Raw genomic sequence first — 60,948 nt, forward strand, 5'->3', positions numbered from 1 at the left:
CCTAGGCATTAGTGAGCGAAATGGACTGGTATTGGCCATTTTGAATTGGACGACGTTATGGTCTACTATGCTGGAAATGACAACTTGAAGAGGAATGGTGTTGCATTCTTCATCAAATAGAACATTTCAAGATCTATCCTGGTACAATGCTGTCAGTGATAGGATAATATCCATATGCCTACAAGTAAGATGTATTAATACAACTATTATTCAAATTTACACTCCAACCACTAAGGACAGAGATAAATTGAAGATTTTCACCAACTTTTGCAGTCTAAAATTGATCAAAAATGTAATCAGGATGCATTGATAATTACCGGTGATTGGAATGCAAAAGTTGGAAACGAAGAAGGATTGGTAGTTGGAAAATATGGCCTTTGCGATAGAAGAGATGCTGGAGATCACATGATAGAATTTTGCAAGACCAACAACGTCTTCCTTGCAAATACCTTTTCTTAACAACATAAACAGTGACTATACACGTGGACCTTGCCAGATGGAATACACAGGAATCACATCGACTACATCTGTGGAAAGAGAGGACGGAAAAACTCAATATCATCAGTCAGAACAAGGCCAGAGGCCCACTTTGGAACAGACCATCAGTTACTCATATGCAAGTTCAAGTTGAAGCTGAAGAAAATTAGAACAAGTCCACAGGAGTCAAAGTACGACCTTGAATATATTCTACCTGAATTTAGAGACCGTCTCAAGAATAGATTTGATGTGTTGAACACTAATGACCCAAGGCTAGACAAGCTGTGGAATGACATCAAGGACATCATACATGAAGAAAGCAGGAAGTCATTAAAAAGACAGCAAAGAAAGAAAAGACCAAAATGGATGTCAGAAGAGACTCTGAAACTTGCTCTTGAACATCGAGTATCTAAAACAGACAAGAAATGATGAAAGTAACAGAGCTGAACGGAATATTTCAAAGGATGGCTCAAGTAGACAAAGTATTACAATGATGTGCAAAAACCTGGAGTTAGAAAACCAAAAAGGAAGAACATACTCGGCATTAATCAAGCTGAAAGAACTGAAGAAAAAATGCAAGCCTCAAGTTGCAGCAGTGAAGGAAAGGATCCTATGAGCATCAAACAGGTGGCAGGAATACACAGAGTCACTGTACGAAAAAGAATTGGTTGACGTTCAGCCATTTCAGGAGGTAGCATAAGATCAAGAACCAATAACACTGAAGGAAGAAGTCCAAGCTGCGCTGAAGGCACTGGTGAGAAACGAGGCTCCAGGAATCAACAGAATACCAATGGAGATGTCTCAATGAATGAATGTGGTGGTGGAAGTGCCCACTTGTCTATGCCAGGGTACTTGGAGGACGGCTGCCTGGCCAGCTGACTGGAAAAGATCCATATTTATGCCTATCCCAAAGAAAGACGATCCATCCAAATGTGGGAATTATGGAAAAATATCATTATTATCACACACAGGTACAGTTTCGCTGAAGATCATTCAAAAGCGGCTGGACGGTATATTGACAAGGAACTGCCAGAAATTCAGGCCAGATTGAGAAGAGGACATGGAACCAGGGATAACATTGCTGATGTCAGATGGATCCTGGCTGAAAGCAGAGAATACCAGAAGGATGCTTACCTGCGTTTTATTGACTATGCAAAGGCATTCGACTGTGTGGGAATTCCAGAATACTTAATTGTGCTCATCAGGAACCTGTACATAGATCAAGAGGTAGGTGTTTGAACAGAACAAGGCAGATACTGCCTGGTTTAAAGTCAGGAAAGGTGTAGGTTAGGGTTGTATCCTTTCACCATACTTATTCAATCTTTATACTGAGCAAATATTTCGGGAAGCTGGACTGTATGAAGAAGAACACGGCATCAGAATTGGAGAAAGATTAACAATCTGCCATATACAGATGACACAACCTTACTTGCTGAAAGTGAAGAGGACTTGAAGTACTTACTGATGAAGATCAAAAAACTACAGCCTCAGTATGGATTGCACTTCAACATAAAGAAAACAAAAATCCTCACAACTGGACCAATAAATCTGTCTTGGCAGAAGTACGACCAGAATGCTCCTTAGAAGCAAGGATGGCGAGACTACGTGTCACACACTTTGGACATGTTATCAGAGGAATCATTCCCTGGAGAAGGGCATCGTGCTTGGTAAAGTACAGGGTCAGCGAAAAAGAGGAAAACCCTCAAGGACATGGAATGACACAGTGGCTGCAACAGTGGGCTCAAGCATAACAACGAATGTGAGGATGGGGCAGGACCGGGCAGTGTTTTATTTTGTTGTACGTAGGGTCGCTATGAGTCAGAACTGACTCGATGGCATCCAACAACAACAACAAAGTGTTAAAAAGCAAAGGTTTCACTTTAAGGACTAAAGTACCCTTACCCAAGCCCTGGTGTTTTCATTCTCCTTATATGCATGTGAAAGCTGGACATTGAATAAGGAAGACTGAAGAAGAATTGATGCCTTTGGATTATGGTGTTGGCGAAGAATATTGAATATACTATGGACTGCCGGAAGAATGAGTAAAACTGCCTTTGAAGAAGTACAGCCAGAATGTTTCTTAGAAGCAAGGGTGGGGAGACTTCATCTCACATACTTTCGACATGTTATCAGGAGGAATCAGTCCCTGGAGAAGGACATCATGCTTGGTAAAATAGAGGGTCAGTGAAAAAGAGGAAGACTGTCAACAAGATGGATTGACACAGTGCTGCAACAGTGGGCTCAAGCATAGCAAAGATTGTGGGGATGGCGCAGGACCGGGCAGTGTTTTGTTCTGTTATACATAGGGTTGCTATGAGTCAGAACTGACTCGACGGCACCTGACAACAACTTGCACTTAAATTCATATGACATGCAACAATTGAAAACACACTAGCCACTTATACATATCGTATTTTATAATAAGTAATGGGGTGAGGGACGGAAGAAAACAGATATTTGCTATATAATGTACATATTTGCTGTGTATATATACACACAACACACGTAAAACAAAACAAGGAAGAAATACTCATAACAATTACAGTCCTCATTTCTGCAGCTGGTTATGTGTTTGTAACTGGCATTTAGAACTACCTTCTTCCACTACATACTCCATATTCCCTTTGCCCTCAGCAAGTGCCTCAGCTGGTTGTGGTTCTTTGCCTGATGGGGTAACCCAAAATTTAATTCTTTAAGGATCTGGGCCATTAGTAGTCCTGTCTGAATTGGTTTGTTATGCTTTTCCATTGAGTTTAATCATAGGGCATGGTAATACTAAGAGACGCCCTAAGGGATCTCCTGTATTCCAGACATAGTCATCTTTACCTCCATTGTGTAATAACAGTCCAGTTTCCCGTTGGTAATCGGAATCAATCATACCAGCCAATGTGGTAAACCTGTTCTTTGCCTGTTGATTCAGAGGCATGAGGAGCCCAGCATGGCTGGGTGGCATCCTTAACATCCAGTACAATAGAAACTCCGGTGTGTTTCCTGGTAGGAGCATTCTTCCCTTTGGAACTAAGACCTCTGGACCATCAGAGCATAGGGTCACGGGGACAGGAAGCAAACATTTTGCAAGTGTGTCACTAGAGGTAATCGTGGTGCTGCTCGCATTTCCACCCCCCTTGATTTCTGGACCAGTGGAACCTGGCTGGCTGTGGGAGAAACAGCACCATCTACTTGATGCTGATTGAGAGCATATACAGTATCCTGGACATTACCCCATCTTTGCAAGGTATTTCCACCTAGCCGGCGCTGTAATTGAGTCTTTTTTTTTTTAATAATTTTTATTGAGCTTTAAGTGAACGTTTACAAATCAAGTCAGTCTGTCACATATAAGCTTATATACACCTTACTCCATACTCCCACTTACCCTCCCCCTAATGAGTCAGCCCTTCCAGTCTCTCCTTTCGTGACAATTTTGCCAGTTTCTAACCCTCTCTACCCTCCTATCTCCCCTCCAGACAGGAAATGCCAACACAGTCTCAAGTGTCCACCTGATACAAGTAGCTCACTCTTCATCAGCATCTCTCTCCAACCCATTGTCCAGTCCCTTCCATGTCTGATGAGTGTAATTGAGTCTTTAAAAGACCATTCTATCATTCTATGAAGCCAGCTGCTTCAGGATGATAGGGAACATGGTAAGATGAGTGAATTCCATGAACATAGCCCTATGGCCATACTTCGTTTGCTGTGATGTGAGTTTCCTGATCCGAGGCAATACTGTGAGGGATATCATGATGGTGGATAAAGCATTGTCTAAGTCCACAGATGGTAGTTTTGGCGGAAGGATTGTGTGCAGAGCAGGCAAATCCTTATCCAGAGTAAGTGTCTATATCAGTAAGAACAAAACGCTGTCCTTTTCGTAACAGAAGCAGTCCAAGGTAATCAACCTGCCACCAGGTTGCTGGCTGATAGGCTGGAGGAATGGTGCCATATTGGGGACTCAGTGTTGGTATCTGCTGCTGGCAGATTGGGAACTCAGCAGTGGCATTGGCCAAGTTGGCCTTGATGAGTGGAAGTCCATGTTGCTTAGCCCATGCATAACCCCATCCCTGCCACTCTGGCCACTTTGCTCATGAGCCCATTGGGCAATGACAAGAATGGCTGGGGAAAGGGGCTGACTGGTATCCACAGCACACGTTATCCTATCCCCTTGATGGTTAAGATCCTCCTCACTCAGGTTACTATTTGGTGATCTTTCACCTGAGACACATATCTTCACTTCTTTGGCCCATTCGAAGTGGTCTACCCACATACCTCTTCCCCATAACTCTTTGTCTCCAATTTTCCAATCATGTTCCTCCCAATTCCCTGACCATCCAGCCAAACCATTGCCCACAGCCCATGAATCAGTATATAATCACATATCTGGCCATTTCCGCTTCCACACAAAATCACCAGATGCACAGCTTGAAGTTCTGCCCTCTGGGAGGATGTCCCTTCACCACTGTCCTTCAGGGAATCCCAGAAGGTGGCTGCAGTGCTGCAGCTGTCTACTTTTTAATAGTGCCTACATATCACACAGAACCATCTGTAAACCAGGCACAAGTTTTCTCTTTTTCAGTCAACCAATCATAAGGAACTGCACAGGAAACCATAGGTGCAGGTGGAGAGGAGAGGTAATGGGACAAGAGTGGGGACCATGAGGATTTGGGCCACTTCCTCATATAATTAGTGCCTTCAGGGTCTGCTCGAGCCTGATCTCGTATATACCACTTCCGTTTGATGGAGTATTGCTGTGCACATCCAACTTTATGACTCTTTGAGTCAAACAACACCCAGTTCAGGCCACGTAGCAACTTGGTGGCTCACAGTTAAGCATTCAGTCTCTACTAAGGCCCAGTAACAAGCCCAAATCTGTTTCTCCAAAGGAGAGTAGTTATCTGGAGAGGATGGCAGGGCTTTGCTCCGAAACCCTGAGGATCTGAGCTGTGATTCACTAATAGGGTGCTGCCAAAGACTCCAAACAGCATGTCTATCCTCAACTGACACTTCAAGCATCATTGGATCAGCCAGGTCATATGGCCCAAGAGGCAGAGTCTTCTCTTGTCCTGTGCCCCACCCAAAACTATCAGCTTTTCAAGTCACTTGGTAAATAGGCTGGAGTGTAGCACACCTAAATGGGGGATATGCTACCTGTAAAATCCAAAGAGGCTCACCAGGCATTTTGCCTCATTTTTAGTTGTAGGAATGGCCAGATGCAACAACAACTACCTTCACCTTAGAAGGAATGTCTTGACATGTCCCACATCACTGAGCCCATAGAAACTTCACTGAGGTGAAAGGCACCTGGATTTTTGTCAGATTCATTTCCCACCCTCTGGCACACAAATGTCATACCAATAAGTCTAGAGTCATTGATACTTCTTCCTTACTAGGTCCAATCAGCATAATGTCAATATAATGGACCAGTGTCATGTCTTGTAGAAGGGAAAAGCAATCAAGGTCCTCTGGACTAAATATGACATAGGACAAGACAGTTGACATACCCCTGAGGGTAGGACAATGAAGGTCTATTGGTGGCCTTGCCAGCTGAGGCAAACTGCTTCTGATGGTCTTCAGGAAAAGGAATCAAGAAAAAGACATTTTCCAGATCAATAGCTGCCTACTAGATACCAGGAAATGTATTGATTTGCTCAAGCAGTGAATCTGCAGCTGCAACTGAAGTCACCACCTGATTAAGTTTACTGTAATCCACTGTCATTCCCCAGGATCCATCTCTTTTCTGCACAGGCAAATAGGTGAGCTGAATGGGGATGTGATGGGAGTCACCGTCCCTGCATCCTTCAAGTCCTCGATGGTGGCAGTAATCTCTGCAGTTCCTCCAGGAATGTGGTATTTCTTTTGTTTTACTATTTTCCCTAGATAGGGGCAGTTCTAATGGCTTTCCCTTGGCTTTTCCTACCATAATAGCCCTTACTCATTTGTCAGGGGTCCAGTGTGGGGTTTTGCCAGTTGCTGAGTACATCTACTCCAGTTATGCACTCTGGGACTGGGGAAATCACTACAGGGCTTGGGGACACACTGCACCTACTGTGAGACGGACATGAGCCAAGACTCCATTAATAACCTGACCTCTAAATGCCCCACTCTGACCATTGGGCCACAGTGACATTTCAGGTCTCCTGGAGTTAGTGTCAGTTCAGAGCCAGTGTCCAGTAATCCCTGAAATGCCTGGTTATTTCCTTTTCCCAATGAACAGTCACTCTCATAAAAGGCCATAAATTCCTTTGGGGAAAGATTAACATTATACATTTTTTGACAGTCTTTCCTCAGAGGGACCTGGCCTTCCCTTTTGTGCATCTGTAAACTGGCTCAAGCCTGAAAATTGAGAGGCCATGACTCTTTTGGCAGTTTAACTTAGACTGCCATTCACTTGACCTAAAATTCTTCTGCTTGAACAGATCAGTAAATATTTAGTAGGTTTCCCGTATTTCACTCCTAGGGACACAGTGACTAGCCAATATCATAAGTCCATGCAAGTCAGACTATTTGGAATACTGCTTTGACTCTTCTATCCATTATGGTAGCCACACCCACTTTGTTTTTGGCAATTAAGTGCCACCACTTGGCCTCTCCCACCCCAGGTGACCCAGTCACCCCCATTGTAGTTAGGTGTCCCAGTTCAGTGGGGGCAGTTTCCATGGTAATATCTGACCCACATAGAGAGCAATCACAGCAGTCTCTAAAAATGCTGGGGCTCCCTTCACAAATGTATTCCTCACAGTTGTTGTGGAAGTGTACTCTGGACACTCCCTGGGCGAGTCTGTGAGTCCAACTTGATGAATACATTCTGACATTCCAGTTTCCTTAAGGCTTTGGATAGCTTCTTCTACAGTATACCAAGGCAGTTCTGGCATTTCAACTTCATTTAGTGTAGGCCACCTCTTTCAGTCAACCAACCAAATGAACTATTATATCCTTTTCCAACCCCTTGAGCTGAAACATTGAATGAAGAATCTATGCATTTGGGCCCACGTCAATAAACTCAGACTGATCCAACTTTATGTTCCTTGTACCATTATCCCACACCCTTAATAGCCATTCCCACACATACTTCCCAGATTTGTTTGTACGCATTAGGAAAATCAAGTGGTTCTTTCAGAGTGTGGCATACCTCCTCATGGGTCATGCTTTGTACCTCACCTCTTGGGGCTCACTGGGACTTGAGTCTAGTCATAGGTCTAGAAGCAAAAATGGGTGGAAGGGTTGGGTCCTGGGAACCTTCGGTAATGTCTTGGCAAGGTTTCTGCCTCAGGTGATGCCTCAGGCAATGCCCCAGGTGATGGCTCAGGCAAGAACTCAGGGCTGAGTCAATCTGATCAGATGGGGGTGAAAGGGCTGATTTTACTAGCAAAGGTGATTTAGCAGACAAAGCTGGGTTAATTTCTTCAGAGGAGGTGGAAGGGCTCATTCTACTATCAACAGAATTTAGGGGCTTGATGTCCCAGTCATCATCCACATCTGCCCATGTATGTCCCCATTCCAATTTTCAGGATCCCATTCCTTTTTTTTTTTATCGTGCTTTAAGTGCAAGTTTACAAATCAAGTTAGCCTCTCACACAAAAACTTATATACACATTGCCACATACTCCCAATTACTCTCCCCCTAATAGGACAGCCCGCTCCCTCCCACCACTCTCTTTTCATGTCCATTTCGCCAGCTTCTAACACCCTCTACCCTCTCATCTCTCCTCCAGGCAAGAGATGCCAACATAGTCCCAAGCGTCCACCTGATCCAAGAGCCTCATTCCTCACCAGCATCCCTCTCCAACCCATTGTCCAGTCCAATCCATGTCTGAAGAGTTGGCTTCAGGAATGGTTCCTGTCCTGGGCCAACAGAAGGTCTGGGGGCCATGACCACAGGGGTCCTTCTAGTCTTAGACCATTAAGTCTGGTCTTTTTATGAGAATTTGGGTCTCCATCCCACTGCTCTCCTGTTCCCTCAGGGGTTCTCTGTTGTGTTCCCTGTCAGGGCAGTCATCGGTTGTAGCTGGGGACCATCTAGTTCTTCTGGTCTCAGGATGATGTAGTCTCTGGTTCATGTGTCCCTTTCTGTCTCTTGGGCTCATAATTCCCTTGTGTCCTTGGTGTTCTTCATTCTCCTTTGGTCCAGGTGGGTTGAGACTCATTGATGCATCTTAGATGGCCACTTGCTAGCGTTTAAGACCCCAGACACTACTCTTCAATGTGGGATGCAGAATGCTTTCTTAAGAGATTTTATTATGCCAATTGATTAGATGTCCCCTGAAACCATGGTCCCTAAACCCCTGCCCCTGCTACACTGGCCTTCGAAGCATTCAGTTTATTCAGGAAACTTCTCTGCTTTTGGTTTAGTCCAATTGTGCTGACCTCGCCTGTATTGTGTTGTCTTTCCCTTTACCTAAAATAGTTCTTATCTACTATCTAATTAGTGAAAAACCCTCTCCCACCCTCCCTCCCTCCCCCCTCTCGTAACCATCAAAGAATATTTTATTCTCTGTTTAAACTATTTCTCAAGTTCTTATAATCATGGTCTTATACAATATTTGTCCTTTTGCAACTAATTTCACTCAGCATAATGCCTTCCAGGTTCCTCCACGTTATGAAATGTTAAACAGATTCATCATTGTTCTTTATCAATGTGTAGAATTCCATTGTATGAATATACCATAATTTATTTATCCATTGATCCATTGATGGGCACCTTGGTTTCTTCCATCTTTTTGCTATTGTAAACAGTGCTGCAATGAACATGGGTGTGCACATATCTGTGTAAAGGCTCTTATTTCTCTAGGATATATTCCAAGGAGTGGGATTGCTGGATCGTATGGTTGTTCTATTTCTAGCTTTTTAAGGCAGCACCAAATCGATTTCCAAAGTGGTTGTATCTTCTAACTTTTCATGTTGTACATTTAATTCATTTATTAATAGTCCCTTGGTATTTATCTGTATGCCTACCGGGTGGAGCCGTGGTTGCACAGTGGTTAAACGTTTGGCTGCTAACCAAAATGTCAGCAGTTCGAATCCACCAGCTGCTGCCTGGAAATCCTATGGGACAGTTCTACTCTGTTCTATAAGGTCACTATGAGTCGGAATCAACTTGACGGCAATAGGCTTTGTTTTTTTAGGTACGCCTATTGGGCAACACATTTTTTCTGAATAAGATCTGGTTGCCAATCCTGAGGTTTTTCTACATAAAGTGCTCATTTCATTCATTTAAAAATAATTGACTCAACGGAAGTGGGTTTTTTTTTCTATCTCATTTTAATATTTTTCCGATTCTAGAAAAGAATGTCACTTACATATTTTCTGCTCTTTTTGAGGAATTGCTGGGTGATTTCATGACTTTTTAGGTAATATTTATAATAATACTAATTTTTTGACAACTGTGTTTTTAACTATTCTCATTATGTAAATAGGTTTTTAAACTGACATGACTTTTGGTGCAGCATGACAGATGAGGTATGAATGTAGGCCTAGCCAACCATACTTTGTCTTCCTGGATTTCTATTTCTTAGTTGTTTCTTTTTAAAAAACTCTCTATGCTGAATAAGGTACAAGTGTTGGTGAGGTTTCCAACAAGCATTATAGTCACTATTCTTTCTCATTATGAATTCTCTGATGTCAGCTAAGGTGGATAACATGGTTAAAGTCCCCTCCACAAATAATAATAATTATGAACCTATTTAATATTGGCCAACATCCACTAAGTATTTACTGTGTTAAAAGCAGTTCCAGCCATTTTACATTTATTAATTCATTTACGCCTCCGGCCAACACAATACACTTATCATGGGTATACATATTTATATATGAGAAAATTATAAAACAGGCCTAACATTTCTGCAAGTAGTATCTGTATACTTACATATATAAATACATGTGTATGCATGTGCACATGTGTATACATACACATTAGTAAAATAGTAAGAAAAAGTATGGAAAGATAAAAAATTAGTAACAATGATTGTGTTGAGGGGATTGGGGCTGTTGGTGGTGGCAATATTTTACAGGGAGAAAATGTTCATCGGTAATTTTGGCATTGAAAATTAACATTTTAAAGAAAATAGAAACAACAACACAAAAAACAAACATTAAAGTTCTGTTTAGAGGGCAACTTTTTATAATTGCAGATCTTTAGAGAGTGCCATAATGATAGTCAGTAATTTAGCAAAATGATAGTCAATCACAGAAAAGAATACTATAACACCATTAAAAATAATGATAAAAGTCTATACTTACTGAAACGGTAGTCATGGTATATTCCGGCATGATAAAAGCTGGTTACTGTATAGCATGCATACCATGATTACACTTATTAAAAAAAGTATGGAAGAAGTTATAATGATTTGAGTGTGGTTATCTCTGGTTGTAAGATTACAAAAAGTCTTTAATTTTTTCTTTGTGCTTCTTTATGTTTTCTTTTTTTACAGTAAGAAAATACTAATTTCACAAAAGGAAAACGTATCAAAAACAAGGTTACAATACTCTCAGGAATTAAAAGATATATATGTAACACAATTTACAGTGTAGTATTGGTAGGAACACAGATCTAGAGATCACAAGAATAGAGAAGACAGCCCTAAAACAAACTAATAAAAAGACAAATATATTACCAAGAAAGCAAACAAAACAATGGGGAAGGAATTATTGAATAAGTAGTTAGGAGATAAAATCTTGTTTTTGGAGGGGGAAGAGGTTTAATTTAGACACTGAATTCACAAAATAAATTTGAATTATTAAGTTATCCATAAAAGGAAATTATAAATGAATTAGGAAGAACAGCATTAATAGGGGAACCTTCAGTCATGCATTATCGCTTTTAAAAACATTATAAAGGTTAATAAAAAGGTCTTACTTTCTATCATTCACCCAGTATGGATTCCCTCATGGCGAGTGAGGTCTGAGCGACTACCAAAGGCTTTTCCACATTCCTTACAGTCATAGGGTTTCTCGCCAGTGTGAATTCTCTGATGTCTAGTGAGGTTTGAGCCTTTATTAAAGGCCTTCCCACATTCATTACATTCATATGGTTTTTCATCTGTATGGATTCTCTGATGTTGAATAAGTTCTGAGCTCTGAATAAAAGCCTTTCCACATTCTTTACATCCATAGAGTTTCTCACCAGCATGAATTCTGTGATGATTAGTAAGTGTTGAGGCACTACTAAAGGCTTTCCCACATTCCTTACATTCATAAGGTTTCTCACCCGTATGCATTCTCTGATGCTGAATAAGCCTTGAGTGTTGAGTAAAGGCCTTCCCACATTCCTTACATTCATAAGGTTTCTCACCAGTATGAATTCTCAGATGTGGTAAAAGTTGTGAGCTCTTAGTAAAGGCCTTCCCACATACTTTACATTCATAGGGTTTCTCACCAGTATGAATTCTCTGATGATCATTAAGGTTTGAGCAATAATTAAAGGCTTTTCCACATTCCTTACATTCATAGGGCTTCTCACCAGTGTGAATTCTCTGATGTAGAGAAAAATATGAACTATATCTAAAGGCCTTGCCGCATTCCTTGCATTCATAGGGCTTTTCACCACTGTGAATTCTCTGATGTCGAGTAACAAGTGAGCCACGACTAAAGGATTTTCCACACTCCTTACATTCATAGGGCTTCTCACAGGAATGAATTCTCTGATGTTGAATAATTTGTAAGTTCTGATTAAAGGCCTTTCCACATTTCTTACATTCACAGGGTTTTTCTTCATTAATAATTTTTTGATGTGGAGTAAGAAATGTGGGCTGAATAGAAGTGGGCATGTCTTCATGGGTTAATATTACTTGACTGAAATGTCTCTTTTTTAGAGATAATATCTTGGTCTCACACATTGATTCCAGATCTGAAAGAAAATAAAAAGGCAAATATTCATTTTTCTTATTCTGGGAGAAGATAAACTTCTGAAGAAAAAATGAGAGAATTCGACTGAAAATAGTATCTGGGAAAGCAAATGTACAGATATTTCTCAAATATGGCTGTTTGTAAAAAAGCAGAGATTAAAATAAGTAATAGAGGAAACACAGGAGGGTGACTAAAGAAATAGAGGATCCTCAAATTTAGGTATGGATCAGCATCACCTGGAAATCTTGGTGAATACACCCTGCTCAGGGCCATCCTCCATATACAGTGATTCTAGTCATATATACGTGTCTATAAGCACATACACACACACACAGGTTAAGCGTTTCCTGGTAACTGAAAGGTGAGCAGTTCCAACCCACCTAGAGGCTCCATGGGAGAAAAATCTGGTGATCTACTCCCGTAAAGATTACAGCCTAGAAAACCCCAGAGGCTGTTCTGCTCTCTCACATGCAGTCAGTATGAGTAGAAAATCTACTTGACTGCACCTAACAACAACAGCACACACACACTGAGCATCATACTGTATGTTTTGCAATTTGTGGACAACTGTCAGACACACATCAAAGGACTATTAAGAGGAATAAATGTGTAGAAAAATATAAATGGAAAGGGAGGTCAGCAACTCTGTAAAATAGCTGTACTGTTGGCAAATTCACGTGGCGGGGGGAGGATAGCCTGAAGCAAGTCTAATGTCCTGGATGAAACTGATAAGAATGGTAGAGAGGTAAGACTTCAGTGGAGAAAGTATGATATGTGTGGAGGATTCACTAAAAATAAGTTTGCTTTGGTATTCTGTAATACTGACTTTAGGAGAGAGAGGAATGGCTTCTTCAGGGTCATGGCAGTGAATAAGGGAGGCAGATCAAGTTTGAGACACAGAAGAGTAAGACAGGATGAAACGTACTCTGTGGGAACACCATGTAGACATGAGAGGTCAGCCCCAGTTTTATGTTTTCAGGCAGTTACTTAGTTAGCCCTCACTTCCTCAAGAGTAAACTGGGGATAATACTTAACTCATGATTGCTGGAAGGAGAGGAATTACATATGTAGATAATTTGGTGTAAGGTGCTCAGTACCTGATAGCTATTATTATGGAAGAATGTCATTGCTAAAATAAGGATACTGGGCAAATGAAATGGCTTGAAGAATCAAGCCAAAATATCTGGCCTGCCTGGCTTTGCCCTACCTAAAATCCAAATTCCTTGGTAATTACCAACAAAGGTCCCAATGACGTGGCTCCTGTCTGCCTTTCCAACCTTGTCTTACTGTCCACTTCCACGTGTTTCTTCAAATAAACCAAGTTCTCCCCTCCCTCAGAGCCTTCACAGGGATCTTCCCTTAGCCTTGAAGGCACAGGGACAATGGTGCCACTGCACCACTGTCCCTGCTAACTGCTGTGTATCACTTAGGTCTCTGCTTGAATAGCATATCTCTAGGGAGTCTGCACCTGATCTTTAGTTGAAATTATGGTCTTCCAGTTATTATACCTCAGAGCACTCTTCTTTGTCTGTGTTTTCTTTAACAGTACTTATTATTTGTAAGGTTATCTGCATCAACCCAGTTAAGACATGAATGTCTTTTACCTTCACTGATGCATACTCAGCACTTGGCAAGATGCCTGAAACATTATCAGAAGCTCAATACATATTTGTTGAATCACTGAGGCAACAGATGAGTTTTTAGATATGTTTTCCACAAAAGTAATTTTTTGAAAAATACATACTTTTATTTAAGGCATAATTTCTGTTAAAAGTGGCAGATTGAGCATATAATTTACTACTGCTCTTTCAGGAATCCATCGTAAAATTACATAAATGCTTAGTAAGGGGACGGAAAAACCCTACTAGGATGAAGGACACTTGAGAGGAGACCGCAGTCATAAAGCTCAGAGGCTGGAAAGCCAATGGACAAGTGATAAATGTCTGTTGACCAGAGAAAGCGGGACTCTAAGCCTAAGTGGGTGAATCCACAGTTCTGATTTGTGGTGCAGATCCTCACAAAGTACAAGAACTGGAAGCATGAGACACTTCTAACAGTGGGGTGCACGGGGCATGCTGCAAGCTGAATTTAAGTTAAAAAATTGTAGAAGTGGAGACCCCGAGGTCACATCCCATGCCCCACACAGAAGGATGGTTATACATTTCCACTCTCACAGAAAACCAGAAGTCTCGAAAAATGGAACCAGAGAGAATCTGGACTCAGGAACATCAGGCAGAGCCATGGGTGTGGGTACTGAACTAAGAGCAAAGGATCAACAGAAAATGTAGATACTGAAATGACGAGACCCTATTATCTTACCCCAACTTGACCCCAAGAACACTGGTAACCAGGCTCATAACTCCAGGAGGGAAACTAAAGGACTCCTCTCAAGAGAATTCGGCCCAAAAGAAAAGGCCAACAGTTACTGACAGTGGGAAGTCGTCCATAAATTAACCCAGCCAGATCAACCTCAAGTAAACCAGCCCCACTTCCCACTACACAGAGGTTCCAGTCATTTTCCTAGTACCTCACTCTTGAAAATGAGCAGAAAGCCAGACATTTGGGGAAAGCCTCCAACATGAAAAATGGGACCAGAAGAGGATAAAGTATCTGTGAGGAAACAGAGTCCATGCAAGGAACAGAAAAAATACAATGAACAATAGCCTCAGAGAGGTAACAGAAGATCTGGTATCCATTAAACAAAAATAAGAAGCCAAATAAACACTAAGAAAACACAGAAAAAATTCTGAGATACTGAAAATACAACAGAATAAAAAATAAGTAACAGAACCAACTGTTCTTGTCTAGATGGCAAATGTGCACAAACTTCTGGCTTCTTTCAACGCACCCTGGAAAAATTATAGAATTTGGATTTGCGGAACTGGCATAAACTGAAGAATTCTGGGTAGACAGAACACTGGTGCAGACCACTCTGTGTTGGAGGGTAGAGGCTATTTGCCTGGATAGATGATAGCAGGAGGAGGCAGGGAGAGGCTGGCAGTGAAGTCCGCAAGTCCCAGTCCTGCCTTTACCTGAACTGCCTTGGGACTATCGCTGCCTGTGGCTTCACCACAGAAGCTGAGGACCGACAGGTGCCTGCAGATGTCCCCTCCTTCACCTCACCTCGGGCACTACTCAACCCCCCAGGGCTGGTGGATTACAACACGGGGAGACAGCTCTTCCTGCGGAGGCTGCTGCTTTGTAAGTGTAGAAAGAGGACACCTTGATGAGAAAAGCAGCGTGTGCAGCAGCAGCAGGTGGGCGTGATCTCCGTAGCAGATCTGTGACGCTCTCCTCTCTGAGACCATCTCCTCACATTTCCTAAATCCAGCTGGAGGGACAGGTCAGGGCATGGCTTTCCGCCTTTGCTCAGGCACGCTACAGGCAAGATAGGAATATGGGAACACAGGCTCACAAGCCAGAAGAGGCACACACCTGAGGGGGCAACTGCTGTGAAGTCAGGCCACAGACTGCCATGATCATCCTAAGAAACAAAGAAAAGTTGTATGAGGTGATCGACACCTATTTTTAATAACTCTTGGCAAACAAAGCATTACAGCGTAACATCTGTGACTTGATAAAAGTTACAAAAACTATAGCAAACGTAATAGGTAAGCGAAGAAACTTTAAAATATGCTCCCTGTGAGATGGGGAAAAGAATCAGATGCCCACTGTCACTGCTACCCATGGAAACAGTCTGGGAAGTCCTGGCTCCCAGTATACACAAAGAGTTAAGAAGTATTAGGGCTGGAAGGGAAGGTATAAATCTAATTACGTGCAGATAATATGATGATCTACCTTGAAAAACCAGCAGAATAAAAAATAAAAACTATTAGAATAAGAAAATTCAGTGAAGTTGTTGGATACAAGATCAACTCACAAAATTAGTAATATTTCTCTACACCAGCAATACTCAACTAGAAAATTAAATACAACAATATGTATGTGTATCTCGGTCATAATAGCAACAAAATCCAGTTAAAACTCTAGAAAGTAACTCAACTAAGAATAAAAAGGTCACTATGGGGAATAATTTTAAACTCTAATAAAGGATATAAAAATAATCTGAATGAATCAAGAAATGTTATGTGTTATGTGTTCCTGAAAGGGACAATTTAATATTATAGAGATAGTAATTCTCTCCAAATTAATCTATGAATTCAAGGTAATCCCAACCCAAACTCCAGTTGGATATTTTTGAATGGCTCAGTAAATTTATTCTAAAATTTTATATGGAAGAATAAAAGTACATCACAGGCTAAGTCAATCTTGGATATAAAAGCAAGAGTAAAAGAGGTGGTGTTCTTTCAGATCCTAAGAAACACCCCAAGACTTAAAAACATTCTCGTACTGCCATAAATCCAGACAAATATATCAAAGGAAGAGATCACTATATACCTATCCATGTATGAGAATTCCTTATCCAATAGAGTTGTCCCTACAAATTAATGAAGAAAGCACAAAATTTTTAATGAATGGTAGAAAACTGGTTTGGTATATGGGGGGTGGGAGGCCTGGATCCCTGCCTCACACCACCTGAATGCATTTACTCCAAATGGATTAAGTATATAATGTGAAAGGTCAATCTATAGTTTACAGAAGAAAATATTTATGAAATAGGCAGGCAAAGATAAAATTCCAAAAGCACAAACCTTAAGGCAAAAAACATGAATTTGTATAAAAATTAAGGATTTTGTTAAATGAAGGACACCATGGATAAATTTAATGCACAGACAATAGACCAGAAGATCTCTGCAATCAATTACAGAAAAAGTTACTGACCTCAGTAAAAAAACAAAGGTTATGAACAAGGCTAAAATGCTAGTAAGCATATAAGATGTTCGTATTAATCAGCCATTATAAATGCAAATTAAAGTAAAATGAGAGATGGCCTTTCACCCACTAAACTTGGGAAAGTAGGAAGCTGGATAGACAGGTGTGGGCAGGGATACAGATACTCTTAGGCATTTCTGGAGGGGCTGTGGACTTGTGCTACCATTCCACAGAGCTGTCGGGTACTACTTAGTCACACAGTACATACATGCTCCACTTTGGGGCAGACATCCCTGTTAAGGAAAATAATTGCAAACTTAGAAACAATGTAAAAGGATGACTACTGCATGTCCCTCCAATGTCATATCAATGTATCATCTAACAGATCCATTTGAGGATTATTGAATTCTCTAGGGAAATGTACCTTTGTTTACTATTTACTACTGTTTAGGACCCAGGCCAGGCTCTGTTAAATTTAGATGTTAATTTGAAGAAGATTGGTAACTTGCTAATGATTTGTCTGGTGAAAAAATAATCTGAAGATGACGGTTTTACTGCCCTGTAAAACAATTTTGCATCTTACTTAGTGATGTCATTCCTGCATTCTTTGGTGAATGTATGAACTCAATCTCTCCTAGACCCTCTGAACCAGCTTCACTGTCCTCTTGGTAATGAACAAAATAATTCTTTGAAACATGTTTATCACATACTTACAAAAGAGTCATGTTTTTAACTTTTGAAGATCCCACTGAGGAGTCAACTAAGTTGTGATGCCTGGGAAGTGAACCCCACGTGCTGTGGAAGCCCGGGCATGTCTTCTTTTCTTGGCTGCCAAAGTAAATCCCGGACAGCAATAAAACTATTTTCGTTCACTCTGTACTATCTCCTTTCCTCAGTGTGTCTTCGGTTTTGTTTCTGGCCAAGTCTAGTTTTGGTTCTGGTTTGTGCAAAGCTGTAAGTTATACTGATTAGGAATCCAGTTCTTTGATGATTTCTGTTGAATGGATGGTGGAAATCTGTCCCAGTTATCTGGGGATCCGTATTGTTGGGTGAGACAGCAGAGAATGTGTTTTTTGTTTTCAAATCTTTCTTTTACATCTGTTTGTAATGTTTTGTGCCTACTGGAAAGGAGAATAAGCACTAGAGATCTCTAACAGTGAGTTCTTTGATTACTGATTAACGGACAAAGTTGCAGAGCTAAAGTTGAAAGCTGTGTGTGTCTGTAATTGTGAAAAACCTCCACCTGTCAACAGGGCGAGTGTGAAATATTTTCCTGCCTGCAGAGAGTATTAGTAAATCGGATTGTAAAGGCTCTTAAATTAAAGGAGCTCACAACAAAAGCACAAGCAACCAAAGAAAAAATAAATTGGGCTTCAACGAAATTAAAAACTTTTTGTGCCTCAAAGGACACCTTCAAAAAAGTGAACGCACAACACACAGGATTGGAGAAAATATTTGAAAATACCGAGAAATTTGAAAATTATAGCTGATAAGGCAATCACATATAGAATATATAAAAAACTATTACAACTTAATAATAAAAAGACAATCCAATTAAAAAATGGGCCAAGAACTTGAATAGACATTTCTCAAAAAAAGATATACAAATGGCCAAAAAGCACATGGAAAGATGTTCAGCATCACTGGTCCGTCAGATAGCACTGCCCACCCACGTGGCCGCTGGGTGCTGGGTGCTGGGTGCTGCCGAGTAGATTCCAACTCACAGCAGTCGCATTCGACAGGGCAGAGCTGCCCCACAAGGCGTCCTGGCTGTCGTCTTTACGGAAGCAGATTCCCAGGTCTTTCCCCCGCAGAACTGTTGGGTGGGCTTGAACTGCCACCCTTTCAATTAGCAGCCAAGGGCTTAACTGTCTGGGCCACCAGGGTTCCTTCACACCTACTAGGGTGGCTAAAATAAAAAAGACAGATAATAACAAGTGCTAGCAAGGATGTGGGGAAATTGGAACCCTGGTACACTGCTGGTGGGATGTAGAATTGTGCAGACACTTTGGAAAACAGGCTGGCAGTTCCTCAAACGGTTAATGGAAAGACATCCTGTGTTCATGTATTGGACGACTTAATATTGTTAAAATGTCAATACTAAATGTAATCTATAGTCAATACAATCCCTATCAAAATTCCAACAGCCTTTTTTACAGAAATGCAAAAGCTACACGGAATTGCCAGGAGCGCCCTGACAAAATCCTTTTATTTCTCCCAGAATCCAGATTTCTGGCTGTCATGGAAGTTGGGGTAACCCACACAGGCCATTGCCCTTAGGTGTCCTTTTGAACCTTGAAAACACTGGTTCCTAAAAGCCATTTTTGAGTCAAACAATGGTCCAGATAAACTAGTAAGACCATTTTGCTTTGAGGGTTTTGCTCTTTTGAAAAATTTGGTCAGTTTCGAGAAACAGCCTCCAAAAGGTCAAACTAGGAGCTGTGTTTAGGATAAATCAGTAAATATTTTAATTGTTCTTTAAGACAATGCTGTATGGAAATCCTTCCTGACCACAAATTTGTTTATTAGTTCTGTTCCCACCCCTTTTTCTATGGCAATGCTGGTAAGATTTGGTATAAAAACTTGGGAAGTTCTTCTCATCTTCGGAACATTCTGGACACTCTAGTTGGAATGTTACCCTAATTTGCAAATCGTATATTCAAGAAACTTCAATCTATTTTCTATTATTGGCTTAATGTGATTTTTGTTTTAACACCCCGAATAGCCAAAGCAATCTTGAAAAAGAACAAAGTAGAAGGAGTCACACTCTCCAGTTTTAAAATGCACTACAAAGCTACAGTAATCAAAACACTGTGGTACCAGTATAAGGATAAACATATAGACCAATGGAATAGAACTGGAAGACCAAAAATAAACCCATACATTCACAGACAACTGATTTTTGACAAGGATGCCAAGTCCATTCAGGAGGAGAAGAACAGTTTTTTTCAACAAACAGTGCTGGATTTCCACATGCAGAAGAATGAAGATGGATCCATACCTCACACCGTATTTAAAAATTAACTTAAAATAGACCAACAAAGTAAATATAAAAAAACCATAAAACTCTTAAAAGAAAACATAGAGGCAATCTTCAGGATCTTTTATTTGGCAATGGATTCTTAGATACACCACCAAAAGCAGAAGCGACAAAAGAAAAAATAGATAAACTGGAGTACATCAAAAATCAAAACTTTTGTGCATCAAAGGACATTATCATGAAAGAGAAAAGATAACCAACATGAAAGGGAAAAGGTAACCAATAGAATGGGAGAAAATATTTGCAAATTATATATCTTACATTGTTGTCATTGTTAGGTGCTCTTGATTCTGACTCATAGCAACCCTACGTGACAAAGTAGAACTGCCCCATAGGCCATAATCTTTACTGAAGCAGATTGGCAGGTCTGCCTGTGTAGCAACTGGTGGGTTCAAACTGCCGACCTTTAGCTTAGCAGCCAAGTGCTTAACTACTGCACCACCAGGGCTCCTTCATACCCACTAAAAACTAGGATGGCTAAAATACAGATAATAACAAGTGTTGACAAGGATGTGGAGAAACTGGGCCCATCTTATGTGGGTCTAGAATCCAGGATATATAAAGAACACTAAAACTCAAAAACAGAAATGACCCAATTTAAAAATGGACAAAAGACTTGAAGTTCTCCAAAAAAGACACACAAATGGCCAAGAAACACATGAAAAGATGCTCAACATTAGGGTTATCCAAATTTAATGAACAAGTTACAGGTAATTCTGATTCACAGTGACCCCAAGTGTGCTGGGTAGAACTGCACGCCATAGGGTTTTCAAAGCTGTGACCTTTTGGAAGCAGATCACTAGGCCTTACTTCTGAGGCACATCTGGGTGAGTCTGAACCACCAACCTTTTGGTTAGTAGTACAGCCCTTAACTATTTGCACCACCGGAACTCCAAATCAAAACCACAATGAGATACCACTTCATAGGATGGCTATCATTAAAAAACAAAAAATAGCAAGTGTTGTGGAGGCTGTGGATAAACTGGAACCTTTGTACACTGCTGGTGGGAATGTACAATGGTTGAGCTGCTATAGAAAAGTTTGGCAGTTCCTCAAAAAACTAAACATGGAATTACCATATGACTCTGCCATCCCACTCCTGGATATGTAACCAAAGACTTTAAGACAGGTACTCAAATAACTACATGTACATGCATGTTCATAGAAACACTACTCAAAATAGGCACAAGGTGGAAATAGCCCAAATGGGCATCAACAGATGAATGGATAAAGAAATTCATGGATAGAAAGTATTATTCAGCAGCAAAAGGAAACGAAGTACTGTTACATGCTACAATGTGGAGAGATGTCCAAAACATTATGCCAAGTGAAAGAAGTTAGACATGAAAGGTCACATATTGTATGATTCCATTTATACGAAATATTCAGAATAGATAAACCCATAGACAGAATACAGAGTATTTGTTACCAGGGGCTGGGGAAGGGGAGAAACTGTTTAACCAGTAAGGTGTTTTGGAGTGATTGAAATGTTTTGGAACTAGACGGTGGTGATGGTTACACAGGATTGTGAAAATACTAAAATACCACTGAATTGTTCACTTTAAAATGGTTAATTTCATGAGAATTTCACCTCAATAGTTTAAGTAATTGTGTTGCTCTGTAGTGTGTCTGATTAAATACCTAAGATTCTTAGTTAACTTTAAGACCTTGGACTATTAAAAAAAAAAAAAAAATTTTTTTTTTTTTTTGGACTATTAAATAAGAATAATTAATAAAACACTAAAATCTTGGTCCCAAAGCATCATTTTTATGTGTAATCACTAATATACACGCCTCGTTATTTTTCATGTTAGAGTGACTATACCTTTGGGTAATGTAAACAAACACATTCATTTTTGTCCATTTATAAGGTTTAAAAGGGATGTGGGTGGCTGTGGGGGGTAATATCACAGAATTGAAGCTTTGTTACTCTGTTTCGGATTATAATTAATATTAGTAGCTAAGGCTATCTGGGAATAATGGTAGCAGAGATGTAATGGATGTGTTTTTGTTATGAAGAAAAAAAGGTAATAGTTTTTTTCTTTAAAACTGTTGTTGTGTCAGCTGCCATCAAATAAGCTTCAATTCATGGTGACCCATGTACAACAGAAAAAAACGTTGCTCAGTTCTGTGCCATCTTCACAATTGTTGGTATGCTTGAATCCACTGTGTATTCTGAGTGCCTTCCAACTTGGGGGCTCATCTTCCAGCACAGTATCAGGTAATATTCTGTTGTGATCCAGTGGGTCTTCATTGGTTAATTTTGGGGTCTTCGTTGGTTAATTTTTGGAAGTAGATTGCCATGCTGTTTTAGTCTGGAAGCTCTGATGAAACCCGCCCACCACAGGTAACCCTGCTTTCATAGCATCATAGCAACACATACATGCAAGCCACCAGAGTACGACGAACTGACACACAGGTGGTAGTCTTAGAAAACTGGTTATTCCAAACGAAAAGAGAGAGTTTAGGTACAAATGACATCTCAATTTCAATGGGTTTATTCTCAATCTAGGGTTTGGTCTTGGGAAGAACATATTAAAACAGTCTTAAATGACTCTTATTTAGCAAAGATATCAAAATAGAAACTATGAACTACAATAAATGTGAGAGTAATACATATTAGCAATGAGATGTATGTTAAGAAGCTACCAAAGGAAAGTTATAAAAATATGTATATAACTAGAATATGAACTGTGAATATTGATATAACCAAGAAATACGTGGCAGTTGCAGGAACCCAGCCTCAACTACCAGGACAAGACATCAAGAGATACTTTTACATTTAATATATCATAAAATTACAAAATATACTGTTCAAAATATGAAGTTAATTACTAGAAGTATCAAGCTAACAGTTGAAATGATTTTATTCTGATAAGCAGGACTAGGGTGGTGGCAAAGGAAATGCACAGATGAAAAGAGAGACTGCTTTTTCTCAATATAAGCTTTTATTTTATTTTATTGTGGTAAAATATATATATAATGTAAAATTTGCCATTTTAATCATTTTTAAGTGTACAACTCAAAAACATTAATGTAAGCTTGTTAATACTATACAAGTTTTAACTTGATGGAAAGAAAAAATTAATAATAAACAGACCACGAGTAAGCAGTAAGGTACGAGGCCAAAGGGAGACAGAGTAGAGGGTAAATTAGCCACCTGGTAGGGAGGAAAAGTAGTAAAAGAGAAATAAAGGCTTCAGAGCAGCTAAGGTACGCTGCCGGCAGGGAGAGTGAAGAGTCGCAAGCTCCTGCCTAGGTTCCTGGAGTTCTGTTAGATCCAGAATTGCTTCTCCATCTCAGTAGAGACATGGATATTCTATATTCATCTCTACAGGTGATGATGTCCACTCCCAAGGCTCCAGCTACTACTTCTACTTGAATCAATTCCACTTCTATATTTGACTGGTTTACAACTTTCCTTTTACGTTCCTACTTGAAATTCTGAAGATTCTACTTTGTGGAAACTATTTACAGAAATGTTCTAGCTCCCCCACTGGACAATGAGTCTGTGAATAAGCCTACATATTTTATAAACTATGTAGCACCCAGCAGACTACCTGCACAAATTTAAAAAATTCAATGTTTTTACAAGATTTAATATTAAATGATGTTAAGTCTCCCCAAACTGATCTACAAACGCATTTCAACCTCGGTAGCAGGAGTAATTTTTTGTGTAAATGTTAATTTAAAAAAAACCCACTTATTCTAAAATGCATATGAAAATACAAATGCAAGTTTTTAAGAAAAGAGCAGAACTTGCTCTACCAGACATCAAGACTGATTACGTGCTGCAGTACATAGTACATTCAAGGGATTTCAGGGCTGATCAAGGGAAAAAATATGACTTCAGGATGGCAGTGTTACAAAACAAGCTATTTACTGAGGCCGACGTTGAGTACTGCGTGCGTGCGGGGGCAGTCCCTTGAGTCCCTTGCTGCAGGACAGCCTCCACAGGCCAGCCGCATGGAGGGACCACTGGAACGGGAAGAGGGCAAGGGAACTCCAGGGGGAGAGTAAAAGCAGAGAGAGCTTACATTAGCAGCAAGACTGAGTCTCTGGGTCAGAGAGCTCTGAAGAGCAGCAGTGGCCTAGGGTCTCCTCTACAGTTTATCTTCTTTGTGGTTGGCAGATGCTAGGTACAGCTTCACACCCAAAAACCGCTGCCAGCTTCACAAGGTATGCAAAATACCCTGGCTGTAAATGGCTACAAATATACTTATTTGGACTGTTTTTCAAAACAACTGGGTGTGTAAAATTTGAGTTGGGTAATGGAGGGCTTTTCGGCCAATGAACCCCAGCTCGCTGCTATGCAGAAATAACCTGGGGGCTACCACACAGAGGCTGTATTGGCTCATTTACATAACACAGGTTTAAGATAGTGTGGTACTGGAACAAAGATAGACAAAAAAGGTAATGAAACAGAACAGAGTCCAGAGACAGACTCACAAATATAAGAACACTTCATTTATGGCAAAGATGGCTCTACAGAGAGTGGGGGAAAAAACAGTCTTTTCAATAAGCAGAGCTGGGTCAATGAGACATCCACATGGAAAAAAATGAAACTTCACCTCACACCACTCATACCACACACAGGTATCAATTCCAGGGAACTGCAGATCTAAAGGTAAAAGGTAAAACAATAAAGCTACTATAATCTAACACGGGGAGTATCTCCATGACCGGGGTGGACAACGATTTCCTGTGCAGGACACGAACACCACCTATTACAAAGGAAAAGAAGCCCTGGTGGCACTGTGGTTACGTAAACCAAGAGGGCGGCAACTCACATCCACCAGCCGCAACCTGGCAACTCTATGGGGCAGTTTTACTCTGTCCTATAGGGTTGCTATGAGTTGGAATCCACTTGATGGCAACAGGCTTGTTTTTAATAAAGTAAAAAATAGATAACCTTGGCTACATTAAAATAAACTTCTGTTCATCAAAGGACACTATTAAGAATGTAAAAAGGTAAACTACAAAGTGGTAGAAGATATTTACATCACCTGTAACCAATAAAGGGCTCAATTTAAAGAATATATAAAGAACTTCTTCAAATCAACCCAACAAATTTAGCCAAGAAACTTAAGCACATCACAGAAAAGCATATTCAAATGACAATAAACATGAACAGTGGCTCAGCCTCAGTGACACGGTACTACTACACACACACACACACACACACACACACACACACACACACACACCAGAATGGCTAAAATTAAAAGGTCCGGCAATACCAAGAATTAGTAACGGCAACTCTCGTACTGCTGGTGGACGTGTAAATTGGTACCGTCACTTTGGAAAACCGGTATTCTCTACTAAAGTTGACCTACACATATCCTATTACCCAGTAATCCACCCCTAGGTATGTCCAACAGAAATCTGTAAATACGTTCACCAAGAGGTATGTACAAGAACGTTCACAGCAGCATTATGTTCCCAAAAAAACCAAACCCAGTGTCGTCGAGTCGATTCCGACTCATAGCGACCCTGTAGAACACAGTAGAACCGCCCCATAGAGTTTCCAAGGAGCGCCTGGCGGATTCGAACTGCGGACCCTTTGGTTCGCAGCCGTAGCACTTAACCACTACACCACCAGAATCTCCTAGCATTATGTACACTAGATAAAAATTGGGAACAACTCAATGTTAATTGCAGAAAGGACACGTAATTTATTATATACATAAAATGGAATGCAACACAGAAATGGGAATGAACTAACATCAGGTATATGCAACCCCACGAGTGGATCGTACAAGCATAATGTTGAACAAAAAAAGCCACAAGCAAAAGAATATATACTGTACGATTTCATTTATATAACGTTCAAGAACAGGCAAAACTAATCCATGGTGTCAGAGGTCAGGACAGTTATTCTGGGGGAGGACAAAGTGGTTATTTTCTGGGAGGGCCATAGAGGGGTCATGAGTTGTAAAGTTCTGTTTCTCGTCGTGAGCAGTGGTTACCTGAGCGCATTCACTTTGCATAATTTATTGCACTGTTCAATCATAATTGTGTAGTTTTCTAATGTATGTTACATTTGAATTTTTTTTTTTAAGTGAAAATTAATCAAATGTTGGATAAAGGAAAAGAGGAACTGCTAAATCTAGGATGAACTGGTCAAAGAAGTTAACAAATAACTGGGAAGTAACTAAAGGAAAAACCGGTGCAGGGAGAGAAAAAGAGAACACACACACATTTACACACAGGCAGTTCTTTTGGGGAGAGGGGGTAGAAGTATCTACTTTTATACAAGTCTAAATACAGCAAATGCTAAGAAGGAATGAAATTTCAGATGCAGAGAGAACAGCTGCCTTGGATATGAAGAAGGCAGGCACTCGCTATGCCGAAATGCAAAGGAAGGACAAGAGAAAAACAGCTTGAAATCTCACAGGAAAGAGGCCGAGGGCCTCCGAGGGGAGCTCCTGGATAACATCTCAGAGGTGCTATCCCCTAAGCGCCCTGCTTCCTGCACCATTATCCCTCACTTACCTGAACACAAGCCTCTTGTCAGTTCTCTGTCAACCATCCAAGGCTCTTTTCCTTGTTCCAATAAGGAGATCACAGCTGGTTTAGAATTGGAAAGTCCTGCTCGCAAGAAAGACATGGGACATTGTTATGCTGTGGGTGTCCTCCCAGAAATGAGATCCACTCCCTTGATGATCAAGGAAAAGATGCCACTACAGGAAGGACCAGAGAAAGATGGCAAAGGTAAAGCTTCGGCTGCAGCCCACCGGAGCTGCCCGTCAACAACACTTCCATTCCATTCCTTTGGGAACAGGCAGCAGAAATCTAGCAGGCTACCGGAAACGAGGAATTCACAATGATGTTCCTGAGGGCAGACTACATTCTGGGGGACAGTTATCCTTACCCACTGAAACCAGGTTGCTGTAATTCTCCAACATCACCTCTCTGTACAAATCCATCTGAGCAGGGGCCAGGCATTCCCATTCCTCCAGAGAGAAGTCTACGAACACATCCCTGAACATCGTTAACCCCTGAAACAACAGACACACTTTCAGGATGGAAGGAGAGAAGAAAAAGGTGGTATTAGAGGACGCGGCGGAGGGCTCTGCACAAAACAGATTAGGGAGCGACCTGGAGGGGCTGGAACCCTGTTATATCAGTAGGAGACTTATCTCTTGGAAACAGAGGGCAATGTCTAGGAATGTACAAATGGACTCTTCCAATGAGCGAAACAGCAAGCACCCGGCTTAATGCCTGGCGCGTAGTAAAGTCCTCATACATGTGAGTTCCTTCTTCCTTCCCTTTTTCCTTTTAAGATCCAAGGGAGGGAAAAACGCGATGGACTTTAAAAAACATCTCGCAGTATATTTTAGGGTGGAATTTCAGTATATCGGGGAAAAAGAAAACTTTCTAAAAGCTTACAGAAGGAAAATGCGGTTCAAAAAAAATTTAGGAATCAAAGGCAACGGACTTCTCAACAGAACCATCTGGAATAAGGACAAAGCAAAGCAATTTCATAAAACTATGAAGGAACCTGAAATCTGGCCTAGAATTCTAAACCCAGTCAAATTACCAAGCTAGCATGAAGACTAAATCAAGACATTTCTAGATCTGTAAAAAGGATAAAATTATCTCCCATGCAGCTTTTCTTAGGAAGCTACCAGACTGACTATATGCTCCATCAAAACTAGGTGTTACGTTCAGACACAGGATCCTAAGTCTCTTATTACTTTCACTAGTTTTTGGTCTACAAGATGTCAAAATGTGCCTGTCAGTTTTGTTGAAAGTCCCCCAAAGAGAGTGCAAACAATAGGTGCCAAGTACCATATATTCCAAAATGAGGATGGGGACCATCTACGCAGCACTTGCAAAGCTGGTGACTAAAAATTGGTTTTGTGACCCTTAGTTCAATACCTACCTCAAGGGTATTTCATAGGTTGGCAGGTCCGAGAACAAAGGCTGTCTTTAGGTGACACGTCTACTTCCATAAAGCTGTTAGTGTGTAGCGCATTCCTGTCCCATTGGAGAAACGAGGGTGCTTCTCCCTCACCTTAGGCCAAGCAAGATTCCAGAGCCCAAAGTCGAACAGTGAGATTCTTTGAAAGAACTCTGCTGTTTACCCTGGAGTTTAAGGGCACAGAGACTGGTACCTATTTCCCTCCTTGGACCAGACGTGGATGTGGACCCCATGAAGGGACACCGTGACCCCAACAAAGGAGCTGATCACAGGATGCCCAAAGACAGGTACCGTAGGCAGTCACTGTCAAGACGGGTGCCGCCCAATCACAGGAAGTGCAGTTAGAGGTTCCCAGCAGCGGCTTCTCTGAGAAAGTCACAGAAGCACACCGTGAGAAGAGGAGGCAATGCTGAACGCCCAACAGGCGAGGGAAGCCGGCGCCAAACAACAGAGCAGTCACGTCAGACTTCCCTTCTCCTTACCACCTCTTCCCTACCCTGTTCCAATCCCACAGGAGCCGGACACTGCCTGGTGAGCGGGAGAGGACAGGTTCAGGGTGAGGAAAAAGAAAAGCGTGGAATGTCCCCGCTGTTACACTCTCAGCATCTAGCCTGAAGCAAGCCTGAGTGCAGAGGGGCTTTAAATAAAGCTCACACATCGTGACACTGACGGAGGTACTGTAATCACTAAAGTGACACAGATCTTGTAACTGAGAATGACCAAGGGATACCAAAGAGTGTTCAGAACAATTACAGGGCCTGTGCTAGTTTTCCTTCAGGGCAGCAAAATTATTAGCCCACAGAGAAGGAGAAGGCTGAGTGTGGAAATTTTGGGAAAATAATCGCTTGCTTCCTATGGAGTCCTGCGTATTTCACAGTGCTGGTTATAAACTGGCTTGGTGTTCCAGTACAAAGTCACACCATCTGCAGAAAGTGATAATCTTGCATCTTCTTTTCTAATTTTTAACCTCTCTGTTTTTTCCTCTTGCCTCACTGCTTTGGTTAAAACCAATGATACAACGATAAACACTGATGACGGTGCATATCCTGGTGTTTTTTCTGCTTTTACTGGGGATGATTCAAATATTTCCTGATTAAACATTAGGTTACCTTCTGAGAACAAAATTCATCTTACCCCTTTTAAAATTTCTTTCCTGCACAGTATACTGCCTCTCTAGAGTTGTTCCCATTAGCATTAGACACTAATCCTCACCGCAGAGACGGTGGAGGGCGAGAGGGGAACGGACACCCTGGTCTTAGGCACAGGAGATGGACTGGGAAGACACGATCCTTTTCTACAGAAATTCAGATACAAAGGCCTTAAACTCAATAGACTGACTCTTAACCTAATGTTCTCTGCATCTGCACCAAACACCCACGTTTGTTTTGATTGAGAGCAAGCCCACGCAGAGTACCAATTTCATACCTGGAGAAATGCTAGCTCTATTTTCAGTACTCTACCCCGGTACCCTGCAATGTTCAGATAAGATAATCGTAAGGTAAATGACAGCCGTAAGATTTAGCAAGTTCCCCACGATTATAAGTGTTGTAACACAAACTGAATGAAGATGTTTACTACCATTTGGGGGAAGTATCCAAAAACTTCCAGCAGCCTGTCATCCTGACAGCCCCCTCCTGAGGTAAGTGGCCCCTGCTAAGATGAGGCGTGGTTCTTTTGCTTAATATTGCTTTGGTTTGAACTATAAATATCAACTCTAAATAGCAAAAAGAGATTAAGAAACAAAAAAGGAAAGAATGAGAATTTCTAACCAGTGTTTTAGAACCTGAAAAGAAGGGAGAATGAGGCAGGAGCAGTATTTGAAGACAGAATGGCTATCAGTGTACAAATTCAAGAACCCCTACAAATCCCAAGCAGATAAATAATAGAAAATGTTAAAAACTGCCAGAGGAAGAAAAGACAGATTATCTTCAAAGGGAGGAGCTATAGTAACCAAGACCATGTGGTGCTGGCACAGGGACATAGAGCAGACAGATGGACGCGTACAGCGCTCACGGACAGACCCACGCACGTGTGAACACGGCATACATCTGCAGGGCGATCGGAACATATTAGCCTCTCCGATAGAAACCTGACCCTGCCTCACCATACACAAAAGCCAAGTACAGGTGAACTAAATACCTAAATGAGAAAGGCAAAACTTATACCTTTAAGCATGAATATCGGAGAATATCTGCAGGACCTTGGGACAGAAAAGGATTTCTTAAAGAAGATACAAAAAGCTCTAACCATGAAGGAAAACAAATTGATAGATGTGACTATGTTAAAATGAGGACTTCTGTTCATAAACCCATCTGAAAAAGTGATAAAACAGTCTAAATAGTAGGAAAACATAATCAATAAAAGATTCATACCCAAATTGTATAAAGAACTCCTACAAATCAATAAGAGAACCCAAGAGAAAAACAGGTGAAAGGCTTCAACAGTGTGGTGCAATGGATTGCATAATATGGGCTTTCTAGCTATTGTCTTGGTGACTCACATATGATGGTTGAGAGGCAGGAAGGGAGGATCTCACCAACTTCAGGGAAGAAAAGCCAGGAGTGGAGCGTACCCTTTGGACCCAGAATTCCTGTACGGAGAATTCCAGGAGAGACAGAGAGAGCTGTAACACTGAAGTAGCAAGCAGTGGTGGCAGAGAAATAGCAGCGATAGTGGCAGGAGATGGCATGATGGGCCAGGAGCCCACACAGCAAGAAAGCTGAGTGCCTTCAGGCCAAGGCTTACTGGCAGAGTGGGGTGCCTTGGGGCACTTATTGGCAGAGCTGAAAGAGCTTCTTAACAATTGCCCAAGCAAGGCAGAGGCCTGGCTGATGGGCCAAGGGCCAGAGAGAGGCCTGCCTGCAGGCATAGCTGAGAAGAGGCTGTCTTCATGGAAGAACCATATCCTGAGTCATTCCTGAACCTGAATTGTATATAACCTGTTACTTCCCTAATAAACCCCGTAACTGTGAGTATGGTCTATGAGTTCTGTGTGGTCATTGCAACGAATTATCAATCCCAGCAGAGCAGCAGAGTGCCGTGGGAGGGAAGATTGGTGTCGGAATTGGTAAAAGGTTGGAAAGAGAAGGTATGTCTGACCTCCGCCTCACAGGAACCAGCCCTGGGCTGTTGATGTGGAGTCTCCTTCCCCCTTGTGAAGTTAGAGGAGGTCAGATGCCTCTGCCATGCCATTTTTATGAACAGGCATGTCAAAAAAGAAAAAACTAATGACCAATAAATATTTGCAACGGTGTTCAATTTCATAATTAATCATGAAAAAGTCCAAACTAAAACACATGCAGTGCATCCTCACTACCTGCAAATTGTGTATTTGTGAAACAGAGATCCTGCTCACTAAAACTTATCGGCAGCCCCAAAATCAACGCTCACAGTGCTTTTACAGCTATTCACAAATGTGTGCAGGGCAACAAAAAACGTGAATTGCCCGATGCACACATTCCCAGCTGACGCTGAACAAGGCAATGCTGTCTTCCCGTTCCAGCTCTCATACTGTGAACAAGTGTCCTTTTCACAGTGAATTTAGTGCCTTGGTTTTCACATTTTTGTTGATGATTTTGCTACTTAAAATGGCTCCCAAGTATAGTGGTCCAGTGCTACCTCGTTTCCTAAGCACGAGAAGGCTGGCATGTGCCTTAGGAAAAAGCGCATGTCTCAGACAAGCCCGTCCGGTCATGAGTTACAGTGCTGTTGCCCGTAAGTGAACAATATTTACGGAAAGGAAAACACATAAAACAGGTGTGTACTGAGCAGTTGATGAAAATATTATGACCAGAGGCTGGGGCAATGGTTCAGAATCTGCAAATTAAGTAACGTAACAACCTCGAATGAGAACTGACTCTGTGTCTCTATGTGTGTGTGTGTGTGTGGTGTGTGTGCATATTCATGCATGTACATGAGTGTGTGGGTGTATAAATCATTAGTTGCCCACTACATGTGGCAAAAATTTAAAGTCCGGGTACTACTGATTTGAGTTTATTTATGAGACTCCCTTTGTGGTTATGTGCTAAATTACAGGTATATGCATTATATACTTTTCTGCATGTACGCTGTATTACGCCACAAAGGTAGAAATCATAACCCATTCATACAAAGAAATAATACATATCTTTGAAGAAAAGTATTTACAAAGACCATTGGATGACCAAAACCAAATGCCAAATCCATTGCCATCGAGTTGATTTTGACTCATAGCGACCCTATAGGACAGAGTGGAGCTGCCCCACAGTTTCCAAGGAGTGCCTAGCAGATTCGAACTGCTGACCTTTTGGTTAGCAGCCATAGCCCTTAACCACTACACCACCAGGGTTTCCACTGGATGACACAGGAGAATACTTACAATACCCTTTAGTGAAAAGGTATGCTATGAAACAATAAATGGAGCATAATTTAATTTTGGAAAAATAATGGTAACACATCAATATTAACACCGGTTATTTCTGAATGGTTAAATTTTATCTACTTTTTCATGCTAATTCTGTGTTTTCAAAATCTTTATATTAATCATGATTTGAAATTATAATAAATAACTGTATTTAAAAAGATGAGAACTGAGAATGCAACACACAGAAGTAGGGCCGTTATCCAAATAGTGAACATTAGGTATATGGGGGGTACTGAGATCTAATACCAGGCCTAACTATCCTTCTCTCCAATGGGAAAATTATAAGGATTTACACTCAAACCCCGAAGAAAGATGTGGCAGTCTGCTTCCATAGATATTTCAGCCTTGGAAACCCTATGGAGTAGTTCTACTCGGTCCTATAGGGTCACTATGAGTTGGAATCAACTCAATGGCAATGGATTTGATTTGGGTATAATCAAGCCATGGTGTTTTCAGTCACCTCAGATGCACGCGAAAGCTGGACAGTGAATAAAGAAGACCGAAGAAGAACTGATGTCTTTGAATTACGGTATTGGCGAAGAATATTGAATATACTGTGGACTGTCAGTACAATGAACCAATCTGTCTTGGAAAAAGTATAGCCAAAATGCTCCTTGGAAATAAGGATGGCAAGACTCCGTCTGACGTACTTGGGACATGTTATCAAGAGGGACCAGTCCCGGGAGAAGGACGTCATGCTTGGTAAAGCAGAAGGTTAGCAAAAAAGAGGAAGCCCCTCAATAAGATGGACTGATAACAGCGGCTGCAACGATGGGTTCAACCATAGCAATGATTTTGAGGATAGCACAGGACCAGGCAGTGTTTCGTTCTGTTGTACATATGGTCACTATGAGTTGGAACTGACTGTATAGCACCTAACAACAACAAAAATGAGGAGTCCCTGGTGGCACAAATGGTTAAGTGCTCAGCTACTAACTGAAAGGTTGGCAGTTTGAATCCACTCAGAGGCTCCTCGGAAGAAAGGCCTGGTGATCTACTTCCAAAAGATCACACACACAAAAAAAAAGATCACAGACATTGAAAATCCTGGGGAGCACAGACCTACTCTGAGTTGCATGGGGTCGCCATGAGTTAGAAATTATGTCAGAACGGGTTTGGTTTGGTTTTAGTTATAATCAAATTACACATCCTTTTAAGCAAGAATTTTCAGAACCAAAGCAGAGGAAACTCGACCACACCTTGGCCACTGCTTGCGGAAGTTCATCGTGCATTCTTCCCTCCACTTCTGGGCCTCACCTAGAAAGGGCAGAACTGGGGGAGGAGAAAATAACTGTGCTTGTGGTGTCCAAACTGGTCAGGTTAGAGGTCACCCCCTCACAGCCCCCCATCACCCACCACACATACGGTCAGGAGGTCAGAGGGGAGAGAAGCATGGTGCCCAGTCCAGTGTCTCAGGGCAAGGATGAGGTCACTGCTGTTCAGGGCCAGAATCTGGTCACCACTCAAGGTGTCCTGGGACAGCGTTCTGTAGTCAAAACCACGCAGGTGGCAGAAACCTCGTACCCCCAGACACAGTGCCACGTACATACAGGGACCAAGTCAAAACCAAACCCATTGCCACTGGGTTGATTCCGACTCACAGCGACCCTACAGGACAGAGTAGAATTATCCCATATGGTTTCCAAGGCTGTAACCTTTAGGTAAAGCAGACTGCCACCTCTTTCTCCCGAGGAGCGGCTGGTGGGTTCCAACTGCCGACCTTGTGCTTGGCAGCTGAGTGTTTTAACCACTGCAGCACATACAGGCACAGTCACACTTAAACCAAGGGGACACATATAGCTACACCCACACATACAGCGCCACATGGGGTCCCAGTTACAACCCACACCCACCACGGGACGGAGAGTCACATCCGCGTAGCCGCAGGCTCCCCGCGATGTCGCACACAATCACGCCCTATTCAAGGGACACAGAGTGACAACCCCACAATGACAGGGATCCCACACCTGCACTGAAGCCCGCAGTGTCACAATGTTCCACACAACCTCTCCTTCTCAGGCCACTCCGCCCGCACAGGTCCGAGACCCGCGGCCCCAGGTCAGTACCATCCTCCGGACTCCTCACCTCGGACCTTCCCGGGTCGGCACCTCCGGAGACGAACCGGTTCCGCCCCGATTGCTCACTTCACGAATCTAACTGTCCCGCCAAGCATGACGCAAATTCCTGCAAAAAGAAAGTCCGCCACCGGGTCCTCTGGGAAATGTGGTCCACAGCAGGACTCACACCGACAACATGGCGTCCGGCCTCTCGGCGCCTGGCCTGGGCCAACCCAACGTTACCGCTCCCGCACCTCTCAGCGTCTCGGAGTCTCCGTCGTGCTATCGGCGCGCGCGGGCCCGAGCGTCCTCCGCGGACCTCGCTCACGCGCTCCCCACGGGTTCACGCGGCCTGCGTCCTGGCCGGAAGTTCAGTGGCCGCGGGGCCTTCTGGGAGATGTAGTTCCGCGCGGCCCCGGCGGCCGGGAGGCGGGTGCGGAGGAGGGTCCGCGGTGCCGCGCTCGGCCCGGGCCTACCTACGGGTCGCCTTCGCCCGAGCTCCCAGAAGCTGAGCGCGGGAGGCGTTTCCCGCAGGTGACGCTGCCGCCTTCTCGCAGCGGGGCGTGGAGGTGGGGCCGGAGCGGCCTGGATGGCGAACCGCGGGCGGCCGACGGGGCGGAGCCTCTGGGGAGGCCGGCGAGTGTCCGGGGTAGCGGCGCCGCGGAGCTGGGCGCGGGCGCTCAGCCTGGGAGTCCGCGCCTAAGGAGTGGTGGGAGCTGTTGGAGCAAGACGCTGGGGGAGATGGTGTGTCTGTGTGTGTGTGAGAGATTGTGTGTGTGTGAGAGATTGTGTGTGTGTGTGTGAGAGAGAGATCGTGACCCTGCGTGTGTGATTGTGATGACACGTGTAATGGGCTGTCTGTGGTGCTGGCAGGAGCAACTGTAGTGGTTTAAGTGGCTGTGATACGTGTGTGAGAATGGTGGTGTGTGTGGCTGGATGTGTGTGTGGTGGCGTAATTATGGTCTGTGTGATTGTGATGATACGTGTTTGTGTGTATGATGATGAAGTGTGTGGTGGGGTGTGCGTGATCAGGATGAAGGATATGGTGGTGTGTGTGAGAGAGAACGAGCTGAGAGTTTGGTGAGGTGTGTGATCATGATGTGTGTGGTTCTTGTCTAACCTGACTTCTCTGTAGCATGTCACAGAGTTTGTAACTGCTTCAAAAAAAAGCATTTCTGTGTTTGGTTTCTAGTGGTTCGCCCTATGCATTGGCTACTCCTTTTCAGTTTCCTTTCCAGGCTCATCATTATCTCATCATGGTATAGCTTGCTTCTTTTCTAGGAGGGGTTCAGATCTGCCCCACATGAGTCTTTCCTGGGGCTCTGGCTAAAGGGACAGTGGTTACCAGGGCATGATCTTCTCATAAGGAACCTGGTGGCACAGTGGTTAAAGCACTCTGCTGCTTACGGAAAGGTGGGAGGTTGGAACCCACCAGCCCCTGTGCAAGAGAAAGATGTGCCAGACTGTTTCTGGAAAGGCTTACAGCCTTGGAAACCCTATGGGGCAGTTCTGCCCTGTCCTGTAGGGTCGCTGTGAGTTGGAATTGGCAGTGGGTGGATCTTCTACTGGTGGATCACCAAAGCGCAAGACCACAAAACAAATCATGCAAACACCGTTAGAACCTGTGCTCCCAGGTATACAGATATTAGCCCAAGCACATCATGTGCCTAAGCTTAACATCAGCAGGATGGGAAAACACACACAGCAGGAGGGCGTGGCAAATAGCGTGAATGTACAAGCCTATCACAAGTGAAGCATTGGGACCAAGCCGTGCAATGCTTAAGCACTTGGCTGCTAACTGAAAGGTCGTCAGTTTGAATCCACCAGCTGGAAACCCTATGGGGGCAGTTTTCTACTCTGCCTTATAGGGTCACTATGATTAAGAATCGATGGGTTTTATTAGGAATGAAGAATTAGGACCATTATTCCAGTCTACCACATTAAGAAACATGCCAATTTATCCTGGTGAATGCTTTTTAGTACAAGTTCTTTTTTGTCTAATAGTATTGTTTATGAGGTTTTGTTGTTACTGTATTTTCCAGAAATTTAATTTTCTAACCTCTTTATCTCGACTCGACGGCACTGGGTTTTTTAACCTCTTTATGTCTTTGTTTCAGGTCTCTCTCTTGTAAAGAGCATGTTGCTCGGCTTTTTTCCATTTCATCCTGTTTGACTGATACTTTAATAAAATAGGTGAGCTTAATTCAGTTACCTTTATTGTGATTACTGATATGTATTAGCTTGTTTTTACTTCTTCTTTTTGTCCTATACCTTTTTTAATTGTGCAGGCTTAGCTTATCCCTTTTTTTCTCTCCACTGATTTGGAAATTGCTAATTCTATTCCTATTCTTACCCTTGAATTTTTAACATGCGTACTTAAGGAAACCCATACTGAAAAAAGACTTTAGGACTCTTTAACTCCAAACTATTCACCCATTTCTGTTATTATTGTGTTTTACTTCTAATTTTTAATATCCCAAATTAGTAGTAGTTTATTTGTTCAACATATATATTTTTGACAGCCTGTTATCAGTAGGAAAAACAGACAGAGAAGAATCCCTGTTTTCATGAAGTTTATATGGGGGGAGGGTTGACAGATAATACGTATGATAAATTATGTATGGTAGTTAGTTAGAAGGTGGTCATTGTTACTAAAAAAAAAAAACTAGGAGTATATTCCATTTATATTAAAAAATTTTTTTCTAGGCATTCTCCTCCTCCCCTTCAGCAACTGGCAGCCACTAATAAACTTTTGTCTGAGGCATTGGCCTATTCTAGGTATTTCATCGAAGTGGAATCACGCAATATTTGTCCTTTTGTGTCTGGCTTATTTCACTCAGGATAACGTTTTCAAGGTTCATCCATGTAATGGCATGTATCAGCACTTCGTTTCTCTTTATGGCTAAATAATCATCTGTTGTATGTATACGCCGTATTTTGTTCTTCCATTCATCTGCTGATGGACACTTGGGTTGTTCCCACATTTTAGGCCCTGAATTTTTTGTGGTGAAAAATAAATCAGTTATTTTAATATGTCGTTAGAATCATGACTGCTTTCCATTCTTTCATATAATTGTTCCAAAATGCCTATCTGTAACCAGTTTCAATTAAAGTTTTTTCCCAAACTCTTCATTATCAAAATATCACCTTAAAGAGCATCTTAACCCTTGCTGGGATTGTATTTAATCTATACTACTACGTACTTAGGTTAAGTTTCCAGGAGTAAAATAGCAAGAGCCTAGGAGAATACTATATTGCCAGTGAATTCTTTGGGCACCCTCTGCTTTGCCCTCCAGCTATCCCCATCAGACCCTTTGTGATTAAGTCTGTCATGTTCGTGTCAGCATCTCCATAGCCCGGTGCTGGTTAACGTTTCTCATGACTCTTTAAGGGTCGTTTATCCACAGGGGGCCATACAGCCAGCCGCCCAGTGCTGAAGATTTCCGTCTTTGTTTCTCTGCAGCTCTGAAACAAGTCTCTTTTATTTCTCTCCCCTCAGCTTGGCGTCCGCAGGACTGTGCCCTTTCCAGGGAAGAGGAGGATATGACCAGGTCTCATGTACGTTTTAAGCACGTTATTTATTTCCTGCCTTATTTTGCAATGTTGTAGTGGGTTACCAAGGTCCACTTAGTAAAATGGGAGAAAAACAATAGATGAAAATCAAGATGAGGAAAAATATAAATAGAAGACCAGAACCAGAGGAAATTTGGGATATGAATATGCAAGGAAATGTCCGTGCACAGTTACTAAGATTGGGCTCAGCTTTGACTATGATCTGAAGAGGCACAGCAAACTGGGAGATAGAGTTCATTTCACAAATTGTACTGCGTATGACAAAGAAGCTTGACAACTGTGTCTTAGTCACCTAGTGCCGCCGTGATAGAAGTACCACAAGTAGATGGCTTTAACAAAGGGAACTTTATTTTCTCACAACCTAGGAGTTTACAAGTCCAAATTCAGGGCCTTGGCTCCAGGGTAAGGCGTTCTCTCTCTGTTGGTTCTGAAGGCAGGTCCTTGTCCTCAATCTTCCCATGGTCGAGGAGCTTTTCAGGCGCAGGGACCCCGGGTCCAAAGGACACACTCCGCTCCCGCTGCTGCATGCTTCCTGGTATGAGGTCCCCAACTCTCTGCTTGCTTCCCTTTCCTTTTATCTCTTGAGAGATAGAAGGTGGTGCAGGCCACACCCCAGGGAAACTCCCTTTACGTTGGATCAGGGAGATGACCCGAGTAAGGGTGTTATCTCTTGAGAGATAGAAGGTGGTGCAGGCCACACCCCAGGGAAACTCCCTTTACGTTGGATCAGGGAGATGACCCGAGTAAGGGTGGTGTTACAATCCCACCGTAATCCTCGTAACATAAAATTACAATCACAAAATGGAGGACAACCACACAATACTTGGAATCGTGGCCTAACCAAGTTGACACATGTTTTGGGGGACACAATTCAATCCATTACAAACTGCTTAGGGGGAAAAAGCTTTTCAGTGGCACTAGGTCAAAAAGAAATTCTGAAATAATTCTATAATTGTTAAACTCGTTTTTAAAAAAAAATCCTGTCTTGCCTAAGGATTAAAAACTTACTCTGGAGGAATAAATGGAACACCTGTCTTTCAGGTGAGCCTACGTATTTTTTAAATTGAGCTTTTGATAGAAGTTGAGGCAAAATATACACTACATCTTAGTGGTTTCGGAACATGTGGTATTCTCCATCCTTTTACAAAATGACCCATCCTTCTCTGCCCTTGACTCCCTTTCTACCTCTGGGGCCTCTCTCTGTCAGCTCTTCCTCATACTCCCGTATGTTGAAGATCCCACTTCACTGACTTTTTTCCTCTCAGCTCAAGTATCTCTCGCCCTGAAAAACATACATCTTTTGACGGCATGATCATGTGGTTCACCCACCTCTTTCTCTTGTCAAGAGAACAGTCTGTGCTTATGGATAGACTTGTGTTCAGATTTTGGCCCAGTGACGTAGTGCGTGATCATAGGCAAGTTTCTTAATCTCTTTGTGCCTCAGTTACATTATCTGTAAATGGGGATAATAATGGTTCTTGTTGTCGTTGTTAGGTGCCGTTGAGTGGGTTCTGACTCGTAGCGACCCTACGCACAACAGAACGAAACACTGCCCGGTCCTGCGCCATCCTTGCAGTTGTTGCTATGCTTGAGCTCGTTGTTGCAGCCACTGTGTCAGTCCACCTCGTTGAGGGTCTTCCTCTTTCCCACTGACCCTGTACTCTGCCAAGCACGATGTCCTTCTCCAGGGACTGATCCCTCCTGACAACATGTCCAAAGTATGTAAGACGCAGTCTCGCCATCCTTGCCTCTAAGGAGCATTCTGGTTGTACTTCTAAGACAGATTTGTTTGTTCTTTTGGCAGTCCATGGTATATTCAATATTCTTCCCCAACACCACAATTCAAAGGCATCAATTCTTCGGTCTTCCTTATTCATTGTCCAGCTTTCACATGCATATGATGTCCTTTGCAGCAGATTTGCCCAATGCAATGCGTCTTTTGATTTCTTGACTGCTGCTTCCATGGCTGTCGATTGTGGATCCAAGTAAAATGAAATCCTTGACAACTTCAATCTCTTCCCCATTTATCACTGCTGTTGCTCATTGGTCCAGTTGTGAGGATTTTTGTTTTCTTTATGTTGAGGTGTAATCCGTACTGAAGGCTGTGGTCTTTGATCTTCATTAGTGAGTGCTTCAAGTCCTCTTCACTTTCAGCAAGCAAGGTTGTATCCTGTGCATAACGCAGGTTGTTAATGAGCCTTCCTCCAATCCTGATGCCTCGTTCTTCTTCATATAGTCCAGCTTCTCGGATTATTTGCTCAGCATACAAAAAAAAAAAAAATAGACTGAATTTAAAAAAAAAAAAAAAAAAACAGTGCCAGATTGAATAGGTATGGTGAAAGAATACAACCCTGGTGCATACCTTTCCTGACTTTAAACCAATCAATATCCCCTTGTTCTGCCTGAACAACTGCCTCTTGATCTATGTAAAGGTTCCTCATGAGCACAATTAAGTGTTCTGGAATTCCCATTCTTCACAATGTTATCCATAGTTTGTTATGATCTACACAGTCGAATGCCTTTGTATAGTCAATAAAACACAGGTAAACATCCTTCTGGTATTCTCTGCTTTCAGCAAGGATCCATCTGACATCAGCAATGATATCCCTGGTTCCACATCCTCTTCTGAAACCGGCCTGAATTTCTGGCAGTTCTCTGTCGATATACTGCTACAGCCGTTTTTGAATGATCTTCAGCAAAATTTTGCTTGCGTGCGATATTAATGATATTGTTCTATAATTTCCACATGCAGTTGGATCACCTTTTGTGGGAATAGGGATAAATATGGATCTCTTCCAGTCAGTTGGCCAGGAAGCTGTCTTCCATATTTCTTGGCATAGACGAGTGAGCACCTCCAGCGCTGCATCTGTTTGTTGAAATATCTCAATTGATATTCCATCAATTCCTGGAGCCTTGTTTTTCGCCAGTGCCTTCAGAGCAGCTTGGACTTCTTCCTTCAATACCATTGGTTCCTGATCATATGGCACCTCTTGAAAAGGTTGAACATCGACTAATTCTTTTTGGTATAATGACTCTGTATTCCTTCCATCTCCTTTTGATGCTTCCTGCGTCGTTTAATATTTTCCCCGTGGAATCCTTCACTATTGAAACTCGGGGCTTGAATTTTTTTTTCAATTCTTTCAGCTTGAGAAACGCTGAGCGTGTCCTTCCCTTTAGGTTTCCCATCTCCAGCTCTTTGCACACGTCATTATAATACTTTACTTTGTCTTCTCAAGACGCCCTTTGAAATCTTCTGTTCAGTTCTTTTACTTCATCAATTCTTCCTTTTGCTTTAGCCGCTCGATGTTCAAGAGCAAGTTTCAGAGTCTCTTCTGACATCCATCTTGGTCTTTTCTTTGTTTGCTGTCTTTTCAATGACCTCTTGCTTTCTTCATGTATGATGTCCTTGATGTCATTCCACAACTGGTCTGGTCTTTGGTCACTAGTGTTCAGTGAGTCAAATCTAATCTTCAGACGGTCTCCAAATTCCGGTGAAATATACTCAAGGTCATATGTTGGCTTTCGTAGACTTGGTCTGATTTTCTTCAGTTTTGGCTTGAACTTGCATATGAGCAATTGATGGTCTGTTCCACAGTCGGCCCCTAGCCTTGTTCTGACTGATGATACTGAGCTTTTCCATTGTCTCTTTCCACAGATGTAGTCAATTTGGTTTCTGTGTGTCCCATCTGGCAAGGTCCATGTTAGTCACCCTTTATGTTGGTGACAGAAGGTATTTGCAATGAAGAAGTCGTTGCTCTTGCAAACTTGTATCATTCCATTTCTGGCATTGTTTCCATCACCAATGCAATGGTAGGTAGGCCCAGGCCAAGCACCTCACCCACGGACCCTCCTCCACACCGCTTCCTGGCCATCGGGCTGTGCAGAGCAACATCTCCCAGAAGGCCCCTCCGGCACTTAACTTCCGGTCAGGACGCAGGCCGGTTGTACCCTGTGGGGAGCGCCTGAGCGAGGTCCGCAGAGGACGCTCCGCCAGCATGCGCCTATGGCACGACGGAAACTCCGAGACCTGGCTGGACACTGAGAGGTGCGGGAGCAGTAGCATTGGGTCGGCCCAGGCCAGGTGCCGAGAGGCCAAACGCCATGTTGTCGGTGTGAGTCCTGCTGTGGACCACATTTCCCAGAGGACCCGGTGGCGGACTCTGTTTTTGCAGGAATTTGCGTCACGCCTGGCAGGACAGTTAGATTCGTGAAGGGAGCAATCGGGGCCCCCGGGAACCGGTTCTTCTCCACAGGTACAGACCCGGGAAGGCTGGAGGTGAGGAGTCTGGATTAAGATTAAGAAACATGCATAAACTGCGTGAATACACATCAAGTGTCTGATAAAGCTAGAGCTGAAAACTGGGAGTCTGACTCTAGGGCCCACGCTGTGTGATACTATACAGATTGAACCTTACTCGTGAGTGAAGAAATGCAAATTCTACTAGCTGTCTGTTCATGTGGTTTGTCCGTTTTAAATCGTTAGTCTTTTTACTTGATATGAGAGAATTTTAAGAATGCCCAGTTCTTTTTGTGTGTGTGTTTTAAGTGAAAGTTTACAATTCAAGTCAGTCTCTCATGCAAAAACTTAAACACACCTTGCTATGTACTCCTAGCTGCTCCCCACAATGTGACAGCGCACTCCTCCTCTCTATTCTGTATTCCCTGTGTCCATTCAACCAGCTCCTGTCCCCCTCTCCCTTCTCATCTTGTCTCTAGGCAGGAGCTCTGCCCATATAGTCTCATGTGTCTACTTGAGCCAGGAAGCTCACTCCTCATGAGTATCATTTTCTGTCTTATAGTCCAGTCTAATCTTTGTCTGAGGAGTTGGCTTTAGGAATAGTTCCACAGAGTGAGGCAGCCACAGTGGACCTGCTGACCCATGGAGCAAGAGAGCCGAGGGCATTCAGGCATGAGGCTTGCTGGTGGAGTGGGGTGCTTCGGGGCACTTATCAGTGGAGCTAAAGAGCTTTTGTAACACTCGACTGAGCAGGGAAGAAGCCAGGCCCAACCAGGGAACAAGGCCGAGGCAGAGTGGGAGCCGAGGCTGAGAACAAGGCTCAGTGGCAGAGGCCTGCCTGCAGGCATGACTGAGAAGAAACTGTCCTGATGGATGAACTGTATCCTGTCTCCTGAGTTGTTACCATTACTTGTGAGTTGATCCTGATCCTGAGTTATAACCTGTTACTACTAATAAACTCCATAATCGTGAGTATGGTGTGTGAGTTCTGTGTGGCCATTGCAGTGAATTATTGAACCCAGCAGAGAAGTAGAGTGCTGTGGGAGAGACAGCTGGTGTCAGAAATGAAGAAGTTGAAGAGTGGAGGTATGTCTGACCTCTACCTCATAAGAGTTAGCTTTGTGATCCTGATTCTTATCTCTTCTTCTGGATGTTGGCAGGCCCTGATGCTAGATGAAACAAACAAACAAAAAACCCTTTACTATTGAGTTAGTTCTAACTCATGGCGACCCTATAGGACAGAGTTGAACTGCCCCATAGCGTTTTCAAGGAGCAGCTGGTGGATTCAAACTGCCGACCTCTTCTCTTCTTTAGCAGCTGAGCCCTTAACAACTGTGCCACCAGAGCTCTATTCTGTCACCTTTTTTTTTTTTTTTAACTCAGCGTTTTACCGTGATGTATCTGGGTGAGTATCTCTTTGCATTTATCTTACTCAGAGTTTATTGAATGTCTTAAACGTGTAGATTAATGCTTTTCATCTGTTATTTCTTTGAGTATTCTTTTTTCTATGCCTTTCTCTTCTTCTGTGCACCTACCGTGCATATGTCGGTGCTCTTAATGGTATCCCACATTTTTCTGAGACTCTGTTCATTTTCCTTTATTCTTTTTTTCCCTTTGTTCTTTGAATGGCATGATCTTTATTGATCCATCTTCAAGTGTGGTGATTTTTTTTCTGCTGGATGTAATTTATTGTTGAACCCGTCTTGTGAATTTTTCATTTTGGTTATTTTACTGTTCAGTTCCAGAATTTCCACCTGATTTTTTTTTTTAATGTGTAACTTCTGGCTCTCTATTGATATTCTTTATTAGGTGCGGTGTTGCTGTCATACCTTCTGTACTTCTTTAAGCATGGTGTCTTTTAGTCTTTGAATATGTACTGGCTGCTTTGATGTCTTTGCATGTTAAATCTAACATCTAGGTCCTCTCACGGGCAGTTTCAATTGTCTGCTTTTTTTCCTTTGTAGTCTTTGTGCTTTCCTGTTACTTTGTCTGTCTCGTAATTTTTTTTAAAAAACTAATCATTTTGGGTAATTGTAGCAACTCTGTGTACTGATTCTCTTCCCCCTTCTTCTGAGGCTTGTTTTTGTTGACTTGTATTTGTTTAGTGACTTGCCTAGAATACTTTAGTGAAATTTTTATTTCCCCTGAACTTTGAAGCCTTTGGTGTCACTCCTTAGAGGGTACAGCCTTGGGCATGCACACGCTCTGATGACAGTGGTTTTATCAGGGCCCTCTTTGACTGTCCCTTGCCTTCATCTCTTGTTTAAGCTGTCTAATTTGATATCACACCCAGCTTTTAGGTGCCACGAATTGCTTCCTGGTTTCTCTATTTTTTTTTGACAGTGCCCTGGGCATAAGTTTTTCCATAGCCTGATTCAATTAAAGTCAGGCAGGGATAGTTCTTGAGGCCAGTCTTTAAAGTTTGTTCTAACCCCAGGAAAGTTCTTCTTAGCTGTCTCTTCCTGATTTTCTCTGGTGTACTAGCTGGCCTCTATTTTACCTTATTGCTCTTAATTAAAAGGAGTTACCAAACTATAAGAACTAGATGGTGCCTAGCTACTACTACCAACTATTTTGATCCAGGGCCACAATAGATAACCCTGTTAGAACAGGAGAAAAAGGGGAACAGTACTCAAATTCTTAAAAAGCCCAGACTTATTGGACCAGTTGAGACTGAAGACTCCCTGAGACTATTGCTCTGAGATACTCTTTAAACCTTGAACCAAAACTATCCCCTGAATTCACCTTTTAGTGAAATAACAGATTGGTACACAAAATAAAGGATATTATCCATGAGTACGGTGCTCCATTAAAAAACCATCTGTATGAGACCAAAAGGCCAACCATTACTCTAAAGCAAAGATGAGAACATACGGGGACAGGGAGACTGGAGCGTTGGAAACGGAACAAGTGTAACGCAATTAAGGAGAATGTTGACTCATTGTGAAAAATGTAACTGATGCCATTGAGCAATCTGTATAGAAATTGTCAAATGGAAACCTAATTTGCTGTGTAAACTTCCAACGAAAACACAATAAAATATTTAAGAAATAAAAGAAGCTACCAAAAAACCAAACCTGTTGCCATCGAGTTGATTCTGACTCATAGTGACCCTATAGGACAGAGTAGAAATGCACCGTAGGGTTTCCAGGGAGCGGTTGGTGGATTCAAACTGCTGACCTTTTGGTTAGCAGCCAAGCTCTTAACCACTGCCCATGCCACCTCGTCTTAATTGCTTATCACCAAAATCTCCATTGTTTCTGAGTATGCCATTTGGCTTGAACTTCCCCCACATCCTGTTTCAAATAAAGTCAGCTCCTCTGGGGAGAGCATCCCTAGGTAAAATCTCTGAGCCTTACTCTAGATGCTGGTTAAGGGTGATAGCCCCTGGTCTTCCTGACTTGCCTCTGTTGGTGTAGAACTTCTGCCCTAAGAGTAAGCTGGGATGAAGGCCTTATTATTCTTGGCCTGCCATCCTTGGTGTAGAGCCTCTGCCTCATGAGTGGGGCCTGGGTGATGGAAAGGAGCCCCCAACCTCAGCCACACCAGGAATTTAGCCTCTTCAACCTGAAGAGGATGAGAATGCTGGCTGCCTGCTCCTCCTGATGAGATACCATATTTCTTGACTGGTAGTTGAGAGAGAGGAAGCCCCATCTTAGCCACACTCATGCAGAGTGGAGCTTCTGTCAAGCTATGCTAGGGCCAGGGGAGAGAGGGAGTGGATCACGACTCAAATGGCAGAAAATGTTACAATTCTTGCCAAGTTTTAGTAGATTTTCTTGAATAAATGTGTCTTTGTTTGCTGTATACCCTTAGGACAATTTCCGGAAACCGTCAGTGGTAGTGTGTTTTTTCTTAGAGTTTTCACTACGTACGCTAGTCTCTCTGGGGAACAGGTCCATGGAGCGCCTCAGGCTGCCCCGAGTACAAGTCCTCTCATAAGTTTTCAGAGCTTCTCATTCTGTCTTTTATTACACATGTCCCTCCCTCTCTTTTTTATTTTGTTATTGTTGAGAATGTACACGGCAAACATATACCAATTCAACAGTTTCTGCATGTACGATTTAGTGATATTGATTATGTTATTTGAGTTATGCAGCCATCCTCACCCTCCTTTTCTGATTTGTTCCTCCCTCATTAACATAAACACACTGGCCCCTCAGGTTTCTATCAGATCTTTTGAGTTCCTGTTGTCAATTTGATCCCATATAGATAGTTCTTAGAAGAGCATAATGCTCAAGGCAGACTTTTTTTTTTCTAACTAGTTGAGCTGAACTGTTTTTTAGTTTTAAAGTGACTTCAGGGGATATTTTTGGTTTAAGGTTTAAAGATTATCTCAGGGAAATAGTTTTCAGGGGTTCATTCACCCTCCGTGGCTCCAGAATATCTAGAGCTCATGAGAATTTGAAATTCTGTTCTACATTTTCCCCTTTTGATCAGCATTCTTCTATGGAATCTTCAATCAATGTTCAGTACTGGTAGTCAGGCACCATCCAGTTCTTCTGGTCTCATGGCAAAGGAGACAGTTCATGGAAGCAGTTAGCCACACATTCCATATCCTCCTTATATTTCTGACTCTCCTTCTTACTCTGATGCTCCAGGTAAATACAGACCAATTGTTGTGCCATGGATGGCTGCTTGCAAGCTTTTAAGATCCCAGACCCTATGCAACAAACTAGGAGGTAGAACAGAAGCACTAAACATGTAATGAGGCCAATTAACTGAAGTGTTCCATGAAATCATGACCCTAAACTTCCAAATCAAGGAACCACATCCCATGTTTGGTTGTACACAGGCAGTCTCAGCAGCTACTCTTCTTCTTGTAAACGTATCTATGACACAGCTTTTGCCAATTCAACTTTTTATAGGTATACAACTTATTACACACATCCTTTTTAAATTCCACGTTTGAATAATTGTTTCTCTTGATTTAGTCTTGATGAGTATTTGTCTATTTTATTAGAATCATCAAGGTATCCATTTTTAGAAATGGAGGTACATGTATATATATTTATAGCTTTTTTACTGTAAAATTAACTTGTTTTTGTCTTTATGTTTACCAAGTCTTACATCCCATGTATTTGCTTGAAAGTTATTTTACTAATTGCCTCAGTCTTCACATATAAAATCTTAAACACTAATTTCTGTAAGTTCATTTGACTAATTTGTTAATCCAGTGTCTTGTGAGGTATCAGGAGGTTTAGACACTAACACCAAAAAGATTTTATTTCTGTTTTTGTTAATATAGTGATTAGTGAAGCCGTTGTGCCAGGGGTCAGTTTTTCACATCTGGTTTTGTCTTCAGTCTCCTTCCAGACTTTTCTCTGTGCTTCCCCAAGTCAGGATGATGTCCCGTATCAGTGGATTTTGATTTTTTTTTTTTTAAGCCTGGCATTTGTTCCATCCTTGATGATATTACATGTTTCCAACCTAGCAAGAAAAGGGGGTTTTGAGTGTAGAAGCTCCTTTTTGTCCAGTGTCTGTCTTGAATCGGGATGTTTGTGGGGTTCTGAGACTCTGCTTGCTGCCTCTGAGAGGAAGTGTAGTGTGCGGGGTGAGAACATGGCCCCTGCAGCCGGATGTGGGGTGGGATCCTGGCTGACCACGGGAGTTACTTTCTAGCCCCGATTTCCTCACATTTAAGATAGATAATAATAGCTACTTCATAGCCATATTGGGGGCACTTAAAAAGTTAATATACCTAAAGGAACTATAACAGCACCTGAAACATAGTAAGCGCTCAATAAGTGACAACGGTGATAATACTGATGATAGTAGTGATCTCAGCATCATAGAGATCATTTCTCAGAAACACTGTGACTCTGCCCTTGGGACTTTCCATATGTGTTTCTCATCTTTGACTCATCCAGCTTATACTATTTCTTGAATAAATTCGTATTATATGGTCACTGTGAATCAGAAGCAACTCAACGGCAACATGGCATATGTGGTGGTTTTTCTTTCCTAGGGCCTTCACAGATGGAGGTATTTCCTAATTTCCCTGTTTGGACATTGAAGATCTTAAATGAGGAGAAGGAGTTAGATATCTGTGATTAAGTAACATTCTTTTCTAGCAATTTCTTGGAAATTTGTCTCTTGGCTTCTGTTACACCAGTCTCAGGTTTTAATTCTGATCTTCAGATTATAAATAAAACAAAAAACCAAGACCCTGAATTCCTTCCTTTGATGCTTCCCTGTTGATTCTGTCCTTGGCCCTGTACCCACCACACACGTTCTGGACAACCACTCACAGCCTTCAGTCATGGGTTCAGCTTCTGTCCAGTTTAGATTGGCCAGCTAACAGATTCTCATTTCCTTTCTCTACACTTCCAACTGCATAGTGGACATTTCCATCCAAAAGTCCCAGAGGGATTTTAACTTTTGCTTATTCAAGCCCGTTTTTCCTCCTTCTGCCTTCTTACTCTCACCTCCTGTTCCTTACCATGTTCCTTTTCTCAAACGACCACCTGGAAAGGCTCTGAGCCTGTGAGGCCTGTTCAACAGGTCCGTCTCTGTCAGCCCGGTACAAATCAGTGAGTACCCTCTCCGCCTTCCTGCGTAACAGACAATGAATTCTTAAGTGTGCTGACTCAATAATTATTTTACTCTAACAGTATATTTACTCTATGGTTTATTTTCCCCACTGAATAATACAAAGTTAGATAAATATAAAGGCGCAATATGGAGTTTTTAATGGACTCTGACCCCTACATACTTGCTAAACGTGTTTTGTGTGATTTTACCACGATGTTTCATTTAGGTGACTTCAGATTAACTAAGATTGTGTTTTTACAGGAAACAGTGACTTTTAAAGACGTGGCTGTGGACTTCACCCAGGAGGAGTGGCAGCAAATGAAACCTGCTCAGAGGAACTTGTACCGGGATGTGATGCTGGAGAACTATAGCAACCTAGTCACAGTGGGTAAGGGTATCTTTGCCGTTTAACTCAGAGTTCTTTACCATTTCTAAAGTGTGTGAAGACTAACTGGCTAGATGAGCCTGGCCTTTCTTTTCTTCACGTGACTGTACGTGCTCTAGTCTCCAAAAACGCCTTTGCCATCGAGTCGATTCTGACTCATAGCCTATAGGACAGAGTAGAACTGCCTCATAGGGTTTCCAAGGAGTGGCTGGTGGATTTGAACTGCCAACCTTGTGGTTAGCAGCCAAGCTCTTAACCGCTGCACCACCAGGGCTCCCTAGTCTCCAAGGTAACGGCTGATTGCTTGCTTCATTGTGCTTCTTTGGAATTTCCTCCCTCTTCATCCTTCATAAGCCCTCAGAATTCTGCCCAAGATCTGAGATGGATTTTTTCTGTATTTATTTTCATCTTCACCAGTAACATCCAAGCGCTTTGCCTTTTCCCATAATAGGCTGTCAAGTCACCAAACCAGATGTGATCTTCAAGTTGGAGCAGGAAGAGGAGCCCTGGGTGGTAGAGGAAGGAATGTTTGGGAGGCACTGTCCAGGTGAGTAAGTGAAAACCAGGCAGCTGTGAACCAGAAAGCCTTGTGGCAGCCATGTGGCAGTTGTTTAGAGAGGTCAATAACCATTCTTAAAGGCCCTAGTCTTCTAGAGTGACACATGGTATAGATGTTTCAGATTACTGTGACATGTTTATATACTGTTCTTCCTATCTTGGGGCTATCTCCTTTTTCCAAATTAGAGGACCAGTAGCCCCTCTTATCTGATTTCAGGATGACATCCCTCCTTAACTCATTTATAACTGTACATTCAGGATTATCGTCTCTCTGATCTGTACGCTATTTCTTTCCTTCACGTTCATAGTTTATTTTCTTATGCATTTGGTATTTCATGAGTGTGTAATATTCTAAAAAATGTGTATGTTTGACACTTGGATTTCCTTTTCATTTCGTTCCTTCTTTTCATTTCCAGAAACCTCAGAGTTCTGTTTTGTAATGATACTCACACTCTGCGTTGTACTTCACAGCCTTTACAGTCCCACGTAGGTTTCCAGGTTCCTGACTTAGGGACTGATGCCCTCTCCCATTCACGCCCACCTTCCAGTCCTTTAATTTTTTTTTAATACAATACATGGACTCAGTTAAAAAATACAGATTGTCAAAAGACACACTGAAAAGTAGTTCCTCTTCCCATCCTGACGCCTAGTCCCTTCCTTTCCCCAGCTGCGTATACTACTTTTTTTTCAGAGTTATCTTGCCTATTCTTTGTTGGTTTTGCATGTGAATTCTAGACTCAGTTGTCTACTTCCAAAGAAACCTGTTGGAATTTCTATATGGCCTTGGCTTGTATTGATCAGCTAGTCTCAGTTTTTTCTTTCAACTCATGAGGGATTCATGTTTTTTGCCTTTTGTAGCATCATTGTATAGGTCTGAAGCTGGTTCCTTTTCCATTTATCGTTATTCATCTGTGAATGAGGGTATTTCTTCCTCTGGCTTCTTTACAGAAGCATAGTGTTGGAGATTGTCCAGAAAAAACCTTGAGCAATTTGGAAGCTTCTATAAATCACAGTGGAGTCCTTTATCCTAGAAGGTTTTGTGCTGGGAGCCGGTTTATCCTTTACTTCTCCCCAGTCAGGGAGAAATGATCATTTGCGTGGTTCCCATAGCACACAGGGTGTCTCTTCCGCCCCCTACACCAGTAGACTGCTTTATCAAGAATAATGCCTAACAAGAAGCAGCAGCCGCTGTGTGGGTGTCCTCCCTGCCGGGTCCACTCTGTACTGTGGTCTTTCCTCATACGCTCGAGTTGGAGTTAGTTTTAGTGTCCTAAAAGGTGTCGCTTATTTTTCAGTTTCTCGTTCTCCATGTTTGCAAAGAGAACCCTACCATACTGAAACAGGAGGTCCTCTGTGCTACATCTCACCCCTGGATCACTCTTGGAAACCTTTTTCTTTGTTCCTTTCTAAAGGATTCTGATTTCTCCTCAGTTTATTTTTCATTTCTTCTTCCTTTATGAAATTTAGAGTAATACCAATATTACTGAATGTAGTTTTAGATTTCTCTCCTGTAGGGTGTGTTCTACTAGGGATATACAGTCAGAATACTGTGTTTTAAAGTTACTTGAAATAATTATTCTCTGTGTGATTATGCCCCAAACTTCATATATAGGCTTCAATTTGTTTTTAATATTTAGGGATTGCTTTGACTTTTTTTAATTTGTTTTCATTATGAAAAATCATTTACATGATTCCAGTGTCAAAACTGTAAAACAAGTTACAGTCAGAGAAGTCCTGCTTTCATCTAGGATCTACATGTATGTAAAAAAAAAAAAAAGCTGTAGAACAGTGTGTTACCTTTCAAGTTAAAAAGAATGAAAGAATCATCCAAAACCTAATAAAAACCAGTTACTCATAGGGTGAAGGAGGAAAAAATGTTTCAGAAACAGGGTGGGAGGTAGGCATCTTCGAATATATTGCTGTTTGGTAATTTTCCAATTTTTATCAACTCAATATAAGTAAAAGATGGGGTTTAGTAGTCTCGTACCACCATCTCCACTTTTCCTCACCTCTTTCTCTGAATATAGACATACTACAATTTTGGCTAATTTAATCTTTATTGCTTCCTTTACTATGATTGTTGTAGTATCATTCACTACTGAACCAAGAAAACCAAACCCAACCCGTTGCAGCTGAGTTGATTCCAACTCATAGCGACCCTGTACAGGACAGAGTAGAATTGCCCCATAGGGTTTCCAAGGAGCAGCTGATGGATTTGAACTGCTGACCTTTTGGTTAGCAGCCACACTTCTTAACCACCACCACCAGGGCTCCACTGAACCAAGAAGTGACTATTAATCATGTACCTTTATATAGCTTTTGTTCTTCTTGAAATTCCTAATTTTAAAATTATTTTTTCTGCTTACTTGATTTTCTAGGTGCTTTTAATTTAAACAAGAGTCTCAAAATCTTTGAGTAAAGACTCCATCAGTGTTATTAGTTTACCTCATTTTAATACAAGAAGAGGTAAGAAGGAAATTCCAAGGATTTTGTAGCTAACAAAGAAATTTTACCTTTATCTCTCCCTCCTCCAAAGGGAGATATCCATTTAAATATTATATAAGTTGAACAGTAACTTAAGAAGCATTACAGGCAGTTAGAAAAGCAGATTGTTTTAGAGGTTAAAAGTTTTCTTTCACAAGATATAGTAACAAACTCTGAAGTCCAGGTGCCTTAAAAACATTTTTTTTACAAGTAACAGTTATTCTTAAATTTTGTAATTGAAGTCAGAACATGGTGTCCTGGTTATAAATTGCCATATGATTCTAGAGACTGGATAGGAGGAGTGTAAGATTGGTTACCTCTTGAATAGTCTCAGTATCACAGGCATTTTGAGCTCACTTTATAACTCAGAATTATAGGTGTTTTCCTGCAACTGAGGAGAAGGGACATTTTTTTTGTCTTCCTGACATTCCTTCACCGTGCTCAAGGCCAAGCACTAGGATTCCATTAGCACCAATAGAAAAGGTCATATTTAAGAATCTTAAATTTATAATATGGAAAAGGAAATGGACAAAAATAACTTTAACCAAATGAAATACCAGCCATGTATTATTCAGGTACTACAGTAACTGTCATTAATTTTTTTTCACATTCCCTAAGAGAAATGTAAAATTTCTCTCAACACTATTTTCACATGGCCAAGCATATCCAGTAATCGGTCAATTTCATTTTTCTTTGTGTGTGTGAGTGTGCGTGTGTCTGTGTGAGTGAGTGTGAGTGTGTGTGTGTGAGTGAGACAGCCCCTCTGGAGTCATCTGCCCATTTGGATTAGTTAACGGCTAGACCTCCAGCTCATTTGCTAGCTTGGCACTTCTCCCCAGTTTCACACCGGTCAGTTTTACCTCTTCCTCTGCGCGACCCTCTGTGTGCTGGATCCCACTTTCCCCTCGTTCCTGGTTTATCCTCTCGTGTTGGTAGGATACACATTCTGGTGACTTCCTGAGGAAGGAAGGGTACATTTCAAGTCATGTTTTTGAGCTCTAGCAAGTCTGAGAACATCTTTTTTCTGACTGTACTTTGCTTACGTATAAAACTCTAGGCAGTACACTGTTCTCCCTAAGAAATGTAAATGCTTTCCTCCACCGTCCTCTTTTAGAGTTTCTGATGCCATTTTGACTTTTATAACTTTGTGTGTAACTGTTTTCTATCTCTCTCTCAAGGTGTTGAGAGTCTTCTCTTTATTCCCAGAGTTCTGACATTTTTTGATGATGTGCCCTGGGGTAGAGGCTTTTTTCGTTAATTGTGCTGATGAATCCCTTTGGTGTAGAAATACATGTTTTAACACTTTTAAAAAATTTCAAACTCTTTCTTTAATATTTTCACTTTTCCATATTCTCTCCCTGATTAATATGATATTGACTTTTATGGACTGAGTATAGTTTTCTTTTTCCTCTGTCCTATTTATGTGTCATCGTTGTTCTGCTTTCTAGGAGAGAGCCTCGACATTAATTTCCAAATTGTGTTTGCTCATTTTTAATTTCTAAGAATTTTTTCTTATTTTGATTGTTCTCTTTTTTATTTCACATTTCTAGTATCTCTGTGATACTGATATAATCTTCTTTGAAACCTGCTTCTTTCCGATACTTGTGTTTCATCAGTGTTTCATATGTGTTTTGATGTCTGCCTTTTATATGAAAGATTGTTCTCAAAATTCTGGTGATTCTTGGCTGTCAGTTCATATTTAAGAATGATGGTCTAAAACTGTTTGTTATCTCTCTGTGTTCATAGGTAGGGATTTTGGTTAGTCGGCTCTACTGTAGGATGGTTGGCTTACAACCTACAACTTTATTGTGGAGTCCCAAATGCCAGTATCTTTAGGCTTTTTATTTTTAATCCTCCCATCTCCTCCTACGTGGACGTACATGCCTGCATTCATGGGGATAAGCAACAGAAAGGAATTGGAGGTCTCACTATTCAGTATATAAACTTTCTCATAATTCCCTTTTTTTCAGTATAAGGCATTTCCTCTGCATCTGCTTCATCATCTGTCCCTAAATCTGTAGCTTCTCTGGCTCATTTTCGCTAGGAAGTAAACCTTCCTTTGCCTGCTGAGGTGGTGGAGACATTGCCACTTCCTATTTCAATTAAAGAGAAGAGTGTATTGGTTAAGGTTCAGTTACAGACAAAAGAATTTACTAGTTCTTATTTTAAGAAGGAAGAAATTTATATCAAAGTATTAAATGGTTTACAGAATCTTTGTGAGAAATAAAAGGATAGACTATAGGAGATAAGCTTCGAGGGATTATCAAACTCAGACCATAGAACTGAGTTGCTAAGAGAGCCCCTTCTCTCACCATGATCAAGAAGTTGTTTCTGATTAAACCAGAAAGACACCAGCTGTGGACTCCAGAAACCAGCTGCTGCTTTTGTAATGTCATGAGCATAATGGATGTCTCATGCCCCATCTCTTTCCTCTTTGTATTCAGTTCTGAATTAAAATGTTTTATTAGTGCATTGTATATGGTGAACGTAAATCACATCCAGAAACTTACATGCAAGTGTGTCTAGGAAATGTAGTTTTTAACTGTCTCAGCCTCTTCAGAATAAAAAAAATACACTTTTGGAATAGAGGTTACCCAAGCAAATTCACAATACCTGCATCAGGGCATTTAACTACTCCCTACTCAAACTTTACATTAATCCTCTTCTTTTCAGCCCCATTCTTATTCCCACCTTTTGAGTACTTGAATCTTCCAGTGCATGAGCTTTTCCAGTGTTCTGTGGCCAAATCATTTTGTTGCTTCTTGGCACTTTCATCCTCATTGTATTTTTACTTTAGCTTCTTAGCTCTGCTATCACTTAACAGTTCCCCATAAACCTTTCATCTTCCAGTATTTTGTTGAAATCTCTTGTTCATCCTTGTTTACGTTCTTTTTTTTTTTCTGTCCCTACAGGTTTGACCCTTCATTCTTTGACTGTGATTTTAATGGAATTTTAGCGAGGAGGGAGAAATAAACATGTACATTCAATCTACTGTGTTTAACCACAGTGTGAATTTTATCCTCTGCTCATTCAACTCCCTATCCAGCTCTTTATGTGTTCAGCCTTTCATCTTAATTATTCTGTTTATTTTACTGATTTCTCTATTGTACAGAGACAATTTTAAAACCAATCAAAGCTACTTTGACCTATAAGTACCAGTTTTCTCTTTCTAGTATTTTGTATTGAAGTTTACCTTCTCAAACCTTAGGAACTACGGATGTTTGCGTTTTGGATTTCTTTCACATTGGGAAACTAAGGCCAACATCAGACATTCAACTTCACATTAGAAAACTTTTGAAATGTTATTAATAGTTTAGTAGTAGAAAAATTTACAAATAATAATTTTTGGTCCTCCATTTTAGAAATTTGGGAAGTTGATGAGCAGATCAAGAAGCAACAGGGAACACTTGTAAGGAAACTCACATTCATCTCCAAGAAAGCTCTGATTAAAGAAAAAGTCAGCGAATGCAAAAAAATTGCAAAAATAATTCCTCTGAGCTCAGACATTGCAACTTCGAGACAAAGCTTCTATGAATGTGACTCAGTTGATAAGGATTTGGAACATAATTTAGACCTACTTAGTTTTGAGAAAGACTGTGTAAGAGAGAAAAATTATGAATATAATGAGTATGGGAAACCATTTTACCATTTCTCATCTCATGTTGTAATTCCTTTTAAGTGTAATCGATGTGGACAGGAGTTCAATCATAAATTTGACCTCATCAGACATGGGAGAATTCATGCTGGAGATAAACCCTATCAATGTAAAGAATGTGGAAAAGCCTTTAGCAGGAAGGAAAATCTTATAACACATCAAAAAATTCATACTGGGGAAAAACCTTTTAAGTGTAATGAATGTGGAAAGGCTTTCATTCAGATGTCAAACCTTATTAGACACCAGAGAATTCATACTGGGGAAAAACCTTACGCATGTAAGGATTGTTGGAAAGCCTTCAGTCAGAAATCAAATCTCATTGAACATGAGAGAATTCATACTGGAGAAAAGCCCTATGAATGTAAGGAATGTGGGAAATCCTTCAGCCAGAAGCAAAACCTTATTGAGCATGAGAAAATTCATACTGGGGAGAAACCTTATGCATGTAATGAATGTGGTAGAGCTTTTTCTCGAATGTCATCTGTTACTCTACACATGAGAAGTCACACAGGGGAAAAACCCTATAAATGTAATAAATGTGGAAAAGCCTTCTCTCAATGCTCAGTATTTATTATACATATGAGAAGTCATACAGGTGAGAAACCCTATGTATGTAGTGAATGTGGGAAAGCCTTCTCTCAAAGTTCATCCCTTACTGTGCATATGAGAAATCATACAGCTGAGAAACCTTATGAATGTAATGAATGTGGGAAAGCCTTCAGCCGGAAAGAAAATCTCCTTACACATCAGAAAATTCATACTGGAGAGAAACCTTATGAATGTAATGAATGTGGGAAAGCTTTTATTCAGATGTCAAACCTCATTCGACACCAGAGAATTCATACTGGTGAAAAACCCTATGCATGTACAGTATGTGGGAAAACCTTTAGTCAAAAATCAAATCTTACTGAACATGAGAAAATTCATACTGGGGAGAAACCATATCATTGTAATCAATGTGGAAAAGCTTTCAGTCAGAGACAAAATCTCCTTGAGCATGAGAAAATTCATACTGGAGAAAAACCATTTAAATGTAATGAATGCGGTAAAGCCTTCTCTCGAATCTCATCCCTTACTCTTCATGTGAGAAGTCATACAGGGGAGAAACCCTATGAATGTAATAAATGTGGAAAAGCCTTCTCTCAATGCTCGTTACTTATTATACATATGAGAAGTCATACTGGCGAGAAACCCTTTGAATGCAATGAATGTGGGAAAGCGTTCTCTCAGAGAGCGTCTCTTTCTATACATAAGAGAGGTCATACAGGCGAGAAACACCATGTGTACTGAATGAGAGAAGGACTTCTCTTAAATTCAAACCATGCTCTATTTAACTTTTAAAATATCTTGGAGTAAACTCAACAACAACAAAAATTCACAAGATCTTTATGGAAAAAAAAATAGTAAAACTGTTGAAGGGCATAAGACTTGAATAAATGCAGAGGAATACTATGTACCTAAATGGAATAATCCAATATCATAAAAACTATCAGTTCTCCCAAATTAATTGACTAATGCAGTTCCAGACAAAATCTCACAAGAATATTTTAGAATATTTACAAAATGCTCCTAAAATCATGTGAAGTAGAAGTCTATAGATTGCTGAGAAAATTTTGAAAAAGAACAGAGGAAACACCCTCATATCATATACTACACATATTATAGAAGTTATAGTCATTCGAAATTGTTTTTTAGGTAAATAACAGGTTTTACAGAATAGAGTGTCTAGAACAGTCCCCAGAATATATGTGAACGTGGTGTTAGAGAAGACATCGTAAGTAGGGAAACCATTGCCTAGTCAGAACAAATTGTTGAACTATTTGACTGTCCATATTGGGGAAAATAAAATTACATCCAAGCTTACAACATATAAAGAAACAATTCAAAGGATTTGAACACTGGACTGTGAAAAGCCAAACTTTGAAACTCTTCAGAGAAAATACAGGAGAGTGTCTTTATGACACTGAGGGAGGTAAGCATTTTTTAAAAATAAAAAGACCCCGCAATTCCACTTCTTCAGCATATACATCCTAAAGAAACTCACAAGTCTGTGTGTGTGTGTGTGTGTGTGTGTGTGTGCCTGAATTGGAAACAACCTAAACATTCATTAGTGGGCAATGGGTAAATAAAATGATATATTCAAATGATGGGATTCTATACAACAGTTAAAGTCAGTTACAGTGTAACATGTATTTGTAATATGAATAGTTATCAGAAACAATATCAAATGAAAAAAATCAAGATACAAATGATGTTGCATAATGACTTTAATGTAAATTGAAATCATTCACAAAGAACAGAACTATCCTTTTGTTATATATATATATGTATGTAAAACTATCTAAAATGACTAGCAGGGTGTATACCAAATTATTGATATTGGTCATGTCTAGCATATTGGGATTGGGGATACTGATTGAAGGGGGCCTTTAGCTTTACTTGTAATTTTTTATGTCTTAAATAGAAGACTGGTAACGTATAAAATAAATCGTAAAAGTTATGATGTATGATGGTAATGTGGGTGTCTTGTCTTAATAGCATTTTCTACTTATATCTCAGAATTAGAGAGCCAGGGGAAAGCCTGTGCCTACAGAAAATAAGTTATAATGGATCCATATGCCTTATCAGATGCTAAATTATTTCACTGAAATGTTTCCAGAAATTTAATTAGAAATGATAGTCATGTTTATTATGTAATATAAAATTAATATATTTTCTCATTTCTGTGATCCATATTTTTTTACATTGTAACATTTCTGGAGTCAAGACTCATACTTTCAACCAATGTCTTAGGTTTAAGTAAATATGTAATTATTAAAAATTTTAAAATCAGATGACAGTGTAACAGATCAAATATGTTTTTACTTACAATTTTAGAGCATCATGGTATACTGTTCGTGTTCTCCATCCATTCAGCATGTCTGGCATTATTTGATAACATATTTGTTGTTTTCATAACTAATTAATACTAGGTGCAGAGTAATTGTGGAGAGAATACGGTTTTCTGAGAAATTGACTCTGGGATGTTAGTTTTCTTGTCCATACGTTGCCATATGACTAGCATAGGCATTAGTATTTTTAATTATTAGAATATTTTGAAATGAGAAAGGCTTTTTATTTCTCTGAAGTGGCCATAAGCAATCATGTAAAATAGCTTCAATCGTTTTATTCCTTCTACAGCCCTTGATTTATACATCCTCTCCAGTTTGGGTTGGAAGCAGTGGCGGTGGCCTCAGACGCTGGGTAATAAATAATAACATAGTTCCTCTGAAAGAGCCTGATTCCCTGTGACAGTGCATGAACCAACCGTTACTTCCATTGATGTTTTTATTATGCCATCTCCACAGTATTACTTGATCTGAAGAGCTTTTTAAAAGATCAGGGCTTGGGGGTGTTGATCAAATGGAATCTTTAGCTTTTATGTTTGAACATCAACTACATCTATTTGAAGCTGATTTAACAAAATTCAGTCTGTTCCTGTCAAAGTTGTGAAGAGCAACCATGACTGAATGAGTGTTTGACTTCTAGCAGCCGTTTTCGAAGACTGACAATGACTTACGTATGTAAGTAGCAGGGACTGATTTTTATGAAAACACCGATTTACCAAAACATAAATATCTGCATGAGCGTTGTGTTTTCATAATCTCATCTTTAGTAGGCTGTGTGATAAATCCAGCTTCAGAAGCATGTGTAACATCTGTAGACTTTATTTGTTAATGGTTTTCAGAGTTAATGTGTTATCTAGTCAAGAAAACTTGTGTAAATACTTTTAGTTTTGAGAAGGCTTTTTTTGTCTAAATTGTCATTTTTCTCCTAATTTTCTTCTTGTTTCTTTGGCCCATACTTCATATGGCTTAAGTCTTCTGCCCCTTTCTTTATTTGGCTGATCTCCGACTCCAGCCCCTCCAGAGGTTGAGTTGATACTCACCCTAAATCACATCGTTGGACTATCTGGTGTGGCCTGTGGCCCCCAGAAAAACAGGCGCTTCTACCAGGTATGACATTCCAGGGGCTTAAGAATAACCTCCTAGGACCCAAGGGCAAAGACCAGACCTCTCTTTGGGCAAGGGTAAAATCTTTACTGCACAGTGAGTTACCCCCCCAGAGTTGTCAGATTCCCCTTCAGGACCAAGACACTCATGCCTCATGCCAACTGCTGGTTATTTTGACTGCCGGCAACTCACAGATAAGGTCCTCTCTAGGAACTGCGCTCGGCTGACGGGAGCGGCCTTGCCAAAGGCTATACAGCGTCCCCAAAGGCAGCCTGGTCCTCTTTGCCTCGGTTTAGGACAACTCCAAAGAGCCATCCCATCTCTAGAGCTCACCGAAAGATTGCGACTGCATCACAGCTCAGCTCCTCCTCCCACCCGATTCTGCTCCCTCGTTCCCTTACAAGTGATGCTGCCCAGAACTTGCCCCCAGGAAACCTCCTGGCCACAGAGATTCATCGGAATGTTTCCCAGGGAACCTTGCCCTTGCCTAGGACAGTGGGTCATTTTGCCACAGCAGTCTCAAACCGAGAAAATGTTTTAATGTTTTAAATTCATTTAAAAATAAACCCTTTACATGTGAACATGCCTTTTATGAAAAATAACTATTTTTAAAACAAAAACATTTAGTGAGAAAGGTGATGTTATAAATTTTTGCAAATCCTTTTAATATGTGGCTTTACAGTGGTGACTAGCTCAGCTGCTAACCAAAAAATTCTGTATTTTGTACAGTTCTGTCTTCCCCCGTAAGTTGTTGTCACCAATTACATCTTTATACACTGTGTCCAATAACATGTAATTATTATGCGGTGTCTTTTACATCATCTTTTTGTTGTTAGCTGCCACTGAGTTGGCCCCTGACCCATCGCCACCCCAGACGTAACAGAAGGAGAAAGTATATCAGGCCAGTGGGGAAAGTGGGGACAGTTGAATCAATAGAGCAGAAAAAATTGATTATCTGCTTGCCAAAAAGATGAAATTAAATTCCCACCTCCCACAATAAACAAAAATCAACTCCAGATCGG

General features: G+C 41.3%; 2 protein-coding genes across 16 annotated transcripts; one reads left to right on the forward strand and one right to left on the reverse strand.

Annotated features, from left to right (window-relative positions):
* Positions 1-9,917: 9,917 nt before the first annotated feature.
* On the reverse strand, positions 9,918-34,837 carry ZNF829 (zinc finger protein 829). 11 transcript variants are annotated; one of them, XM_023541510.2, is made up of 6 exons: positions 34,763-34,837; positions 34,537-34,635; positions 33,651-33,723; positions 26,997-27,123; positions 26,618-26,713; positions 9,918-12,310 (listed from the first exon to the last, which is right to left on the reverse strand). In XM_023541510.2, exons 3-6 carry the CDS (start codon positions 33,681-33,683, stop codon positions 11,331-11,333), a joined length of 1,236 nt encoding a protein of 411 aa, XP_023397278.1. In that variant the 5' UTR covers positions 33,684-33,723; positions 34,537-34,635; positions 34,763-34,837; the 3' UTR covers positions 9,918-11,330. The 11 variants fall into 11 exon arrangements, with proteins under 11 accessions (XP_023397278.1, XP_023397276.1, XP_064149343.1 ...); XM_023541508.2 differs by having other exon boundaries at positions 33,651-33,937; XM_064293273.1 differs by adding an exon at positions 34,305-34,368 and having other exon boundaries at positions 33,651-33,937; positions 34,537-34,817.
* A 94-nt stretch (positions 34,838-34,931) lies between these two features.
* ZNF568 (zinc finger protein 568) lies at positions 34,932-60,469 on the forward strand. 5 transcript variants are annotated; one of them, XM_023541468.2, is made up of 7 exons: positions 34,932-35,042; positions 36,626-36,701; positions 38,008-38,066; positions 38,515-38,616; positions 49,114-49,240; positions 49,689-49,784; positions 55,642-60,469. In XM_023541468.2, exons 3-7 carry the CDS (start codon positions 38,052-38,054, stop codon positions 57,222-57,224), a joined length of 1,923 nt encoding a protein of 640 aa, XP_023397236.1. In that variant the 5' UTR covers positions 34,932-35,042; positions 36,626-36,701; positions 38,008-38,051; the 3' UTR covers positions 57,225-60,469. The 5 variants fall into 5 exon arrangements, with proteins under 5 accessions (XP_023397236.1, XP_023397238.1, XP_023397235.1 ...); XM_023541470.2 differs by having other exon boundaries at positions 34,939-35,077; XM_023541467.2 differs by lacking the exon at positions 34,932-35,042 and adding an exon at positions 35,129-35,252.
* Positions 60,470-60,948: the final 479 nt, after the last annotated feature.

Source organism: Loxodonta africana, chromosome 11, assembly GCF_030014295.1.
Source record: "Loxodonta africana isolate mLoxAfr1 chromosome 11, mLoxAfr1.hap2, whole genome shotgun sequence".
In the NCBI taxonomy this organism is placed as follows: Eukaryota; Metazoa; Chordata; class Mammalia; order Proboscidea; family Elephantidae; genus Loxodonta; species Loxodonta africana.

Bases quoted from the DNA above. Each gene is read 5' to 3' on its own strand.
- ZNF829 (XM_023541510.2), bottom strand. From the start codon at position 33,683: ATGCACGATGAACTTCCGCAAGCAGTGGCCAAG. The intron at 26,714-26,996 runs GTAAGGATAACT...TCTTGCGAGCAG, and splicing joins CAGCAACCTGGTTTCAGTGG to GACTTTCCAATTCTAAACCA. The intron at 12,311-26,617 runs GTAAGTGAGGGA...ATTTTCTTTCAG, and splicing joins GACAAGAGGCTTGTGTTCAG to ATCTGGAATCAATGTGTGAG.
- ZNF568 (XM_023541468.2), top strand. The intron at 38,617-49,113 runs GTATGAGGTCCC...GTGTTTTTACAG, and splicing joins CCGCTGCTGCATGCTTCCTG to GAAACAGTGACTTTTAAAGA. The intron at 49,785-55,641 runs GTGAGTAAGTGA...CCTCCATTTTAG, and splicing joins GTTTGGGAGGCACTGTCCAG to AAATTTGGGAAGTTGATGAG.